The sequence below is a fragment of the Neomonachus schauinslandi genome, chromosome 11 (genome assembly GCF_002201575.2).
Source record: "Neomonachus schauinslandi chromosome 11, ASM220157v2, whole genome shotgun sequence".
NCBI classification, from domain to species: Eukaryota; Metazoa; Chordata; class Mammalia; order Carnivora; family Phocidae; genus Neomonachus; species Neomonachus schauinslandi.
This window is the reverse complement of record NC_058413.1, coordinates 49,061,336-49,122,283: the sequence shown is the minus strand read 5'-3', so window position 1 is coordinate 49,122,283 and position 60,948 is coordinate 49,061,336. Positions and strand designations below refer to the sequence as shown.

At 41.3% G+C, this 60,948-nt stretch overlaps 3 protein-coding genes across 3 annotated transcripts; 2 read left to right on the top strand and 1 right to left on the bottom strand.

Moving 5' to 3' along the window:
• The first annotated feature begins 486 nt into the window (after positions 1–486).
• NLRP14 (NLR family pyrin domain containing 14) lies at positions 487–33,536 on the top strand. The gene is given in 16 exon segments (XM_021685648.2): positions 487–537; positions 2,866–2,997; positions 2,999–3,161; positions 3,937–4,008; positions 7,183–7,893; positions 7,896–8,775; positions 12,588–12,703; positions 12,706–12,751; positions 15,169–15,336; positions 19,562–19,732; positions 20,125–20,295; positions 21,911–21,978; positions 22,509–22,668; positions 25,181–25,345; positions 31,942–32,112; positions 33,404–33,536. Coding segments are annotated over 16 exon segments (3,378 nt in total).
• LOC110576541 (60S ribosomal protein L39-like) lies at positions 20,886–21,041 on the bottom strand. The gene has a single exon (XM_044919573.1). It carries the CDS (start codon positions 21,039–21,041, stop codon positions 20,886–20,888), a length of 156 nt encoding a protein of 51 aa, XP_044775508.1.
• A 17,272-nt stretch (positions 33,537–50,808) lies between the features above and the next one.
• RBMXL2 (RBMX like 2) lies at positions 50,809–51,993 on the top strand. Its single transcript, XM_021685729.1, has one exon. It carries the CDS (start codon positions 50,809–50,811, stop codon positions 51,991–51,993), a length of 1,185 nt encoding a protein of 394 aa, XP_021541404.1.
• Positions 51,994–60,948: the final 8,955 nt, after the last annotated feature.

Sequence of the window (60,948 nt, the reverse complement as noted above, 5' to 3'; positions counted from 1 at the left end):
TCAACTCTGTAACCTAGGCAAGTTTCAGGACTGTTTTTAAGACTAAAGAAAATTTTCATAAAGAACCTATACACTGTAGATCTTCAACAAATGTGGTCATTATTGTGCACTGAATGAGTAGTTTGAACAAATGTGCTTTAATTATAAGGGGCAAACATTTACACCAATAAATTTGCAAATTGAAATAAATCCTCTTAGACCATTGATTCCCATTTTAGTTCAGAATATGTTGGAATTTATGATATGCCTTGACATAAGAAGAGCAACCCCAGAGAAGTTTTCCTCTTCCCAAAAATATAAACAACAGGAGACCACAGAACAAAAATAACAGTTCCTTTAAGAACAGCATAAAACCTTTGGGAAGGAGGCCAGAGTATATGGTACTTTCTCTCAGAATAGTAGACCTCATGTAGTAGTAGAAACCCAATAGGATTCAGAACCATACAGATCTTGGCTCACAGAGACACCTGAAAAGACCAGAGGAAAATGAAGAAAGTGTGGTATTACGAAAGCAAAGGGGAAAGAGAACATCAAGCAGTAAGGCATTGTTAAAACAGTAATTATTATATGTATGGCACCCTGTAAGTTAGGTGCATGCATTAACTTCTAATCTTTGCAGAGGTAGGGACTGTTCTTTTTCTTGCTTATAGATATGACTGTTGAATCCAAAAATAAATACCTATTGGGTTTTGCAACAGGGTGGTAATTGGTATAAGTTATCTCAGTGGAATTCTGGTTGCAAAAGTGAGATTGCAGTGGATTGTGGAGGAATAATAGATTACATATAGAAGACTCTGAAGAAGTTTGAGCATGAAGATGAAGCAGAAGTGGAGTAAAGGGAACATTTATGTAAGAGTAGAGTTGGACATGTTTATATGTCGTTGAGACTACTGAGTGGTCAGGGAGAAGCCTTTTGGTCCTGGAGAAATTTCAGTGTTCCTTTGAAGTTTCCTCAAATTTATTCCTTTTTGCTTCTTCTTAAAAAATTACTATGGAACCTGTTTTGGTCACATCCTAATCTAGAATCTAGAATATTTCTTCAGTGCAGTTAAAAAAAAAAAAAAAAAGACAAGTTCCTAAAATAGTTGATTGCTCCCTAATTACTGTAGGATAAAGTCCTGATTTACTATGTAATTTTGAGGTAATTCACTTTCTGCTTAAGAAGTAAAATCCCCCTCCTGTACATTTTTATTTCCCTCATCCTTCTTTTACAGGCCCATTAGCAAGATTAGGGTTAAGTATTTTGGAGGACGGAAGGATCTCAGTTCTGTCTGTATTACTTACTAGCTCTGCCTCTCTAACCAGTTACTCAAAAGGAGATGAGGCACTTGACACAGTTAAGTGATTAACTGGAGGTACCTGTGCTGAATAAGAAACTGTATAAGGCTCTTAAGTGGCTGATAGATAAAAGGAAAACCGCCTCAAAAGAAGAGGATTTGATTGTATTGGAAGAACTGTCACAGTGGGAGGGAGGGCAAGAAATTGCTCTGTTACCTGGAAGGTATTAGGAGAGAATGGGTTATAGGAGCCTGTGGGTTAAGTGTAGAGTAGTCCTTGCTGATAAAGTCTGGAGTGAGCATCAGAATGAAATGTTGGAGTGGAACATGGTCAGGGGAGCTGAGGTCAGTGATGTGAGAGAATGTGGTTTTGGGTGAGGTTTAATGTGGAACACTTCCAGAATATGTGCAGTGTTGGGGAGTGGGTGTGGAAGGAGCTCATGAGCTGGAAACGCAGACCCTCACTGGCTGTGTATGGATTTGTGACCAGAGATGACAGGACAAAAAGAGCTAGATGGTGGCATATTCCAGTTGTTTGTTCTTCAAGAGTAATGATGTGTTGGTGGGGGTGCAATAACAATGTTTTATGGGCTGAGATACATGTTGGGTGTTGGTCAGGGAGTGAAGGCATGAGGAGAGTTGCTGGTACTTAGGAGCCTGGTCTGTGCCAGGTGATAGATGAACTCTACCTCATTTAATCCGTACTGCAGTTCTCTGAGGGTGATTCTGATCTCCTCACTTCAGGAGAGTAAACTGAGGCTCAGAGAGATGAATTGCCTTTATTTCTTACAGCTCATAAGTTGTGGGACTGGGAGTAACTTTGGGAAGGTGGAAGAAACCTACAGTGGTCTGTATTAAAGGAATGTTTTTGTGACAGCAAATGTAGTACAGGGGACACTAAATACTGAACCTAACACTGGGGCTTCAACACGTGTTTGTGGAATTAATCTATATTTTTATAGGCATTTTGTTTTCTAATCCTTTCCATCAGTCCTGTTTGTTCATATTCTTTTTTTTTTTAGATGAACCTGTTATTTTTTTTTTTAGTTTAACTTTAGCTCTTTCTTTTTCTTTTCTTTTTTTTTTAAGATTTTATTGACAGAGAGAGAGAACACAAGCAGGGAGAGCAGGAGAGGGAGAAGCAGGCTCCCTGCTGAGCAGGGAGCCTGATGTGGGGCTCGATCCTAGGACTCTGGGATCATGACCTGAGCCGAAGGCAGATGCTTAACCGACTGAGCCACCCAGGCGCCCTAGCTCTTCTTTTCCCCCCACTACCCCCTCAGCACCCCCTGCTCCTCCCTTCCCTCCTGCTCCCCCTGCCCCACTCCCCCTCTCCCCCCCCCCCCGCCCCGCCCCGAGAGAGGGTGTTCAGGGGGGAGGGGCAGAGGCAGAGGCAGAGAGAGTCTTAAGCAGACGCTGCACTGAACTTGGAGCCCTACCCGGGGCTCCATCTCACGACCCTGAGATCACCACCTGAGCAGAAACCAAGAGTCGGACACTCAACAGACTGTACCACCCAGGTGCCCCTATTCATGTTCTTCTGATTGTTTTTCTCCCACTGAAGCCTGAATACTGATCCGTGAGCAAGATAACAGATGGGTCGTTGTCTTCCTTCTTTCCTGACTTTGGGCTGCTATTGTATTTAGAAGAGCTGAACAAAGAGGAATTGAATAAATTCAAGTTACTTTTAAAGAACGAGACTGTGGAGCCCAGGGACTGCCAGATACTCTGTCTGGGCTGATGTGAAGAAGGCCAGTTGAGAAGACCTGGCTAATTTGATGAAAAAATATTATCCCGGGGAGCAAGCCTGGGATGTGGCTCTCAAAATCTTTGGCAAGATGAACCTGAAGGATCTGTGTGAGAGAGCAACAGCAGAGATCAACTGTGAGTGATGCTGGGGACCTATCTGGGGCTGGGGGAAGGGTTTGCTTCCTGAGGCCCAACGGCATGATTCTCTGAAAGGGACTTGGGGATTAAACCATTGTTGGATCATTTGAAAAACCCTGAAGAGGCAGGAGGGTTTTGAGTGTTATTACTCAGCCTGGCTCCTTAATTGGGAGTAATTCAGCCATCTTGTACCAGTTAGGATGATTAAAGGAATTGAATGATAAGAATTGTCCCATCTAGTGTTCCTTTGCCTGAACTGCAAATAGTCATAGGTTGCATTAAATTTTAAATAAGTTAAAATAGGATTTAAAATCTTTGCTAAAATATGAGGAATGGGCAAAATATTAAGGGGCATAAGCCAAGATGATATTTTTGGTCATTCCTAAGTATGAAATATTAGACATCAAAATTTTCTTTCTTGTGTTCTTTACAAGGCTTTACAGCTACAAAGTTGTATTCATTATTTCCCAGGAGCCTCACCATATTCCTGTGAGGTCAGAGTAGACAAGGAAACAGGTTTAGACTAAGGCACCTGCCCTCAAGTTACAGGATGGAGGGTCTGGCAAGAGGTCCCTGCTCCAGTGTTGTTGATACCACATCACTTCTCCCTTAGCTAAGCTGGTGGAGTCTGAGGCTACGTTGGCTCCAGTTTTCTTAAGCCCAGATGTCATAGAAATGGACTGCTGAGGACAATTCTGGCCCCTGTTCTAGCTATCACTAAAGCTCCCCTTGTCTTTGGTGAATCTCCCAATCCTGTTGGAACCTGTCACAGGGACAGCCCAGACCATGGGACCAGAGGATGCCAGGACACAGGAGGAGCAAGATGATCAGGAGGCAGTGGAGGGTGAGTAGATGTGTTTTGTTTTCAGATTTGGGAGGAGTTTGAGGGTTTGAAGTGTAATAGGGGTTTATGCCCCAGGGGACAGTTGATGATGATTATTCAAAAAGAGTCAACAAAACTGGCTGTCTGGCCAAGGTCAGAATCAGGGCCATGTTAATTCAGGGCCTCAGTAAGAGGAGTATTTGGAAATGCCCAGTCAGAAGCTCACAGTCTGATGAAGAAGGGTATATTCATGTCTCATTTTACAGATTAAAGAGTCCCTGAGTTTGGAAAGGACTGTTGGGTTTATCACAACCACTTTCTTCCTTTAGAAATGATCCTGTAATTAAGTTCCAGGAGTGGTGACCAACTAGTCCATATAGAATGTAATTTCTAGAACCAGGTCTTCTTAGTCTTACTTCAATACCATTTCCATTCCCCCTAATTTGTTTCAAATTCTATGTAGTTGAATTCTAGTTTGTATAAATAGAATTACAGTAGAAAGAAAACGACCAGGTGAGAAATTATTCTTAACCCAGCTATGCTGTCTTCTGATGGGCCACATTATTTCATTCAAGAAGTAATTGAGACCTAGTTTATTCCAAGCACTAATAAATAAAAATTGCTTATTATGTTAAATGATCTTGAAGATAACTTTCTGCTTTGACCTTAATTTCTGATTTGGTATAAGGAAGTTTATTCTTATGGTATTTATTACTGGCCATAAATTTAGGAAATCAGGATTCCACCTCATAGAAGTTAACTGTTAGAAAATGGAAGATAGATAAAAGTATAACGAAGAAAGTAAAAATCATCCTTATAATCCCAATTTTCTTTTGAGTACTGCACTGTACAAGATATCATACCATAAAGAGTATCTGCCTTGTAATACATACCTTCTGGAGGAGATCTAAGCATAAACTAGTGGGACATGAATTATGTTAGATGTTTGTACTGAATGCCCTGGTAGAACAAAGAAAAGAATTACTTACTTTAAAAAATATACTTTGTGAGATATGCTGTGAAAAATATACCATGTTTTGAGAAATATGAAAGAGAACTATTCTAGCATTGGGGTTCACAGAGGGTTTCTCTGAGATAGTGACATTTAAGATCTAAAGAAGGAATCAGACTTAACTAGGGTGAAACTGTTTTCATTCTGCTTGGACACTTGGGAATATTTTTTGAATTTTAATTCCAATACAGTTAACACAGTATTCTCTTAGTTTCAGATGTACAATATAGTGATTCCACAATTCTGTACATTACTCAGTGTTCATCACGATAAGTGTCCTCTTGATCCCCTTCACTTATTCCACCTATCCTCCTACCCCCCCTCTCTTCTGGTAACCATCTGTTTGTTCTCTGTAGTTAACAGTCTGTTTCTTGGTTTATCTCTTTTTTTTTTCTTGGTCCATTTATTTTGTTTCTTAAATTCCACATATGAGTGAAATCATGTATTTGTCTTTGACTTATTTCACTTAGCATTATATTCTCTAGATCCATCCATGTTGTTGCAAATGTCAAAATTTCATTCTTTTTATGGCTGAGTAATATTCCATTGTATACATACACCACTTATTTATCCATTCATCTATCAATAAACATTTGGGCTGCTTCCATGTCTGGCAATTGTAAGTAATGTTGCAATAAACATAGGGGTGCATATATCTTTTTGAATTAGTGTTTTCATATTCTTTGGGTAAATACCCAGTAGTGGAATTACTGGATCATACAGTAATTGTTTTTAATTTTGGAGGAACCTGCATACTGTTTTCCACAGTGTCTGCACCAGTTTGCATTCCTACCAACAGTGCACAAGGGTTTCTTTTTCTCCACATCCTCACCAACACCTGTTGTTTCTTGTGTGTTAATTTTAGCCATTCTGACTGAGGTGATAACTCAGTATGGTTTTGATTTGCATTTCCCTGATGATGAGTGATGTTGAGTATCTTTTCTTGTGTCTGTTAGCCATCTGTATGTCTTCTTTGGAGAAATGTCTGTTCCAGTCTTCTGCCCATTTTTAACTGGATTATTTGTTTTTTTGATGTTGAGTTGTAGAAGTTCTTTTTAATGTGAAGTAATCCCTACACCCAACATGGGGCTTGAACTTACAACCAAGAGTCAGTCACATGCTCCACCGACTGAGCCAGCCAGGTGCCCTGAGTTGTAGAAGTTCTTTATATAATTTGGGTACTAACCCTTTATCATATATATGCTTTGCAAATATCTTTTCCCATTCAGTAGGTTGTATTTTAGTTTTGTTGATTTGCTTCCTTTGCTGTGCAGAAGATTTTTATTTTCCTGTGGTCCTGGTAGTTTATTTTTGCCTTTTGTTTCCCTTGCTTGAGAAGACATATCTAGAAAAGGGAATACTTTTTTTTTTTTTTAATATTCTTCAGGCTATGCTTCAATGTTCATTTCTATTAATGTTTTACTATAAAGTGGATTATTTTGATCTGTGGATTCAGATATATCTTCAGGTCCTCCCTGGCTGTCGCTGTTAATTGTGTTCTTTTTTCATCTGGGTGATGACTCTGTTCTCCATATAGTCCTCTTTTTTTTCCTCTGTAGAGGAAAAGTACAAAGAAAACCTATTTCTTTTTTTGTTTTATTTAAATTCAAGTTAGTTAACATACAATGTATTATTAGTTTCAGGAAGAGAAATTAGTGATTTATCAGTTGCATATAACACCCAGTACTCATTACATCAAGTGCCCTCCTTAATGTCCTTCACCCAGTTACCCCACCCCTCGCACCCCCCTCCCCTCCAGCAACCTCAGTTTGTTTCCTAGAGTCCAGCATCTCTTATAGTTTATCTCCCTCTCGATTTTCGTCTTTTTATTTTACCTTCCCTTCCCCATGTTCATCTGTTTTGTTTTTAAATTTCACATATGAGTGAAATCATATGGTATTTGTCTTAAGAGAACATATTTCTAGTGTGAATCTAATTTTTACTTTCCACCCCAAATTCATCCTTCTGCATGACCAGTTTTGTTTTTTCAGTTTCTTATGCGGGTTTTAAATCTACAGGAACCTTTGTTTGTTTTACTTACATTCTTTTCTAAACCAGCTGCACTTTGATTTGAGCCGAGCTGAGTGTTCTTAACACTGCATTTCATAGAATTTGCTTTGATCATGTGTATCTTTGTTTTCTTTTTCTTTTTTTTTTTTTTTCCATGCTGTATTCTGACTTAGGTGATGGAACAGAATACAGAACCCAAATAAAGGAAAAATTTTGTATCATGTGGGATAAGAAGTGTTTGTTGGGAGAACCTAAAGATTTCCATCCTGGAGTTGCTCAGGAAGATCGAGAACTGTTGGAACATCTGTTCAACGTGGATGTGAAAACCGGTGAGCAGCCACAGACAGTCGTGCTCCAGGGGGCTGCTAGAGTTGGGAAAACAACCTTGGTGAGAAAAGCAATAGTAGATTGGGCCCAGGGCAGTCTCTATCAGCAGAGGTTTAGCTATGTTTTTTATTTCAATGCAAGAGAAATCAACCAGTTGAGAGAACGAAGCTTTGTTCAAATGATAACCAAGGACTGGCCCAGCACGGAAGGCTCCATTGAAAGGATAATGTCCCAGCTGAGTAGTCTCCTTTTTATTATTGATAGTTTTGATGAACTGAACTTCGCCTTTGAGGAACCTGAGTTTGTGCTATGCAAAGACTGGACCCAGGTACACCCAGTGTCCTTCCTTACGAGTAGTCTGCTGAGGAAAGTGATCCTCCCTGAGTCGTTTTTATTGGTGACAACGTGACCTACAGCTTGTAAGAAACTAAAGCCTTTGTTGAAGAACCAGCATTCTGTAGAGCTGCTGGGTATGTCCAAGGTTGCAAGAAAGGAATATATTTACCAGTTTTTTGAGGACAAGAAGAGGGCCTTGCAGGTATCCAATTCACTAAGAAGCATGAGATGCTTTTCAGCATGTGCAAAGTCCCCCAGGTGTGCTGGGCCATCTGCACCTGTCTGGAACAGCAGATGGAGATGGGTAGTGATGTCTCATTAACCTGCAAAACAGCCACAGCTCTGTTCACCTGCTATATCTTTAGCCTCTTCCCACCAGTAGATGGAAACTGTCCTAGTCCACCCAACCAAACCCAACTGAGGAGACTGTGGCACTTGGCTGCCAAAGGAGTGTGGACTATGACATCTGTGTTGTACAGGGAAGATCTCAGAAAGCATGGGTTAACTAAATGGGATGTGCTGATTTTCCTGGACATGAGTATTCTTCAAAAGCACACGGAGTATGAAAATTGCTATGTGTTCACCCACCTGCATGTTCAGGAGTTTCTTGCAGCTATGTTCTATATGTTGAAAGACAATTGGGGGACCAGGAACAATTCCCTTCAGTCTTTTGAAGATTTGAAGCTATTGCTTGAAAGCAACAGTGATCAAGATCCCCATTTGATGCAGATGAAATGCTTTTTGTTTGGCCTTTTGAATGATGATCTAGTAAAACAACTGGAGACAACTTTGAACTGTAAAATGTCACTGGAGATAAAAAGGAAGATCCTTCAGTGGCTCGAGATACTGGGGAACAGCGAACATTTTCCAGCACAGCTAGAATTTCTGGAGTTGTTTTTCTATCTGTATGAGACTCAAGATGAAGCCTTTATAAGCCAGGCAATGAGATCTTCCCAAAAGTTTGTCATTGATGTTTGTGGAAAAGTCCATTTACTTGTGTCTTCATTCTGCCTTAAGCACTGCCAATGTTTACGGACCATTAAATTGTCTGTAACTGTGTTATTTGAGAAGATGTTAAACTCAAGCCCCCCAGCTGAACTTTGGTAAGTGGGGAAGTGCCCTGTCAGGGGAGTGAGGGAAGGAAATTTCATCAGTGGGAGGGGAGGGGAATTGTTCAGCAGAGGTCCCAGAGCTAGGATTACCCTTTAGAGTTGTCCCACCTTGAGGCAAGGAGGCCAAACACTAAAATCCCTCACTGACCAGTCATGGCTACTGGTGAGGAAAGGACAAAAACTTTTCTGAAGTGACTGTCTTGGCCTGAGAGCAATCCCAAGACAGGGGCATGGCTGAGAGCAATCACCTGGCAACACTCTCAACAGCTAGAAATAATCTTTAGTCCTCAGGGAGGGATGTGACCTAGCACAAAGTTGGATCCACTATGGTACGTATATTTAACTTGTAAAAAGAATGCATTCTGGAAGGACTAGGGACCAGGAATTTCTTGCTAAAGCTATTTGACACAGGGCGTCTCTCTGGGCTATGTCCCTCACGTTCCCCACTTCCTAGACATAGGTCAGCCTTTGCTTTGTAGTTCATCAAAGGTCTCAGCCCTTTAACACCTAACAGGAGAGTCTGATTTGGGTAAGAAATAGTAGGAGCTGAATGAATATTTTGAAAGAATAAATGAATCTAAATAATCTAAAATAAATGAAGTGTTTGATGCCTATTTTACCCTCTTCCCTTCCATGAGTTGTCTTTTCTGACTCTATCCATCTACGTCTAAGGGAAGAATTGAACTATGGGATTACCTCTGGATCTAACTGAAATTGAGGGCTTACTATGCGGTATATAGTTATATAGTACATGGGATATTTAACCAATTATACAATTTGATGCTGGTCAAAAGCATATCTCAGTTTATTTTTGAGAATACCACACTGCAATTCAGAGAAGTTCACCTGGAAAGTAAGTGTACCATTATTGATTCAGGCACACATCAGATAATAGCTAGCATCTGCTTGACACATGCCCAACAGTCTTCTGAGGCCCACCTCAATTCATCTCTCAACAATCCCAGGAAGATGTTGTTATTTCCATTTTGCTAGTAAAACCCCTGAGGTACCAAGAAGATATCAACTTGACTGAGGTCACACATCTGATTGTCAAGTCCTTGGTTTTCCAGCTTGACCCACGCTGCCTCCTTGCCTTTATGTACAGTTGCAGAACCACATCTCTTATAAGGACCTACATTTTTATTTTTCTTCCGCTGTGGGAGTGGAATTGTAGGCTGGGATGCTGTGACCTTTACTGTCCTTGGGGTGTTGTAAATAATCTCCTTTAGTCTGTTTTCTCAATTCTGACTTAGTGGTTCTGTTAAGAGCTGTGATTGAACCCAGGGCATTAGAGCGTATTTTATGCCTAATAATATTAGGAAGGCATTCTGGCCATTATACTGCTAGTCCTCATGCTACCTTCCCCTCACCTGTGTTCTGGTGTTACCTAATATTAGAGATGGCATTGTTGCTAAGGTGAGTCTGAGAACCCAGTGTTTTAAGAGGCACATTATAGGTCAGTCAGTGTCTTCTATAACATAACAACATTGTAAATTTAACAGTATTTCTGTCTTATTCACCATTAAACCCTATGGCATTTTTACATAGTAAGCACTTAAATGTTTGAATGATTTATTGCCTAGTTTTGTCAAATTTAAGACCTCAGGTGATGTAGAGACCAGCACTCTGCAATGTTATTCAATCCAAGGTACGTAAGGTATGGGGGAATCAATATTTTTTTTTAAAGATTTTATTTATTTATTTGACAGAGAAAGAGAGAGAGAGACAGTGAGAGAGCGAATACAAGAGGGAGAAGCAGGCTCCCCGCAGAGCAGGGAGCCCGACGCGGGGCTCGATCCCAGGACCCTGGGACCATGACCTGAGCCGAAGGCAGCCACTTAACGACTGAGCCACCCAGGGGCCCCTGGGGGAATCAATATTTATTGAGTAGTGACTGAGATCAGGATATGCCACCTCAAAATATGTCACTTTTCCAAAAGAAGTATTTTGAGCCGAAGGCATAGGAGTTCCTGAAACCCCTTACCTGCCTAGAAGCAGAACCTCCAAAAAGAACTCAACTGTCTTCAATCCCCTCCCTGGAAGCAATTTCTCTACTTTCTTCTTGGAGACAGAAGTCTGGTGAGGAGAGCAATCACCTGGCAACTCTCTCAACAGCTAGAAATAATCTTTAGTCCTCAGGGAGGGATGTGATCTAGCACAAAGTTGGATCCACTATGGTACGTATATTTAACTTGTAAAAAGAATGCACTCTGGAAGGACTAGGGACCAGAAAATTCTTGCTAAAGCAAGGTATGGCCCCATACCCAGGCAGACACTGTCACAAACTATCATGTCTCATCTGTTCTCTTTAGGGTCAATTTATCTTTCCAACAGGTCATTGGTTTTTCCACAAGTGCCTTTTATCCCCCTGCCTTTTTCCTGCTGAATTAGTTATATAAACCCCAAATTCTATCTACCCCTTTAAATTACTCCTCACTAATTTCACCCATGCGTATCCACAGTGCACATGCTAATACAACTTGTATGCTTTTCTCTTGTTAATCTGTCTCTTGTCAGTCTAATTTACAGGGCCCCAGCTAGAAGCTAGGAGGGCACAAGGAAAAAGATACTTTTTCCCTCTCCTACAGCAGCTGTTTGTATAAGGCAACATGCTAGACTTTTATATATTTTAATATGAAAGAGGGCAGCTACCAATTGTAAGCACTTACAGTGGAAAACATTTGCCAACCGTTTTCTGCAGATTGTCCTCATCTTCACAGTAATCCTAAGAAAGAGATACTATTATCTTCGTTGTTTCAGAAGCAGCGCATAAGTTAGTTGCACTGCCGGAATCACCCATGTTAGCGAGTGGCAGAGTTCTTAAAGCTCAGCAATATATGAAAGCTCAGCAATATATGAAAGCTCTCTAGAGTGGTTGTACCATTTTTCAGGCTTACCAGCAATATATGAAAGACTCAAGACTCTTTTGTTATAGAGCTTATGCTTGTAATCATAAGGCTATCCTCTGTTTCGTTCCTTATTAACCTGTGTTTATAATGAGCTTATTGAAAATGTGCCTAATAGTTAAATTATACAACATTTACAGATTTACAGAGTGCTTTTGCGTATGCACTAAACTCGACTGTTAGATCCTCACAATCCTGTGAAGGGAGATGGAATTCCCATTTCATAGATGAAGAAAGCTCAGAGTTCATAGAACTGATGTGACTTACCTAAAGTCAGGTAGCCAGTAAACTGGAGAACTGCAGCTCGTAACCCATGGTTCTTAATCTCCACCCCCGTGCCTGGATCTCTACCCACTACGCCTACGCTTACTCTTTGTGGTCTTAGATTATTTTTCTTCTTGATACTGGCTCTTTGGCTATTTGAAGACCTCTGTCATCCTTCCTAAGTCTCGTCCTCCAAAACGAAGTCTCTAGGCTAACTTTGTGTGTTGTGTTGAAGGGGTGAGGGAGTTATTGGGCGAACAAAGCCTCCTGGAGTGCCAAGAGGAAGACTGTTGGGTGGACTGCGCCCACGCAAGACTGCACTGATGCACTCACCATTTCTAGAATAACTTTCTTCCACCCAGGGGCTCCTGGGTGGCTCAGTCAGTTAAGTGGCTGCCTTCGGCTCAGGTCATGATCCAGGGTCCTGGGATCGAGTCCCGCGTTGGGTTCTTTGCTCAGCGGGGAGCCTGCTTCTCCCTCTGCCTGCCGCTTCCCCTGCTTGTGCTCTCTATGGCAAATAAATAAAATCTTAAAAACAAAAAAAACCACTTCCACCCAATACCATCTTCTGAGACTTGCCTGGGCTGAAATAGATACATCGATCTTATGTTTTTCTTGATTACTTAGGCGAAGGGATGGTGGTCACTTTACTCATTACTGGCAAGATCTCTGTTCTGTGCTTCATACAAATGAGCACTTGAGAGAACTGGACCTGTGTCCTAGCAACCTCAATGAATTAGCCAGAAGACTTTTTATCAAGAACTGAGGCACCCAAACTGTAAACTACAAAAACTCTTGTAAGTTTGGCATGAGAAAATTTCGTGGAGTTCTTTCAGCTTCTTTCTTTGTCCCACCTCCCGCTACTACTTATTAGGGAGATCCAAGGATAAGCAAACACTTAAAATCCACTGTGTAAAATATTCTAAGAACACCCACAGTAGAAACCTCAGGGGATGTGGGGGCATAACTAGCTTGTTCTGGGAAAGATTGCTTGGAGTGTAGAAGCTGTTGACATGTGGTTTTTGAGCCTTGATAGGAATTTTCTAGATGAACAACACAGAGCTAAGGCATTCTAGGCAACTCAACAGAGCACTTTCAAAGCTAAGTTCTAGAGCATACTATTTAATTTTTCTATTGAGTAATTTACATTTAATAAAATGCACAGTTATGTCTAGTTAAGTTTTGATGATTACATATACCTATGTAAACAATACTCAAAATAAGATAGAAAACACATCACCTCTGGAAGTTTCCTTCTACCCTCTTCGATTCAGTTTTCTTACCCTATGCAGTCTCAGCAGCAACCACGTTCTAACCTTTTATCACTATAGGTTAGCTTGTGCTGTTCCTGTAAATAATTGAGATTGTTTCATACAGTCAGTATGTACTTGCTGTGTCAGTATTTTTTTGCTCAACAAAATATTTTTAAAAATTTACCCATGTAGTAGTTGCGTGTTTCAATAGTATATTGCTAATGAGCATGCCATTGTATGATAGATTGCAACTCCTTCATTCTCTTTTGAATAGACCACCGGGCTGTTTCCAGTTTTTGGCCATTATGAACAAGGCTGCTAGGACTATTCTTGGACACATTTTTTGTGTGTGATACAGGTTTTCATCTCTTGGGCTAATATTTCAGAATGGAATCGCTAGTTCACAGATGGGTGTTAACTTGTTATACGAAATTGCCGACTAGCTCTCTAGAGTGGTTGTACCATTTTTCAGGCTTACCAGCAATATATGAAAGTCCCTGCTGCTCCTCGTCCTTGCCAACATTTGGTATTTCGGTCTTTATTATATCTTAATTTGATTCTACAGGCCCTATCACTTATTTACATTAGCTGGTTTACACATCTTTCTCCTTGTCTACTGGCTGTACTAGGAGCTGGAACTGATCTTATTTAGTCCTATATTCAGTCCCCATCAATGTGCTCAAGGCCTAATCAGTGCTCAGTAATATGTACTGAATGCTAAACAAATGATTAGCACTGGAGATTGATGTTCTTTTTTTGGGGGGGGGCAGGCTTCCCCCTAAGTATTTCCATTGGAATCTCCATGTTTTTAGTGAGATTGACCTTATGTTCCAAGTAACCAGATTTGGCCTGGTTTTGCACATCGATGTGAAAGGCGACTGCACAGAAGTCTTGATTAAGGGGGGTTCCTGGAAATCCTCTTCCTTCACCCCCAGACATCTCCCCTACATTTCCCTTTCACTGAATGTCACCAGTCTAAAGCCCTAACAAGAGCTACTGCCTTCTTTTGGGCTAAATGGCTTCCTCTTCTAGAATGCGAGGGCTCCTCGAGGGAGGACACCATGAAGGCGGCACTTAGTCTTTCCCACCATAGAGTGGCCTTCCTTTCTCAAGTCCCTTTTCCTTAACACATGAAATTGTACTTTCAATTTATATTTAGTGAGTGCTTCAGGCACTTTTACCAGATGATGATGGCTAGTGATGTAACAGGTAAAAGCTTTGTTTTCTTGTGCCTGGCCAGAAGGAGGGTGAGAGTAAAGGGTAGGTGGTGGGCAAAAGGGAGAAGAGGTGATATTACAAAGGGATGTTTTGAACAGTTAGCACTATGAACATGCTGGGCATTGGGGGCTAGCAGAGGCACTTAGGGAAGAATCAGATATAGCTAACAGTGCCTAAGTAGCAGATAACAACTAGGAAGAAAGATGGGCGTATTTAATTTCCTCCCATATTTAGCTTTGGGCTATCTTTGTACATCTAACAAAGTCCATGAGATGACAGCGTATTTTGCAGTAATATGTTTTGCTAATGATGCATCTCAAACAGTTGATAGTAACTATGAACTCACCTTGGGTTATTTTAAGGATTAAATATTGTGAATTAATGCTGTAATTGAAATATTTGGAATATCCCCCATTATTTGAGGTAGTTCTTATTGGAATTGAGTTCAAAAACTCCCCTTCTGCTTTTCCTGATGTTATTACCTTCTTTTCCCTCAAGATCAAAAGAAGTTGAGAGTATCAGTTGTCAGGATGTAATGGACATCTAAGTTGTAACCCAACTGTTTTACTAAGCAACATCCTGAAACTGATTTATAGCCACCTGTGAAATAGGAGAAACTCAAAGTAAGATAAGAAATGACAGGAATATTTAGATATCAAAGAGTTGGATTTGAAAAGCAAGGGAATGCTGTAACCAGGACAGAGATAATTTTGTAATTCCTCCTGCATATTTTTCCTCTGAAGGATGAGATTTCTTTCTTTCCCTGGCGGTTGTCAGGATATTGCTAGTTCTTTGACTCACAACCAGAATCTGATGCATCTTGATCTGAAAGGGAGTGATAGAGGCGACGATGGAGTAAAGTCATTATGTGAAGCCTTGAAACACCCAGACTGTAAACTACAGAATCTGAGGTAAGTCGTGAGTTATTTTTGTTATAATTGAGACCTTTGTCTGTCCAAATAGAATCTTACAGCCTTGATTTGCTGTTCGTTGGGCCAGCTTCAATCTATTTTCACGATATGGAATAGCAGGAATCAGTAGATTCAGGGTGATTTCCTCCTGATAGGACTTTTAACTGCTCCCATCCCTTCACTGAGGACACCTCATTGTACAGTTGCATCTCTCCATTTCCTAAATTTAACAAAAAGACCCAGGATTTATAAAGATTTAAAAATTTTCATATTTCAGCGCAGCCATATGTTTAGTCATTGTATCTTTGAATGCTTACAGGAAAGAATGCACTAGTGGTAACTGGGGGCAATGCTAAGCAGGCTCAGTTTTACTTTTCTTTTTTAAGACTTTTTTTTTTTTAATTCATGAGAGACAGACAGAGAGGGAGGCAGAGGGAGAAGCAGGCTCCCCGTGGAGCAGGGAGCCCCATGAGGGACTCGATCCCAGGGACCCTGGAATCACGACCCGAGCCAAAGGCAGACATTAACCAACTGAGCCATCCAGGCGCCAGCCCCGCCTTTTTTTTTTTTTTTTTTTTTTTTTAATGAAGATGAGCTTTCCTTGTTTTGATAGTGAATCACCATCACCTTATAATTGCAACTTGGTGACCCATACAGAAGGCCGAGGAGGAAGAGCATGGCACCTGGCAGCCGGCACAGTACTCCTGTGCCCTCACACACTGCGGAGCCTAGTGGTGGGTCTGCTTTTTTTCTGAAAGTGAGAGGGTTGGCAATCCTACTTGGTCCCCACACTGTGTGACCGAATTCAAGGGAGATCTTATTTTCCAATGAAAGGTTTTTAATTCAGTTTCTTACAAAATAAAACCAAAAGCAAAACAAAACAAAAATCCTTGCAGTAAATTTTACCTTAGAAGTTTTTATAATCCCTGGATTCACTTGGGGGTGGGGGGAGGGTGGAGGGTGGAGCAAGACAGAACCTCGATGTATGAAAGGCCAAGATAGGTCTGTATTTGTCAGAAGCAAATTATAAACTATACATACAAAGCACAAGGAACAAGACTTCCTTTTTGACAATAGGCAGGTGAACTATATTACCACTGGAGATTCTTTAAGTCTCACCAGGTTTTGTAGGATGAAATTCACTTTAGAGCATGTCTGGAAAGTTGCTGGATGCTTCTTGAACATGGGTTGAGTTCAGTTGTCAGCAGACCAGGTTGGTACTGGTTTTACTGTCTGTGAAGTAGTTTTAAGACATTGTGAAGAATTTTCAGTAACCTGCCACCTCTAGTCTGGAACCCAGGTGAGAAGTAGGTCATTGGTTCTTGCTACTAAGTTAGTGGCAAAAAGCTGTTAAATGGAGGGGAAGATGTTTTCTCACGGTGGGAGCTGTGGGTCCAAGACAAAATGCCTTGGCACTTGACAGAGCACCAGGACTTGGTAAGATCTTTTTCATCAGTTGACATTTGAATGTTTTCCACTGATGAGCCTTGATGAGACCCAGTTAGTAGGCTTTCAAATAGGAAGCCATCCATCTGGGTCAATTAGTTAGGGCTCCTTATACCAGTAAACAATGTTTTGGCAGCAGAAGTCATCAGAGCTTTGTAATTCTTGAACATGGCATTATGTAGGATTGGACGTTCTCCCATTGTGGCTGACCCCTGGAAGTAATCGAAAGTCTTACAGACCTCCTATTAACACTCTGGGGAAAGTTTCAGTTTTATGCTTGCTTTAGACCCCATAACAGCTATGGACAGTCGACTGGCCACAGTAGTCTGGTTTGTGCATAGATCATGCTGAGCTCAACATTGCAGAGTTGCATTTTGATATTTTAGTTTCCCACTGATTCTAGATGATGTGAGCAGTGAGAGTATTGACAAATTAGGAGGTCTTTGCCAGGCTGCCTCACAAAAATATCCCCAGTTACCACAGGGACTTTGCAAATTTAAAGCATTTAAGAAAACTTTAAATTGCTGAGAGACTCCTATTATCCCTTGTACATGAGCATACTGGAAAGGTACATATAATCACGAATTTTCATGTGACTATTTCACTGTAATATTTACTAAATGTTCCCCTCTGGTAGGGGAGAAAGATCTATTCTCCTTGTCCTGATAACTGTTCCACATGTGGGCCTGATAATAGGGTAGCTTTTAAAATATGTTGAGCAAATAAGGGAAAAAACAAAAATCTTGGGCATACTAGTAACACCTCGTTGTGCCCAGAAGAACTTCTTTTTTTAAGATTTTTTATTTATTCATTAGAGAGCACAGAAGGGGGCAGGGTCAGGATAGGGAGAAGCAGGCTCCCCACTGAGCAGGGACTCCGGGCTCAGTCCCAGGACCCCAGGATCATGATCTGAGCCTAAGGCAGATGCTTAACCAACTGAGCCACCCAGGCACCCTACTTTGTCATTTTAATCTTTTTTTCCCCTTCCTTTTTGGGGTGTTTCTCAAATTGTCATTGATTTTTGTTCTTTATTGCTTGAAATACAGATTTCAGTTTTCTCTTGTTTTTTTTAAATCTGTTGCACTGTTTTTATCTTAAACCTGCTCCCTTTCTCAGTCGGATCTCCACTTAGGATGTGCTCTTCTTTCAGAGAATTTGCATCTTTTTATGTATGTTTAAAATGTAAAGCAAGCCGTTCTAAACATTTTCCTCTGTTTCCCCATTTTCTCTTTTTCATAAATGTACTTATTTTCTGTCCCTTAGTTAAGCTTTAATATTTTATCCACAGGCCCCATAATATTGGAATCTTTTTCCTTCTAGAAGAGCTCTGTCCAAATCCAATGTTTCCTTTGTTTCTCTAACTGCCTTCTTGGCTGCTGATATAATATCCCTTTGTATCACTCTATTCGGGCTGCTATAACCAAATACCACCGACTGGGTGGCTTAAACAGAAATCTATTTCTCACAGTTTTGGAGCCTGGAAGTTCAAGATCAGGGTGCCGGTGGGGTGCATTTCTGGTGAGGCTTCTCTCTTAAGCTTGTAGGTAGCCCCTTCTCACGGTGTCTTCACGTGCCTTTTTTGTGTGTGCACATTCCTGGTGCCTCTCTCCTTATATGGACACCAGTCCTGCTGGATCAGGAGTCCCCTCTTATGACCTCATTTAACCTTAATTATCTCCTTAAAGGCCTTGTCTCCAAATACAGTCACATTGGGAGTTCAGGCTTCAACATACGAATTTTGGGGAACACAATTCAGTCTGCAACACCTTTTCGGGGCAAGTTGCGGTTTTCAGCCTTAGGCTGTGTCCTAAGTCATCCATTGAGGTCTAATTCTGGACTGAGGAGGGAGCTTCTCTTTCCTACCTATATACACCCTTATTTTGATGAAGAGAACCAATTCCTGAGAGACTGAGTTGATAAGTGCTTGATTCAAAGAAGTAACTAGAGCAATTCCAAGTTCCTGGAACTCCTCTTATTAGGAGCTGGTATCAAGCCCAGCCTTCTCCCAGCCCAAGCTATCTCTAAATAGGAGTCTCTAAGAGTGTGGGCCCTACATGCACTTCTTCCTTCTTCTGCTTCCCTTCTTTATTTTTAGAAAGTATATTATTTCTGATCCTCTTCTTGTTTTTACTCTTAAGGACTGGGTTCCTCAGAAAACATGAATTGACTCCTGACTCCCATGAATAGGTGAGCTCTTACTGTGGGAATCACAGCTTTTGCTCCTGACTTCTGCCCATTTGTTTCAGAAGTCAGAGTGTAAGGACACAGCATCCTTCAGTACATCTTCCATGTTGTAGTTGGAGGAAAGTCCTCCTAGCTTAAAATAAGAGTATCATTTAAAAATATTTTTTAGGGGGGCCCCTGGGTGGCTCTGTCAGTTAAGCGTCTGACTCTTGATTTCAGCTCACGTCATGATCTCAGGGTCATGGGATCAAGCCCCTCAGTGGGGAGTCTGCTTAAGGATTTTCTCTCTCCCCCTGTCCCATGTGCACACTCTTGCTCTCTCTCAAATAATAAATCTTTAAAAAATACTTTTGGTGTGTTCATATGTATTTTCATAGGGAATTGGGGAGGTGGGGATGGAAGAGACAGGCCTCCTACCCCTCCCTTCCTGATGCTCTATCAGAGCCTTGTGCTAATTAAAGAACTTACTCCAAGTACGGAAGCTGGTCTTCAGAATGGGTCACAATGCCTGGGAGGCAACACCATTTGGCTGGGCGAATGGTGCTCATAGCTCTTCTCTGAGGAGGGTCATCTCTTCTTCTGTGCTGTTTTCCAGCTTGGAATCCTGCGACCTAACTACAGTTTGCTGTCTAAATATCTCTAAGGCTCTCGTCAGAAGCCAGAGCCTGAGATTTCTGAATTTGTCGACCAATCACCTATTGGATTATGGGATCAAGCTGTTGTGTGAGGCCTTAGGACATCCCAAGTGTCACCTAGAGAGACTATCGTTAGTCTTGCTGATTTGTTTTCCCTGGGGTCCTTCTGTGCAGTCTTGTGTGGCTTAGTGAAGAGCTGAAAGGGCAAAACTGCTTGGGCCTTGACACCACTTGGCTCATTTGTGAAGCCTGGATGAACTCTACATGAAGGCCGCCTTTGCTTCCTCTTTTTTTGACTTTTAAATGCTGCTTTTCTTCATGACTGCTTATTTTTACTATTTTCCTCCTTCTCCCCTCCCCTGTACATAGTTGCAGTGGCATTTGTAATTTCAGTAGGTTTGAAAAGGTTGATTCTATGGTAGAGGTGTAGGGGCTCTAAGTACCAGCTAGTGTCCCTGCAAAGGAGAAGAGAAACAGGAACTTTGGGATTTGACTGATCCCTTCCCGTCTGTTTCTCCTTCAGCCTAGAAAGCTGTGGCCTCACAGTAGCTGGTTGTGAGGCTCTTTCTTTGGCCCTCATCAGCAACAAAAGGTTGACACATTTGTGCTTGGCAGACAACATCCTGGGAGATGATGGAGTAAAGCTTGTGAGTGATACTTTGAAAAATCCACAGTGCAATCTCCAGAGCCTCATGTAAGAGTCTACTAGTTTTCATCCTTCTGATGTATATTACATTTTTAAATATATCTTATTTTTTTTAAAGATTTTATTTATTTGAGAGACAGCGAGCACGAGCAGGGGGAGGGGCAGAAGGAGAGGGACAAGCAGACTCCCCACTGATCCGGGGAGCCTGATTCAGGGCTCCATCCCAGGACCGGGAGATCATGACCTGAGTGAAAGGCAGGCACTTAACTCACTGAGCCACCCAGGCACCCCCTAGCCACACTTTAAATACTTGGTTGTGGAGGGACATTTCTATCACTGCAGAAAGTTCTATGGGACAGTGCTATGTGAGATCTGACAGGAGGGGGATTTCAGTACTTTACAAATCAGAACACAACAGCAGTTCAACTGAAAGGTCTCACATTTATTACTGAACCAACTTACTGGGGTAGAGGCATAGTAACAGAGAAAAATCATTTCCCTGATAAAACATGTGTATTGGCCAGGTAGGAGGGATGTTTATAGAGTGATAGAATAGGAACACGTGGGGAAAAAAAAGATAGGAACGTGTGATCTTCATGAAGCTTAAACATGTGTGCCATCTCATGAAGTGCAATGCCTTATAGGCCCAGCTTGGTTCTTCTCCAGTGACGCCTCTTGGAGTTGTACCTAATTTTATTACCGGTTTTCATCTGAATCCACTGGGGAATGGGACGATTCTGCTTTTGTTTCTTGGCCAGGAATCTCTTGATTCTGAAAGTCTTGTGAGAAGACATGGCGAGGAACGGTCAACCACACACCAGGATGACAGCGAAAAGGAGAAAAAAGCTGAAATATATTTTAAAAGAGAGAATGTTACACACATATTCTGTCCCTTGCTTTTTCCCTTCTGTTATCCATAATGATAATGAAAATGACAAGGATGATGGTATTAATAACTGCCATTTATTCTGTCCTTACTCTGTGCTGGGCCCTATGCTAAATTGGTTTAATCTGTACAAAAGTACCTGTTGGTGTCAAATTGGCCACCTGAGTTCTAAGTGCCTCATTGGACAGGTAGGAAATGTGAGGCTTAGAAAGATTATGTTGCTTGCCTAATGCTCATAAGAAGATAATGGATTCAGGACTAAAGTCTGCCTGTCCAGCTCCATATTCTGGGCTTAGAACAGGTAAATACATATGAACACCATTAAACAGAACTGTAGCATCCCATGGTATGGCTGGATCAGTGTGATTATTTTCTTCATTGCTCTTAGACAATTTTAGACATGGAATTGATACCAAAATTTTTATCAGATGTGGTTAAATTTTCTCCAGATTGTTCATATTTCCTCGGCAGTCTAGTGGCCTGTATTTTAACATCTTCACTGGGTATCTACTATTTTTTTTAATCAGTATTATTTAGATAATTGAAAATAACTAAAAATAATTTGATTTTGAGCATCTTTTCAAATGTTTTTGGCCTTTAGTATTCTAGGAATTGCCTCTTCATAGGCTCAATTTTCCTCTGGATGTTTTCTGTTATGTATGTTATATACTATGGTTATTAATAGTAAATATACATTATAACCATTATTTTTTATATATTGCAAAAAATTTACCTAGCATATTGCTGTATTCCTAACTTTCTTATGATCATTTTTAGAGTACAGAAGTTTAAAATTTTTGTGAAGTCAAATTATCTTCCTCCTCATAACTTCTCAAAGTTTTGTCGTAACTGAAAATATCTTTCTTTAAAAAAAAAACTGTCATACACTTTATGGTTTAATTTTTGAAATGTTAAATTATCCCTAATTTGTTATAAGGCTTAAACTTCCCCCATATGTCAGGTCTGCCTTCCCAAATTATTTATGGTATAATAGATCTTTTCCCTACTGATTGTATGTACAAAAAGTACTTTATTGTGATTACTCTCATTCTGTTCCATATGCCTGCTCTTCTGGTCTATGTAGCTACTTCTGCAATAGGGCACTGTATTTATGCACAGTGTAAAGAGGTTAACATTTCATTTATAGTAAGAATCATTCTGAAGAACATGGATCCAGTATGTGCAATTTGGTGCAAACCTAAGTATCCCAAGTGAGACTGGCAAAGAGGTAATAAGGGAAGAGGGTATTTGATGAGATGAGTGTTGGCAAACAGATGTAAGGGACAAGAGCATGAAATCTTCTCAAAGATAAAAACCTCTGGGCAGTAAAGCAGTGATTCCATCTTTGCTCACACTGTCCTTCCTATAGGCTGAGGCATTGCCACTTCGCTTAGCAGTGAACATCTCTCATCTGCTCTCCTGCGCAACAAGAGCCTGACACATCTGGATCTGGGGTCAAATTGGCTGCAAGATGATGGAGTAAAGCTTCTGTGTGATGCCTTTCCGCATCCAAGCTGTCACCTTCAGGACCTGGAGTAGGTTTTCTGTGACTTTCCTTTGGGTGCTTTCACTACTGTGAGGGCAGGGGAGATGAGCAAAGAAGGGATGAGCTAAGTGTCAGAAAAAAGAATAAACAGCTGATTCCCTCTCTCTCCCCTTGCCTGAGACAAGCTGGGGAAGTACGTTCATCAGATTTTTCTTAAACAGTTACTACAGTAATTCAACCTCCCTCAGGGAAGGAGAACCAGAGACAACAGACTGAACAGCAGCCATTTTATGTATTTTTTTGGTTGTACCCCCAATGAGTCTAGTATGTGTCCTCTGCTGCCTTACATCCATGAGGCAGAAATTGTGCTCTATTAGTTGTTCTTTCTTCAGTTCAGGTTTATAACTAGGTCAGCTTCTAAAGAAACTAGGAAGGGAATTTTTTTTCTTCTGGAGTATGCATGCACGAGTGGGGTGGCCGGGACAGAGGCTGAGAATCTCAAGCAGACTCCATGCCCTGCAAGAAGCCATACGTGGGGCTCTATCTCATGACCCTGAGATTGTGACCTGAGCAGAAATCAAGAGTTGAATGTTTAATGGACTAAGCCACCCAGGCACCCACTAAGAAGAGAATTTTTTAAAAATACCAACAAGTCAGTCATCATTAAACAACTGCTTTTATTCTTATCATGTTCTCTCTTATTCTGTGGGTGGGTATACACACATGTATGGTACGTGTATATGTAATTGTGATTACTGTATAGATAGGACTTTGGGGTTCCTTTACATAGGATAGTATTTTAGAATCATTTAAATACTTACATACAGTTCTCTTATTGGATATCGAATATATTCAGTATATATTCAATATCTTATTGAATATATATTCAATATCCTATTGAAAAATGGATGCACTATATTGAGTATTTAATATTTCATTATGTGAATACTGTGGCTAGAGTGAAGCAACATAGAGGTGTCACTTAGTGATCTCAGCTCACTTTCCCACCAGGGCCTCCCATGGGACTAGTCACCTGGGTGAGTCACTAAGGGTCTAACCTCCAGCACTGTTTTTTTTTTTTTTAGAACTATAAACTCTAGATGGTTAGTATATCCAGAGGTGTTTGCCTTGACTGGACTGACTCAGGATAACCAAATTTCCACAAGAGTTTAATAGTTGTTTTTTTTTTTTCAAGTTTGTTTATTTATTTGACAGAGACAGACACACTGAGAGGGGGAACACAAGCAGGCGGAGTGGGAGAGGGAGAAGCAGGCCTCCCACTGAGCAGGGAGCCCGATGCGGGGCTCAATCCCAGGACCCCGGGATCATGACTGAGCCACCCAGGCGCCCCTAATAGTTGATTGTTACATTGGTAAACACCAAGGTGATTGAACCCTTGGGTCCAATAAGTACCTGTACTTTCTTTAGGAAAACATATACAATGTGATTCTCTGAAGTTTCCTTGATTATTATTCAACTGGAAGACAAAATTTTACTTCATGGAAATTATCGTTAAATCCAATACCTTTATTTTAACCACAATTTCAAAGTGACCTATACACACAAGATGTTTGCTTAGTTCACTTTCTCTCCTTACCATTGCTGTAAACACATAAACAAATCTGTGCTCTTAGCTACTTTCATAGCCTGTATGCAGGCCATGCCAATTCTCTCAACTAAAATTTACAACAAATATAAGCTACATTCTGAGGGCATTAAAGATTATTACTCAGGTGATGCACTTGCCCTTCAGTAACTCATCAAATGCTGATGGCAGGGAAATAAATGCAAAGCCAATTAAAACATAGTGCATGTATTATTATAAGATAAAAGTCCCAAGGAGCAAGGAGTGGGACAGAGGGGACTGAGTTACCTTAGCCTTGAAAGATGAAGAGGATTTTGTTGGGTGCAGAGATCACTGGCAGAAGGTAGGAAGAGAGAAGGGACATGAAGATAGATGTGGTAGATTTGGGAAAAACAAATAGATGGGTATGCTTGATGAATAGGATGGGGATGAAATATGGAAAGTGAACACTTGAGGGCAGATTGTGAATGCTCTTGAATGCCCTACAGAGGATTGAAGGAAATATCTTCATATATGTAGTCTGCTGCTTCTTGGAAAACAGCACTTTAGGATAGGTTCCTGGAAAGTTTTTTTTATTTCAAAAATATATTAGAAACGGAAAGCACAGAGATCTGTGGGTTCCTTGGGTAAACTTCTATCCATTTTTTTTTTTAGTTTTGAGGGAGAATTTTTTTTAGTTTTCTGGGAGTTTTTTTCTCCCAGAAAAAAGTGTTTATACCCTTGATTTGGGAAGCTTGGTGGACAATAACCTATTTGTGGGAGAAAGCAGCTTTACCCACTGTTGTTGTTGTTTTTTTTCCTGCTCATTAAGAAATCCCATTTGTTTCTGCTGGTAATATTAGACATTCCTCTGTGCGTCCTGGACTGTGGAGAGAAAAGGGTCAGGAAAAAGGCTCAGATACCTCAGCTTCTCTCCTAGGAATAAATTAATGAAGCTTCACAACTGAAGGTCTCACCTCGTTTGTATTTCTTGCAGACTGATGGGCTGCGTTCTTACTAGTACGTGTTGTCTGGATCTGGCTTCTGCTATTCTGAACAACTCACACCTGCAGAGCCTGGACCTTGGATACCTGCAGGATGATGGAGTAAAAATTCTGTATGAGGCTTTGAGACATCCAAACTGCAATATTCAGAGGCTTGGGTGAGTTCAGTTTTCCATCAGGAAAATGATATCTATTTGGTGGCTAGTGTGGCTAGAAGAAATTTAGTACATGAGAGAGGATGATAAATGGGATAGAAAGTAAGTTAGTCTCAGAAATCAGAATCTGAATTTCAAATATATGGATCAATGTGTATTATGTGATGTTAGTATTAAAGCCATATTTCACATTTCTTTGTGTCCTCCTTAGTGCCTTGGACAGAGTAGGTATTAAGTAAATGGTACTTGCTTTAAGGTCTTCCATGTTCTATCATTCTTCAGATATTCTATCTGTCTTTGAATTTTTCTAATTAAAGTGAAGATCTTGGGGCACCTAGGTGGCTCAGTTGGTTAAGTGCCAGACTCTTGATTTCAGCTCAGGTCATGATATCAGGGTCATGAGACTGAGCTCCAAGTAAGGCTCCACACTAGGTGTGGAGCCTGCTTAAGATTCTCTCTCTCACTCTCTCCCTCTGCCCCTCCTCCCCCACCCCAGCTTGTGCTAGATCTCTCGCACATGCGCTCTTTCGCAAAAACAAAACAAAACGACTGGCAAAATCTTATCTGGAAAAATGCTATCTATCCTTTTTTTATTTTTTAAGATTTTATTTATCTTAGGGGGAGAGAATGAGCAGGGGGTGGGGAAGAGGCAGAGCGAGAGAGAGTGAGAGCGTGAGCGAGCGAGAGAGAGAGAGAGAAGAGGGAGAGAATCCCAAGCCGACTCCATGCGTTGAGCCTGATGCAGGGCTTGAGCTCATGACCCTGAGATCATGACCTGAGCTGAAACCAAGAGTTGGATAGTTAACCCACTGAGTCATATAGGCGCCCTGCTATTTATGCTCTTAAGGAGCCTGTGGTCTAATAAAACCTTATCCTATGTTTTGAGTACTTTTTATGTTCAATCATATATTGTTTAGGGTTTTTTTTTTAAATCTTGAACGGATATTGGCTAGTACATTTTTACTTATATAGCATGAATTACTGACTTCTGGGTCAAGAATTTTGCTCCATATGTGGGAAACCCAAATATTAGATGTCTCCCTGACTCTTACAAGAAAGTGCTACTTTACCTATGTATCCATTGACTGTTTATATATTTTTATCACAATGATGATACTGTAACTATTGGGTCTGGAATTTAATTTTACCCTGCATTATAACCTAGTAAGTTAGCCTATCAATATTTCCTGGATACTGGCAGGAAACAGAGAATCCCATCAGAGACCGAGGACTTTATTACTCCTAGCATTGCAGCATAAGCAGTACTGTTTCTGTGTCCATTTCCTTTGTCCCCCAAGTCCCACAGGGTTGATGTGGACAGCTCGGATGGACACCTGCACATGGTAGTGGGTTACATCCTAGGAGAGAAACATGGAGCTTGAGAGACCCACCATTTTATAGCAGGCACTAAGCAAGCCTGCTCTTTGTCCTGGAGGGAGACCTTACCTCATCCCTCGAGGCTGCTTACTGCACACACACCCTAGGAAATGGCCCAAGTGAAGAGTTGTCAGGGTCTTGCATTTTTGTCAATGAAATATGTAGGAGAGCAAAATACTCCTCGTAATATTCATCCCTTTTCTCTGCACAGTACAGTCTTGGTTAATTTTCACATGGATATGCCATTCCACTGGCCACTCTCATTAATCTGCCCAACAGAAGCCGGGGCCAAATCTGTTCAATTTGTCTCCTACACAGTTTAATTAGGGCCACCATCATTAGGACTCCAAGCACAGGATGAGGTCAAATTGCAGTGTTGATTTCAGGTGTGCCCTCAGCATCCTAGATTCAGCCAACTGAGTGAGACCCAGAGAGGACAAATAGGTTTTGTTATCGATTACAACTCATGAAAGGGGGTTTGGGTTGACCTGCTGATCTTGGTATCGTAATAATGGTATGGTAATAAAGGGAGCAAAAGGGGCGCCTGGGTGGCTCAGTCGTTAAGCATCTGCCTTCGGCTCAGGTCATGATCCCAGGGTCCTGGGATCAAGCCCCACTTTGGGCTCCCTGCTCTGCGGGAAGCCGGCTTCTCCCTCTCCCTCTCCCCTTGCTTGTGTTCCTGCTCTCGCTGTGTCTCTCTCTGTCAAATAAATAAATAACATCTTTAGGGGAAAAAAAGGGGGGGGGGAGCAAAAAATTGGGCCAAACCAGTCCCATCCCCAATAAAGAGAATTCAGGGGTCCATACCTCCACATATAACAGACAGCTCACTCCAATGTGGGATGTGTTGTTCTACTGACTTGGGTCACAATTACAGTGGTTTGGTCATGTCGGGTGGGTAGGCAGTGTCGCTAAATAGTTACAGCTGCCTTGTTAGCCATACGTGGCATAACTCAGAGCTGTACTGGCGTCAGGAGAAGCTTATGAGTTGGTATCAGTCAGACTGAGACGAGGTTGTACCAGCTGTGTTTGTACACAGGTGACAGGGGTCCAGGTTTGGGGGCTGCCACTGATGACATCAGGCACAGCAGAATAGTTAGGACCTGCCACGCCCACTTGAGATTTTGCATTTTCACGGCATGTGGACAAACTCGGCAGCGGGTCAGATTGCCAGCTGCAGCTGTACTGAAGCAGACCACTAATTTTGCCAGGCAGCAGTGTTGGGTCTAGGGAAGGAAGAGGAGTCATTAATTGTCCTTCCTACTCCCTGCACCTTCCAGGTTCTGAGCTGTTCCTTCCCCAGGTATTGGTGTCACTGCCCCTCCCACAGTCGTGAAATGAGCGTGTCCCATCCCATTGCCTTTAACTTGGCTTTTCTCCAATCACCCCTAAAGATCTCCCTATGTTCATCTGTTTGTTTCTGAAATTCCACGAGTGAAATCCTACAGTATTCATCTGTCTTTGATTTATTTCCCTTAGCATAATACTCTCTAGCTCCATTCATTGTTGCAAATGGCAAGACTTCATTTTGATGGCTGAACAATATTCTGGTGTGTGTGTGTGAGACGCACACATATACACACCACATCTTCATTATCCATTCATCAGTCGATGGACACTTGGGCTCTTTCCATAATTTCACTATTGTTGATAATGCTGCCATAAACCCCGGGGTGCATGTATCCCTTTGAATCAGTGTTTTGCTGTCCTTTGAGTAAATACCTAGTAGTGCAATTGCTGGATTGTGAGATTAAAAAAGAGAGAGGGGGGCAAACGTAAAACAACTCTTAATGATAGAGAACAAACCGAGGGTTGATGGAGGGAAGTGGGTGGGGGATGGGCCAGATGGGTGACGGATATTAGGAGGGCACTTGTTGTGATGAGCACTAGGTGTTGTATGTAGGTAATGAATCACTAAATTCTACACCTGAAACAAATATTATGCTGTATGTTAACTGAAATTTAAATAAGAACTTAAAGAATGTTTATATACAGAAAAAAAATAAAGATCTGCCAAGTTCATATTTTAAACATTTTCACTATGAAATATAAAATACATACAAACAAGCAAATAAAACTTTTTAAAAAATGTGCATAACCTCATCCAGGTCAGTAAATTGAATTTGCCCAGGAAACTGAATTCCCTTACTCCTCCCTTATAAATTGCTTCTTCCCTCCTCCCTGAGAAGTAACCATTATCCTGATTTTTGTGGCCATTATTTATCTGTACAGTGACTGTGAGTGTATATAGTCCTAAGCAGTATATTGTTGAATTTTGCCAGGTTTTGCATTTTATATACAGGGAATCCTACTCTATATTCTTTTGTGTTATGTTTTTTTTTTTGCTCAATGTTATGAGTTTGTCATCCAGTTGTTTCATGTAGTTGTAGTTAATTTTTATCGCAGTTAAGTATTCCAGTGAATGACCATACCACAAACTATGTAACCATTCTATTATAGGTGGACTTTAGTGTTGTTTTCATTTATTTTATGACCAGTGCTGCTGATGAATATTTCAGTAATGAATTCTGAGGCACATACGTATATATTTATCTAGGGTAAATAGGGGTGGATTTGTTACATCATGGGGAAAAGGTCTTTAAATTGATCAGATATTGTCAAAAAGATGGTACGAATTTATTCTGCCCCTGGTAATATAGTTCCTGTTCTCTATTCTTGCCATTTTGTCTGACTTTATTTTTAAAGTTTTAGTGAATCAGGTGTGTTTTGGCATCTCATTGTGGTTTTAATTTATATGTGTCTGGTTAAAGAGGTTCAACACTTTTTCAGATGCTTAATAGCCATTTGGATTTCCTCTTTTGTCAAGTTCCTTTTTTACTTATTCATTTTTCCATTCAGTGAGCCATTTTTGCCCTTACTAATTTGTAGGGTTTTTTTTTCCTCCAATATATTCTGGTTATAAACCCTTGTCACTTATATATGTGACAATAACTTGGGCTTTTCTTTCCACTCTTTATGGTGCCTTTTATGGAACTGAAGAACTTAATTGTAACGTCAGATTATTCTTTTATTGTTAGCGCTTTTTGTAATTGTTCAGGACATTTTTCCTGACACTGGGATTACAAAGACATTCTACTATTTTCTAAATGTAAAAGGCAACTTATGAAGCATTTGAGACTTTAAAATATGGTTGGAGGTCAGTCCAATTTAATATTTTTCCTATGTGGATACTCATCTTTTCTGGCAAAATTTATTGACTCTTTTTCTTTCCTCACTGTTTGGCAGGGCCACCTTTGTTATAAATCAAGTCTTCATTGGTGCATGGGTCTGTTGCTGGGTTCTCCCTTTGCATTTCCAAACAAAATTTTAAATATCGGCTTACTAAGTTACACAGACTGCACATGAACCTCCCCATGTACTCGTACCTACCCATATGCTGGCACTTTGATTGGAATTGCACTGAATCTATCAATTATGATAGATCCTTGTTTACTTAGCTCTATCAATAAAGCTTAGTAATTTTTCCTGTAGTGGCCATCTATTTTGCTGTTTAACTTTATTTCTAAGTACTTGCTATATTGCAATACTATTTGGAAATGGTTATTTTTTTTTTTTAAAGATTTAATTTATTTGACAGAAAGAGAACACAAGCAGGGGGAGCTGCAGGCAGAGGGAGAAGCAGACTCCCCGCTGAGCGAGGGGCCTGATGCGAGACTTGATCCCAGGACCCCGGGGTCATGACCCGAGCCAAAGGCAGAGGATTAACTGACCGAGCCATCCAGGCGTCTTTGTTTTACTGTTCTTAAGTTCTTGAGCTGGATGCTTAGCTCATAAATATTTCCTCCTTTTCCAACACTTAAGGGTGTGACTTTTCCTTCAAATTATTGCATTAACTCCATGCTATAATTGATACTATATGTAGCATTTATTTTTGAGGCTAAAATATTTAACTCCCCTCATGATTTTTTTTCTTCAATCCATTGGTTATTTTAAAGTGTATTCCTCAATTTGCAGACATAAGAGGGGTTTCTTGTCATTTTTTTATATTTAATCTCTAGCACTGTGGTCTGAGAACATACTGTACATGATTACAGTTCTTTGAAATCTGTTATTTGCTTCATGACCCAGTATGTAGTCCGTTTTTATACATGTACCATAATGCACTTAAAATGAAGAGTTATTGGTTGCCATATTGTATATGAGTTAATTAAGACTGTTAATTCTGTTATTCAAATCATCTATATTTTTAGTGATTTTTTCCCCAGATGATTCAATCAATTGCTGTGAAAACTATGTTAAAATCTCCATTATAATTGTAGAGTTGTGTCTTTCACTATGTCGTTCTGTTAGTTTTAGTTTTCTTATTTTGAGACCATTTTTAGTGACTGCAAACTTAGAATGATTGTTTCCTGATGAATCCTTGAAACCTTTTATGTCTCATAGTGCTTTTTACCCTATGGTTTATTTTGTGTGATATTTATCTTGTGTCATAAATAGTGGGAGTTGCTCTACCACATTAATGCCAGTTCCATGTAGGCAGTAACTTAATTTTTTTTTTTTATACTCAGCACCTATATAGGCACTCAATTGTTGAATGGCTTGGTACCCATAAGGTGCAAATTAAATTAAAATTAGTGGGTTGGGGACATCATCAGGCGTAGAAGGTTGAGTTTAACATAATTCCTCAGTTCATGGTATTATTATATTATCATTGGTTTATGCAAGGGTCCTCTAATGATTATTGGTTGGTTAGTTGGTTAATTTATCTCCTTTTAACTGTTCTCCTTCCCTTGTATAGGCATCTGGCCTAGTGTGTTTGAAATACTGTATCCTTGTAAAAGATATGTTTTTTGGCATATGCGTTTTTATTTGCATAAATGGCGTCGTGCTAAGAGACCTCACTATATACCTTGCTTTTGAAATACTCAATATCATATTTCAAAAGTCTACTTATGTACTATATTTTTAATGATCAAAGATTCAACTGCTTCAGCTTTTCTTAGTGTGCTTTCCTATTCCTTGGACTATAATTATGAACTTGCAATTCATGATTTAGGAAGGAATATATTCAGTCTATGAATATCTAGTAATAATGAATATTGTAAGTACTTACATTCTTTGAATTTACCCTAATTGTGCTCCCCCCATTTTTTTTTTTTTTTAAGCTTCTGGACTCATCCTACACTCCCAGCTCACAGATCTCTTACGTGCTTGCTCTTTGGGGTAAAATTAATTTTATCTTTAGTCTCTCTTCCCTTCAGGTTGGAATATTGTGGTTTGATCTCCCTGTGTTGTCAGGATCTCTCCTCTACTCTTAGAAACAACCAGAACCTGATAAAACTAAACCTGAGACAGAATACTTTAGGGAATGAAGGAATGATGAAGTTATGTGAAGTCCTGAGGTCTCCTGAATGTAAACTGAAAGTTCTAGGGTAAGTCTTCATTGGCTTCTCAGGGCGAAAGTTTCTTGTAACAAGGGATTTGGGAAGCCACTTGTTTACTGCAGGCCTAGGGATCAACCTGATTGTGGATCCCTGCATGTTTTTGAGGCCCTTATTTGTTTTTCTCCCATAGCACACTGAATTTTGAGAGACCTACTGTAGCAAAGTGGTAACAGCTGAGAACTCTAAAGCCAGACTACCTGAGTTTGAAATCTAGCTGGAACTTACTAGATATTTGACCTTATACTAGTCTCCAATCTCTGTGTTTTGGTTTCCTTATCTATAAATGGGTGAAATGATAATATCTCCAATGGTTTATTGTGAGGATTGATCAGCTGAGTCAGTAAGGCAGTACAGGTGTCCTCCTCCTGTCTGAAGGTAGAGTGTTCCTGTGAAACCTTTCGTAAGCCCAAATGGGGTAAATCAGAGAAGCAATTAACCATTAATCTAAATGGAAAACTTTTTGAGCATTCCTGGACGCAAAAAATAACCTCTTGTAGGCTTTCCTGATACCTTAGGACCTATGCACAAAATAAATTGATAGCACAGATAGCCACAGACACAGTTCAAAGCTGTGGCGGCCTGGTGCTGAGGTGCACTGTAGGTCCTGGGGAAGGAGCTTGGGCCGCTCTTGCTGCTTGGGTTCCTGCTGCCTCCATAACGGCTTGCTGCAACCCAAATGCCAAATGCTATTTTTGCTTTTTACCTGTGTATGTGTTAAAACGCAAAAATCTTTGGACTTGCTTCAGTTATCAAAAACAGGTGCTGGGCGCCTGGGTGGCTCAGTCGGTTAAGTGACTGCCTTCGGCTCAGGTCATGATCCTGGAGTCCCGGGATCGAGTCCCACATCAGGCTCCCTGCTCGGCGGGGAGTCTGCTTCTCCCTCTCCCCCTCCCCCTGCTTGTGTTCCCTCTCTCGCTATGTCCCTCTCTGTCAAATAAATAAAGAAAATCTTTAAAAAAAAAAAAAAAACAGGTGCTAATGTAGTTCTAACAGTGTTAGTGTTAACTGCTGTCATCATGAGTAGTACTATTTTGCTTGAGTAGAAAAAGGCTCTTGGAGGATCCTCTTAAATTTTAATCTATTTCTATTTCTACTCTATAGTCCATTTTCCTTCCCCTGCTGCGTTCCCTCAGTGTATCCCTCACACTTTCCTTGCCCCATTTCCCGTGTTCATTTGTCTCTACTTCAACAGTCTTTCTCTGAGAAACAAATTCTTCAGAGAAATTACAGGACTGTGGGAAAGCTGAGTACAAGAAGAGGTGTTCCCTTGTTTTCTCAGGGTGTGCAAAGAGGCGTTTGATGACGAAGTCCAGAAGCTGCTGGAAGCTGTGCGAGTTAGCAATCCACACCTTATCATTAAGCATGATTATAATCACAAAGATGAAGATGGTTCCTGGTGGTGGTGTCCCTGATTTGAAGAACCTGGTGTTCTTTTAAAAAGTGAAATAAAGGGGGGCGCCTGGGTGGCTCAGTTGGTTAAGCGACTGCCTTCGGCTCAGGTCATGATCCTGGAGTCCCTGGATCGAGTCCCGCATCGGGCTTCCTGCTCGGCAGGGAGTCTGCTTCTCCCTCTGACCCTCCCCTCTCTCATGTGCTCTCTCTCATTCTCTCTCTCTCAAATAAATAAATAAAATCTTTAAAAAAAAAAAAAAAAAAAAAAAAAGTGAAATAAAGGCCTCAGAGTGACAAGGCTTGTGGGTCTTAGCTTTAGAAGCTTTGTGCCCAGACAGTGTTTGATGTCTGTTAGATGTAGGGGAGTCACTTCTCTGTAAAACGTCTGTTCTACTTCACATGGTGGTTGAGAGACTAAAATAAAATGAAAAACATAAAGCTCTGTGAAAGGTATAACATGTGTTTAACTGGATGCAGAGCTTAAGAATTCAGATTTGAGAAGCCTGGAAATGAGACTGGAGGACCAGGCCAGGGCAGATTATGTTAGAGCATCTGGTTTCCTTTCTCTCCCTTGCATGGATGGCTAACTTCACAGCCTCACCAGCTCCGGCATGTTTGACTGAATACTTCTGTTTGTGTTCCTGGGACCACTGGGTCTAAATCACTTGGATGTTTCTTAGAATGCAGATTCTTGAGCCCCATATCAGACTTACTGAATCAGAATATCTGGATGAAGGTCCTAGGAACTGGTATTTTAAATTATTTCCCAGGCAACTTTTAGATATGTTACTATTTGAGAATTGCTGGTCTCAATTGAAATGGGAGTCCACTTCCTCAGTGAACATTTTCTGTAGCATGTTGTGAAAATATAAGTAGATATAGGATTATTGGGATTAGAGCTAAAGACATGTTCCTCCATTTGACAGAAAGCTGACACAGTAACATTTTCTGTGAAAGACTATTAAATCATTTCAGAGCATCACTGAGGAAGGTAACTTGACCATTTTCTTTTATAAAGCTATAAAACTTTGATAGTAGAACCTCAAAAAGATAGCACTATAAGGAAATTCAGTTGGGTGTTATTTATGAATATATATATGCAAAGACTAAATATAAATATTTGAAAATTCCAAAATTCAATTTAAATATACCATGAATTAGGGGTGTCTGGCTGGCTCAGTTGATAGAGCATGTGACTCTTGATCTCAGGGTGGTGGGTTTGAGTCCCACGTTGGGTGTAGAGATAACTTAAATATAAAATCTTAAAAAATAAATACCATGAATATATTATAACTTAGAACAGAAGGATGAGAAGACAAATATTAGGAGGAATGTTATAATTTATGATATCAATCGACTGATGGAGAAAGACCAAATAATCACTTCAGTATATGTTGATGAGGCATTAAATAAAATTCAGTCTTGTTTTTTGGTCAGGTACTTACTTCAAAACATGATAAGGAATTTTTACCTTGCACTATAACAGGATACTAGAAGCACAGGCATTGAAATTTTGGAAACACACCTGGTGTCACTGCTATCCTATAATCCATGGGCCAGGATTAGGATGAGGGGAGTGAAGTACTTACAGGAGGCGGGTGGGGGCTGGGGCCGACCTTGTGCAAGTTCAGGGTCAGACACTGTCTTTAAATTTTTTGTATTCGGTTATCATGGATATTTTGCATTAATTTTGACTTACAAAATATTCCACTAAAATGTTTATCTTGATTAGAGTCTTTCCATATGTCCTTAAAGTTGTGCATGACCCAAGTTACTCCCCTCATCCTAAATCCGGCCCTGGAGAAGGAAGGGTATGCAATTTCAAGTAGTGTAGTTAAGGAGTCAAAAAGGATAGTCAAAGAACCAAATAGGGTGATCAAAATAAACCTTAGCTTTGTTGGATCTTTTTTTTCTTTTGATTCTTGACATTTTCTTTTAAATAAATTTATTTTGTAAATTCTTATTTCTGTTACATCTGAATTTGTTGTCAGTATGCTAACTTTTTAAGTTAGATTCTTACTGATTTCTAGCCTTTTTATTACACGCATTAAGGTATAAATTTCCCTTAATTTGTATCTTAGCTGATTTCCCATGCTTGAATATGGAGTATTTTCAGTAGCATTCATGTCCAAATGTTTTCTTACACTGGGATTTTTTTTTTTCTGTGACCCATATGTCAAATAGAAGTATGTGTAATTTCCAGACTTAAGGGCTTTTAAAGTTATCTTTGTTATTTTTAACCTGAGTTATAACATGTTCTGTTGGAAAATATTTTTTTGAAATTAGTTAAAACAGACTTTGTGGCCTACTGTCTAATCAGTTTTCTGTGTGTGCTTGAAAAGAATGTATACTCTCCCATAACTGAGTGCCTGCACACATATACACATGCACACCCATTAAATCAAGCTTTTTAATTATGCAGTTCAAATCTTCCTACACTAATTTTTGCTATTTATCAATTATTGAGAATATTTGCTTTAAATCTTCTAACATGATAGAATTTTCTGTTTTTTTCCTGCACTTTAAAGTTTTGCTTTAGATATTTTGAGGCCATGGTATCCAGTAAATGTGACAGAATTATGTCACAGGCAGATTTGAACTTGCCTTTTGTCAGCTTAGCAACCAAGGGGAAAAGATATCTTTTATTATATTGCTTTGGTTTAAAATGTCTTTCAAAGATTCTAATCGATCCACTATGGATCCAGTGGTGGAGTAAAATACACTTTTCAGGGATTTAAAATCATGGCTCTTAATATAAATGCACCACGAGCACTTGTCAAAGACTTATCAACACATTAGTAAGGGAACCAGTGAGGTGTTGCTCTAAAAAACATTTTAAGGAACAAAGGTTTATATATCTGTCAGAAATGGCATTTTAAAAAAATAGTCAGGATAACATTTCAAGGTAAGTATAAAGCTGGTTAATGTCCGGGGTGCCTGGGTGGCTTAGTTGGTTGGGCCTCTGACTTTGACTCTAGGCTCCGTCATATCCCCAGGTACTGGAGTAGAGCTCAGGGGGGGAGGGGGCTTGACCCTCTGCCCCTCCCCCAAATCGTATTCTCTTTCAAAATCTTTAACCACTTATTTTTCTTTAAGTGTCCTACAAGGTAATAAGTAACCTTTGGGATTATCTTTCAATCCTACGGAAATCATTTGCACTGCTGGCTCACAAGAATTATTTACGTTGCTATCAGGTTTCTACAAAATAATCTCTACACCTTTAGTTGTGAATCTCCTGATCCAATAGCAAATTGAGAGTCAAAGAACTGTTAAATTTTTTAATATGCCTCAGTTTATCTTTTTAAGGCTTATTTGAGGGAAAATCAATTTGAACTATGCAGCATCAAACGAAGTGGCAAGAAGGGCTCCACCTAAAAACAGCGAGGAGAAAGTCTCTTAATAGAGATGTGAAAGCAAAACAAATTATTTGAATGGTGAGAGCTTAAGCATTATAAGCTTTCTTTGGAAAAGGCTAGTTGGCTCTTTGTGATTGGTTGTCCTTAGGTTTCTATTTAACCTTGAGGCATTTACTGGTTTATGTTTTGATCCGCTTGCATAGTGTCATTAGCACACTCTGAAGGCACACACAGGAGTATGCTTTATTCAGTGATAAGGCAAAGTTAACATAATTATAAAGCAGGTTCAGGATTCCAAACCCAATGACATTTCACCATGTGATTAACGGGGCTTCTTATAAGACACACAAAGCAATGCACAGGACAAGTCCTACAACAAACAAGATAGAACAGGGGGCAGGAGGTTAACAAACCAAACGTGAAGTCAGCGCATTAAGTCCTTGGCCCCGTGTAAGTTGGCTCTCAGCACTTACTGCTTACTATGTTCAAGTGGTGAAGGATCACTGTTCTTTGCAGAGATCAATCAGGCAGAGCCTTCTGCAGCAGCTACCTTTTTTTAAGTGGTCAGACATAAAGGGGTCAGTGCTTGCAGAGTCTAACAGTTTGCTGCAAAAATCCTACTTCGTTAAAGGCATTTAGTCAGTCTTGGGCCCCTGCAGACCTCCTGTTTCTGCGGGTTATGGGTTTTCAGTGTGTCATCAGCTCGCGCTGGTCCTGGCGATATCTGGTCTCAGCTGAAATGCCCTAGGTGCTTGTGTCACTGCTTGACACAGGCCCCTGCTCGACAGGAGTGATGCCATCTTGCTCTCTACAGTGGGCTACGATAGGCTGCTGCGATATTAGAAGCATTATGATTTTCATACCTCAACTGAGTTATCTTTAAAATGGAGGCTAAAAGATATTCATGTCTCACTAACACCTCTGAATCTTAGTCTAGGAGGAAACGAACTTTAGGGTGAGGGAGGTGTACAAGAAGGCAGGACACCCGTCTTCACCCAACTGTGCTACTGTGATTTATGATAAATATATTTCAGTCTTCAAGCTTCCTGGCTCACAGCTCTAGAAATTTCCTAAGAAAACCCTTGTAATAAGAGCAACGGGCGCATCTTTTGTTATAATATTTGGTCTTTCGTCCTCAGTTCCTGAAATTGCCTCAGAGCCATAAAGGTGAAATAGGTGTCTTGTTATTCATAAGAAGCCCCTTCCAATGACGAGTTAATGAGGTGACCTTTGGAAATACCCTGAGGATGATGGGCTGGCTGCCTGCCGGGGGAACCAACCTTGATTGGAAGGTTAGAATTTTCAGTCACAGCCCCTGATGGTGGCAGGGGTGGGGGGGCAAGTGTTGGAGGTTGAATCCCCAATAGCCAGTGATTTAATCAATCATGCCTATGTAATGGAGTCTCCATAAAAACCCGAGTGTTTGGAGAACTTACGGGATGGTGAACCTGAATGATGAACCTGCTAGTCCCCAAACTCCATGGGAACAGAAGCTCCTGCTCTTAGGGACCCCGCCCTACATATCTCTTCATCTGGCTGTTCGTATACTACTTCTGTGGTATTGTAATAATCCAGTAATAGTAAGTGATGTGGAGAACAAAGGTAAAAGAAAAACTTCCTTACAACTTACAGCCCATTGACAAGTACTTGAGACAAGCAGAGTGACCTTCCTCATTGCTTAGCTGCCTCAATGTCAATACTTAGAGGCAAGAGGCAGCCATAGCTCGATGTTAGCCCAACCTCCAGGATCCCATAAAAGTCCCTTTGGGAACTTCCTTATCTCTACCCTGCCTCCGCCCACCCCCAAGATATATGTTAGCAGTCATCCTCCAAGCATATGGCCCACTGATAAACTTCTGAGGGGTCTCATGAGAAGTTTTACTAGACAGTAGTAAATGACCTTTTCCTAACAATAGTTAGCACTTCAAGGTCCTGGAAACCTTGCTTCCAAATTCCTTAGAGACTTACGCTATCCCCAAACCCCTCCCAGCTTGAAAGTATATAATCGGCCACTCTTCACGACCCCAATGCAGCTTTTCCTGCCCACGGGTCCTGTCTTCATGCTTTAATAAAAACACCCTTTTTACATCAAAGATGTCTCAGTTCTTTTTTGACTCTTCAATCCCGAGCCCGAGCATTTCATATCAGTAAGTATACTGGTTTCATGAGTCTGTGAGCCACTCTAGCAAGTTAATGGAACCCAAGGAGGGGGCCATGGTGTTACCAAACTATCACAGGTGCTAACTCAGAACAAGAACAGGTGAGCCTCGGCTCACTGCCACGGCCAATTGCTCCCTTCCAGGGAATCTCAAGGGGGCTGCCCACATCGAAAGCATAGCTCCTGGCTGGGCTTGCCAACACTGTTGCCAAACAAACTCTGATAAACTTGTCACGAGGGAAGTCAGTAACTCAAGAGACAAGGGTTAGGAAGGAAAAGGGAGAAATTTTGGGTGCCAGGAGCTGAGGGAGGTGACAGGCTCAAGCCTTAACAACTGACCTCTCCAACAGCAAGATGGACACCTACAGTTTTGCAGACAGGTTTGGGGGTGGAAGGGGGTGGTACTTGCAAGAGAGCAGGCAGAGAGCATGTGATCAGGGGTGGGGGTCGGTATGTGTTCAGCCCATGATCTTGGGCAGGGAAGGGGACTTGTGGGGTGTGGTCTTCCAGGCATTCCGTTACTGTCAGGGCTTTTCTGGCTGGCCATTGGAATGCTCCAGTTATCGTCAATGCCTCAGGAAAGTGCAATAAGAAATAACTGTTGGGGGTCTGTAGCTGAGGAAGAGGGGTCGCTGACAGACTCTGATTTACGTATAGCCAGTTCAAAGCACAGATTAACAACCTGGACTTCCAATTGGCATCTGATGTGGGGACAGTCTTCTTACTAACCTGTGGAATGTGATGCTATTTCTAGGTAGGTAGGTGAGTAAATTTGGAGGATAGTCAGTCAGTGTCTCAGGAGAATTAATTGGTGGTGTGGGAAAAACACATGGTACCTTAACATGGTCAATATACTTCTTTAAGGGGCACCTGGGTGGCTCAACTGTTAAGCGTCTGCCTTCGGCTCAGGTCATGATCCCGGGGTCCTGGGATCGAGCCCTGCATCGGGCTCCCTGCTCGGCGGGAAGCCTGCTTTTCCCTCTCCCACTCCCCCTGCTTGTGTTCCCTCTCTCACTGTGTCTCTGTCAAATAAATAAAATCTTTAAAAAAAATTTAAAAAAATATACTTCTTTAAGACAGAAAGAGAAGGGAAAACTAGATTGAAAAGATATGTTCTTTCCAGTCTAATTAGTACAGCTTATTTTAAGTCATCATGTCCTGTCTGGTCTCCCGGCTTCTCCCTTATTGCATTCTACTCTGTCCTCCACACCACTCAAAGTAGTTTTCTTTAAAAACAAAACTATATTCAAGTCTCTTTTCTCTCTCCTTCCACCTCTAATGCTTTACATTCAGCTTCATCTCTTGACCCCCAAACAGTGTAAACCATTGACAATGTTATTTCAAACAGAATACTGTGTTCAGCTTATCATTTTGTACCCATTTCCTTTTGCACATATGGTTCCCTCTAATATTTTTGTCTTCATTTATTTTTTAATCCTAGGTCCCTTACCAGAAGATAAGTTAGATCTAAGAGCAGATTAAAGGTGGAAACTAGCAGGTTCCTTTATAGCAATAGGAGGAAGAAAGACTATGAACTCACATATTGTTAGTATTTTTGTCTTTCAGATGTAATTGTTTAAATAGCCCCCTTTCCTATTTGTCTTCACCTCAGAATCTCCAATACCTAGTACAGTGCCTGCCCTATCATAGGTACCCAAAAAATATTTGTTGAATGAATGAAAGAGTACATGAATGATATGAGAGAGCTGGATCACTCTCCATATTTAAAAGGCAGCATAATTTGGGCACCTAGGTGGCTCAGTCAGTTAAATGTCCAATTCTTGGTTTTGGCTAAGGTCATGATTTCAGGGGTCCTGGGATTGTGCCCCACATAGGGTTCTCTGCTTGAAGATTCTTTCTCTCTGCCCCCTCCCCACTCGTATGCTCGCATGAGCTCTCAAATAAATTTTTTTTTAAGATTTTATTTATTTGAGAGAGAGAATGAGAGAGAGAGCATGAGAGGGGGGAGGGTCAGAGGGAGAAGCAGACTCCCTGCTGAGCAGGGAGCCCGATGCAGGACTCGATCCTGGGACTCCAGGATCATGACCTGAGCCGAAGGCAGTCGCCTAACCAACTGAGCCACCCAGGCGCCCTCAAATAAATTTTTAACAAAAACAAAAAGCAGCCTAATTTGGTTCCACTTTCCACTATGTCACTCTCCCCTCTCACCAAGCAACATAGTGATTTCTTCTCAATTCCTTGAATGTTAAAAGTTTTTCACCACTGGTCCTTTGCACTGGTGATCCTCTCTGTCCACTCTGCTCTTCCACAGAGCTGACTCTTGACCATCCTTTACACTGCAGTTTGAATATCCCTTGTCAAAAATTTGGTTGAGCACTGTTATCTGAAATACCATTGCCCACCCCCCTTTCCTAACAGAGCATAGGTGTTTCTTTCCTATGATTTCTCAAAGATTTTCTTCTTATCTGTTTTCATCAACACAGTGTAAGTTCAGTGAGTACAGGAACCATGGCTTTTTCCTTACTGCTCTATTTCCAGCCCACAGTACAGTGTCTTGTGCAATGTGGTCTCTCAATGAATAAATGAATGAATGAAAGCAAAAATATCCTACTCCTCCTGAAGGCATCTGTATTACTTTCCAACTTACTAGCAACTCAGTGAAGTTGTGACTCCCACAGCTTGGGAACGCCCAGCTTTTAGGAAACTCCTGGACTTGCATCCTCTTGCATCCCGCTATAGTCCCTGGATGCCAACTCAAGGTGGGGAGGGGGGCGCTTATTTCCAGTTGGCTTTTGTGAATTATTAAGAGCGGTGCATCTGCCCTCGGGTCCTGGGAACGAAGCCTGGAAGTGAGGCGGGCCAGGAGATTTGTGCGGAGTGTCCGCCGCCCTTGTGGTGGAGAGGGGAGAGGGAGGCGAGCTCAGCAGGATGGGGAGGGCAGAGCAGGGTGCACAGATGCGTCGGGGGCACAGCGCTGCCGGCAGGCCTAGCTTTTGGCGAGTCGGGGCGCAGGCTGCCCTGACCAGGCTTGTGGGGAGCAGGAGTCACAGGTCGTGTAGTCTGCTCCTGGAGCTTGTGTCCCTGAGGCAGGCACCCTCAGAACTTAGCTTGGGGCTCCACTGGCAGCATGGAAGTGCTTGAAAAGGAAGCAACCTAAACCCTGGTCTTCAAAGCCAGAGAAAGCAGGACCCTGGGCAGCGCTTAGAGGCCGCTGGGGCAATATCGCCACTTGTAATAAAGCTGAGATCCCAGTCTGTGGGGCCACTTTCCTAAAGTTGGGCAGAAATGGATTTCCCAAAAATGGACACCTATTATCATTCACCAAAATAATATAACTATCTTTGAATCAAGAGGAACATAAAAAAGAATAGTCTTTTGGTTCATATTATTTGAATAAATGAGGGGGTACTAATAGATTGGTACAGAAGTACAAAGGTGGTAGCCAGGGGCTGGAGGGAATGTGGAGTTGTTTAATGGGTATAGTCTCAGTTTTGCTAGATGAAAAGAATTCTGAGATCTGTTTCACAAAGTGAATGTACTTAATGCTACTGTAAAGAGAAACTCTTATTTTCATTTACATTAAACACAATACTCTGAATGCTACACTACTTCTGACACTTCCGGTCTCCACATGTGTACACATCCAGCAGTTCTCCACCACCAGCTGGGTGTCCTGCAATTCAGCTCAGTTCTGACACTATCCACCTGGAGAGAGCCTAAGATCCCACAGGTTGAAAGCTCAGTCCTACAACACTGCCCCTCCTCCCCGCTCTTTATATGCCAATCACAAGTCCAGACTGTACCTGTGCTTCTGACCCACCAGCAATGAAGCAGAAGTTCCCAGACCCCCTCTTCCTTAGTTTGTTAGAGTGGCTCACAAAACTGAGGAAAAAATTTACATATTAGAGTACCAGTTTGTTACAAAAAGGTATAACTCAGAAACAACCAGATGGAAGATATGCTTAGGGCAAGGTATGGGGAAAGGGAGCAGAGCTTCCATGCTCTTCCTGAGCAAGACTGCCACTCTCCCAACACCTCCTCATTCACCAGCCTGGACGCTCTCCAAACCCAGTGCTTTTGGATTTTTATGGAGGCTTCATTACATATATGTGATTGATTAAATCACTGGCCATGGTGATTGAACTCAATCTCCATAACCTCTCCTCCCCAGAGAGGTGGGGGGGGGGGGGGCTGGAAGTTCCAACCCTCTAATCATGAGGTTGGTTTCCTTGGCAACCAGCCACCATCCTCAGGCGCTTTCCAAAAGTTGCCACATTAACATAAACTTGGTTGTGGTTGTAAGGGGCTTGTTATGAACAAGACACTCCTTTCACCTTTATGGTCCTGGAGCTATTTCAGGAATCTATGACAAAAGACTAAATATGCAAAAAGATGCTCCCATTGTTCTTATTCCCCAGGAAATGCCAAGGATTTTACGAGCTATGAAACAGAAATCATGGACCAACACCAAAATACAGAATAAACCACAACATCACAACTACTCAACTATATACCTAAAAAATGGTTAAGGTGGCAAATTTTATGTTAGGTGTATTTTACCACAACTTTAAAAATTAAAAAAAGGCAGTGCCCAACCTGCAGAGTGACTGGGAAGCTCCCTCCTCTCTGTGAAGGAGCCTGTGACATAGTATAGAGCCACGGGATCGCTCCATGGGTCTGGATGGCTGGACCAGAACTCAGTCCCTGTGAAGACACTGGAACCAGATTCAGGGTCCCAGTCCACCAGCATTGGTGCTGCTTCCAGAGATATTGCCCTGACCTTCCTACTAGGAAGGATGGGGATCTCATTCAGTTGACTCTCCTTTCTACCCTGAGGAAATGGGGACCTCATGGCAGTTCCTCTGTACTCTCCAACTCTTCCTTCTCAGGGCATAGCCCTTTGTAGAGATTATTATCGTTACTAGAGAAGGGTGATTCTTCTTTTTCTTGAAATGTCATCTTTATTCTCTGATAGTGGATATAGATTTCTTTTTTTCATCTTGGAGCTTTTCAACCCGCTAAGTCCCCGTTCTGTAGCTAGTGTGATACTCCTTAGGGAATGCCTCTGCATCCCCCCCTTGCCTGGCTCTCCTTTCTTTGATGTACCCTGCCCTGTCCACCAGTATTCACATCTTCATTAATTATTAAGATCTACTATAGTTTGCTGCCAGTAGTTGTAAAAGGAGTGAAAAATAGTATTAGCATTCTTTTTCATGGACACCTGGGGGACAGCTGTAAACATATAAAATACTCATCCATTATCATTTTGCAATTTCAAGTATTGTAATTATTACTTAAAAATATTTCAAAATGAGGGGTACCTGGGTAGCTCAGTCAATTAAGTATCCAACTCTTGATCTCAGCTTAGGTCTTGAGTTCAAGCCCTGTGGCTGGGCTCCACACTGGGCGTGGAACCTACTTAAAAAAAATTCAAAGTAAGTGGCTGGTCCAGACCACGAGTGTTGGAACTTAAAACAACCATTATGTTAGAACCTCTTCATTGTAATTTAGTAGGGCAGAAATTCAGGTGGCCCGGGGATCCCATGTGCAACTGGCAGTTTTGTTGGGACCTGAGCCCTTAAGCTGTGGGGTCTGTGCTAACTCCGGGGAATTAGTGTCAGAAGTGAGTTGAGTTGTAGGACACCCCACTGGTGTCAAAGAATTGAGAACTGTTGTTAGAAAATGACACACCATCTCTCCTTGATTACTACAATAGCCTCCTGGCCAATTACAAATGTAGGAATTCCCACAACACCCTCAGTTTCCATAATTCACTAGAAAGACCCATAGAACTCAGTAAAGTACTGTACTTATGATTATAGTTTATTATAAAGGATGCAAATAACCAAATGAAGAGGTACGTAAGGCAAGTTCAGGGAGTGGGTCTGCAGCTTCCTCCGGGCAAGTGACCCTTCCGGCACATCCATGTGTTTACCAAACAGGAAGTTCCCTGAACTCTGTTGTTTAGGGTTTTCATATGGGCTTTCACTGCAGAGGCATGATTAATTAAATCATTGGCCATCGTGATGAAACCCAATCTTCAGGCCCTTTCCAGAGTCAGGTTCTAACCCTCTAATCACATGGCGGGTTCCTCTAGTGACCAGCTACCATCCTGAATGAAGCTAGTTAGGGGCCCCTCTAGGAGTTACCCCTTTAGCATAAACTCAGGTATGGTGGAAAGAGTTTATGGGTAACAAAAGACACTTCTATTGCTTAGGAAATTCCAAGGGTTTTAGACAAAGATTAAGTATGTTTTTTATTGTGCTCCAGGCCACCCCCTATTCTTAAACCATGGATCCCTTATATACACGCAAAAAAAATCATATCTGTCTGAACATAACAGATAAGAGCAACATTTGGAAGGGTCAATGTGGGGTAGAAATAGGAGGCTTTTAACTCAATTTCCCAATACATCTGGCCATCAATATCAGTATTATAATTTTACCAACAATGTAGGTATAAGACCATATTTCATTATGGCAAACATAATCTGAAAAATAAAAGTCAAAAGATACTGGCCCATGGGACGCCTGGGTGGCTCAGTTGGTTAAGCGTCTGCCTTCGGCTCAGGTCATGATCCCAGGGTCCTGGGATCAAGCCCCACATCAGGCTCCTTGCTCAGTGGGGAGTCTGCTTCTCCCTCTGCCTGCTGCTCTCCCTGCTTGTGCTCCCTCTCTCTCTCTCTGACAAATAAATAAATAAAATCTTTAAAAGAAAAAAAAAGATACTGGCCTATTATTAGAGTCCCATTCAGTCCAGGCCATCATCATATTGTATGAAAATATCTCCCAGGATGAGGCCACTCACGTTCGCAGGCTTCCATTTGATCTTGGCAGATTCCAAAAGCAGGAGTGGCCTCAGTACTACATAGTTTCACTCTTTCAGGCATCTGGTATAATTGAGCTAAGACACAGTATCATCTCCTGCTTTGAGCCTCTTTCTAAGTGTTAATGAATTTGAGTTTCCTTCATTATATAACATATATACATACATTTATTTATTTATTTATATTTCTCTCCATTTATACCCACACTTTTCCACCTTTCGAAGGGACATGAAGTTCACTCATTGTGCAGCTCTAGATTGCAGACAGCAATATCAGTCTAGCAGGTACCTCCCCCTCAGTCCACTACCATTCATTTAGAGTAGGGTTACACAGATACAGAATTAGTGGGCTATTTTTACTATTAGACATAGCTTCATTCACTGTTAATCATGGTTTTCCCAAATAGGGTAAAGGTACATTCCATCAGGTCCTTAGGAATTCTGACATAAGGATTTAAAATATAGTTTCTTACTTAGGAATCATCCCTGCTTCTGGAACTTATAGCTGTCGCCTTGGTCCTGCGACCATTAGGTAAGAAAAAGAAAGTTGAGGTTGATAAGGGGAAGAAAGAAAAATTAGAGTTTGGCCCAGTGATGGGTATTAAGGAGGGCACATATTGCAATGAGCACTGGGTGTTATATGCAAACAATGAATCATGGAACACTACATCAAAAACTAATGAAGTGGGGCGCCTGGGTGGCTCAGCCGTTAAGCGTCTGCCTTCGGCTCAGGTCATGATCCCGGGGTCCTGGGATCGAGCCCCGCATCGGGCTCCCAGCTCAGCGCGAAGCCTGCTTCTCCCCCTCCCACTCCCCCTGCTTGTGTTCCCTCTCTCGCTGTGTCTCTCTTTGTCAAATAAATAAGTATTTAAAAAAAAAAAAAGACTAGGAGTCCAGGAAGGCTTCCTGGAGGAGATGATTGTGGTCATAGTTTGTAAAGACTGCTAAGAGTTAGCAATATGGCAAAAACAAGAAAGAAGACTCTACATCTAGAGAAAAGCTGGAATCATTATTCAGTATTTATCTTTTTGTGACTGGTATGTTTCACGTAGCATAATGTCCCCAAGGTTCATCCATGTTGTAGCGGTGTCAAGATTTCCTTCCTTTTTCAGGCCAATATTATATGTACATATATACTACATTTTGTTTATCCATTCATCTGTGCATGGACAGTTGAGTTGCTTCCACCTTTAGGATATTTTTGTGAATAATGTTGCTATGAACATGGGTGTACAAATATCTGAGACCCTGCTTTTAATTCTTTCGGATACCCAGTAGTAGATTGCTAGATCATATGGTAATCCTACTTTTATTTTTTCTGAAGAACCACCATACTGTTTCCCATAGTGGCTGCACCATTTTACATTCCTACCAGCAGTGTACAAGTATTCCAATTTCCCCCTGTCCTTGCCAACATTTTCCCATGTCCTTTGTTATTTTCTGGGGGTTTGTTTGTTTTGGTTCTTTGATAGTAACCATCCTAATGGGTGTGAGGTTATACAATTATTTATATCCTTCAGATCTTAGGGGCAGTGTCAACTAATGTCTAATAGCAAGCTAGTAACTGCCCCTCAAATGGAAACCCTCTAGTCCAAAGTCTCAGTAGTCATTACTGTGGGGCATTCACAGGCTTTGCCATAAGCTCCAGTTTATATTCCACATGGGTGTCTGGTACACAGAATTCGCCCATAACAGCACTCCAGATTTTATTTTATACTGTGTGGGCTTGGACAATCTTATTTGTTCCCATTTAGCATGTCTAACTAATACTGCATGAAGTGTGGATTTACATGCCTGGAGTTTTACAATACTGGGTAGGGGAAACATTACCAGACACAATATCCATCCACGTAATACACCCAGAGGAATAGAGATCCAATCACTTCATGTAAACATTCTAGTTTTCACCCAAATCTCTACTAATCCTATCAACGCTTAACATGTCTATATTCTCTTGATCTGATTACAGCTCCTGTTAGGGATGCACCAATGGGTTTTGATACTGCAGTGCACAAGGTTCCAGAAGCCCCAGAAACTACTCTTCTCCACTCCTGCACCATATGTAAAAATTAATCAGGCAGAAAATATAAGATTCTATAAATAAACTTATAAACTTAGTGTTTATAAGTTAGCCCTGAATAAAAACATTCAAGGTAAACATTCAAAGAATAGAAGTTGAAGGCAAAACTTCCATGTTAGTAGAGGAAAAAGAAAGGAATAAAGACAAATAATTTGATACAAGAGAATGCAAGAAAGTTGGAAAAAAAGAGGCAAGGAAGGTGTGGTTAACAGCACACAATAAGCTGACAGAAGGAAATCTGAAAAACATTGAGCTATATAAATATTAAACAAAACAGATTAAGATAAAAATGTTATGGATAAGGGCGCCTGGGTGGCTCAGTTGTTAAGCGTCTGCCTTCGGCTCAGGTCATGATCTCAGGGTCCTGGGATCAAGCCCAGCATCAGGCTCCCTGCTCAGCGGGGAGCCTGCTTCTCCCTCTCCCACTCCCCCCTGCTTGTGTTCCTTCTCTCACTGTGTCTCTCTCTGTCAAATAAATAAATAAAATCTTTAAAAAAAAAAAGTTATGGATAATGAGAATCATTACATAATAAAGACATTTACCAGAAATACATAGCAGTTTTCAACTTATATATACAACAATATAATCTTAAATTACATGAAATAAAAATGTGCATAAAAATAAAGAGAAATTGCCAAATCCACAATTATGGGAAATTTAAAAACCATTCTCAGTGATTGGTAATTCTATCAGATAAAAATATAAAAATAGGATAAGCTAGATTTAAACATCTAAGGAAAGAATTCTACCCCAGTATTTAGAGAATACACTCTCCACTCAAGCATATATGGAACATTACACAGACAAACAGATACACACACACACACACACGCACACAGATGCACAGCAGGTCAAAAAGCAAGTCTCAGTAAAAACCAAAGAATGGAGATCATACAAAGCATTTTAAGAAATAACCTCCAAAATCTGTATGTTTGAAAATTTGAAAACATACTTCTTTATAATTCATGAGTCAAGAAAGCATGGAAATGAGAAAATGTTAGGAACTGAACAACAGTGAAAACACCATGTAGCACAGCTCAGGACACTAGTACACAGAGAATAAGTTTTAAACTTATCTACAGCAATTAGAAGAAACATTTTTTAAAACTCTTAATGCACTGTCTTACCTAAAAATTTAGAACAACAATAATACAAACTGTAAATCCAAAGAATGTGGAAAGAAGAAAAGACAGACAATAGTAGCAAATAAAATCAAAACAGAGTATTAACGAAGAAAAAGGCTGCTTCTTTGAAAAGAAAAAATTTCTGGTGAGACTGGTTACAAAACAGAAAGCAAAACAGAACACAGCTATCCATAAAATACAATTTCAAATTAAAGAAAAATGAATAACTTAGAAAAGTGTATCCTACAAAAACCAAGTCAAGAAGAAATTTTAAAAAATCTGAACAGACTCAAAATTAAAAGAAATTTAGGCAAAAATCTTCCCAGCTCAGTAAGGGAATGAAAATTATAGGCCAATGCCCTTTATGCTCAGAAATGTAAAATTTCTAAGTGTGAGCAAACAAAAATAAATTTATTTAAAAATAAATACATCCTGACCAGGTAGGCTTACCTTAGCAATAAAATGATTTAGTAATAAAATCTGTTACTGCAACTCATCCCATGAACTGATGTGATGCATTTAACTGCCATTCATGCACATTAAAAAAAATCTTAAAACCTTAAAAATGTATGCATTAAAGTCAGAAACATCATAAAAATGCCTGCTTTCACCACCTCTTTCAACATTATGTAGCTATTGTAGTAAACCAATGTAACACATGTGCACATGTATATGTACACATATTACATGCACAAATACTGACTTCTCATGACTATTCAGTTAACTTTTCACATAGCAGCCTTTGAAAAATCTAAACTATTATTTTAAAAAGCCCCCAAACACACTATAGTTTTTTTGGTTTTTTTTTTTAGAAAGTAGTTTTAGATGTCAGAATGTCAAGCAAAATTATGTTCACCAAGTTACTCTTCACACTTAGTTCCATTCAGAGAATACTGTAAGGAGCAAATCTGAATTGTGTCATTTGTTTGAACCTAAAATGTTTTGTTTCCCTGAGATTTACCTCTTCTTCGGAGAGGAAGAGGCAAAGGCTTTTGTTTTGCTTGCTCAGGTGCTACTGTGAGGAATGTCCAAGAGCTCTCTCCCTTTATTTTCCCTAAAGGTGACTTTCTGTGCAATACCTTTATATTAAAGGGCAATACTACATAAAACTATGAGCCCTCTGAAGGTTGGCAAACTGTAGAAAATGGCGCAGAACAGAAAAACGGTGCATCCAAAGAATGACTCCCTCTTTTTCCTATTCCAGAAACCAACACCCCCACTATCAGGTCCTCTCTTCCCCATTGACAAGTGCAAAAATTCTTAATACATTTTATGTACAAACTGCATTTTTAAACTTTAAAGCTGTTATTTCATTTTTCAGTGGATTTTTTTTTCCTGTTTGAAAATGGTCTGGGTAACTTGGATTAGAATGCATTATAATTTTTCTCATTAAGACTCATGGAAATTTTTTTTTTAACCTAACGGCTTTTCATTTCGCAACTGAGCTTTCAGGAGTGAGTTGAAGACAGTAAACCAGGGACAGGTTACGAAGCCGAAGTTGAAAGACTTTCCCCGAAGGTGCCCCCCCCCCCCCCCCCCCGCCACGGGACCACCAGCCAATCACGACTAGAAAGAGCTCGGCCAGGCTGCGCACCCAGACCCAAAGGCGCACACCCCAGCGTTCCGCCTGCGCAGCGGGGGCGCCGACCGCGGTTCCGGGGCTCCGCGACGACGCGCTGCCTGACCGGTAGGAGCCGCCGTCGGCGAGCGGGCTCCCAGGCCACGACGGGTGCCGTCACCTCGCCGCCCCCCTTCCCCCCCCGCCACCGATCCCTCGACCGGCCGACATGGTTGAGGCGGATCGCCCCGGGAAGCTTTTCATTGGCGGGCTCAACCCCGAAACCGATGAGAAAGGCCTAGAGGCCGCGTTTGGCAAGTATGGCCGCATCAGCGAGGTTCTCTTGATGAAAGATCGAGAAACCAACAAGTCCAGGGGCTTTGCGTTCGTCACCTTCGAAAGCCCGGCAGACGCCAAGGCCGCCGCCAGAGACATGAACGGCAAGTCCCTGGATGGTAAGGCCATCAAGGTGGCCCAGGCCACCAAGCCGGCGTTTGAGAGCGGGCGGCGGGGCGCACCGCCGCCGTCCCGCAGCCGCGGTCGCCCGAGGGGCCTGCGCGGCACCCGCGGGGGCGGCGGCGGCCCGCGGCGACCCCCGTCCCGGGGCGGGCCGGCGGACGACGGCAGCTACGCGGGGGATTTCGACCCGCGGCCCTCCAGGGCCCCTATGCCCATGAAGCGCGGACCGCCGCCGCCGCGCAGGGCCGGGCCGCCCCCCAAGAGGGCCGCGCCGTCGGGCCCCGCTCGCAGCGGCGGGGGAATGCGCGGGCGGGCCCCGGCCGCGCGGGGGCGAGACGGCTATGCGGGCCCGCCGCGCCGGGAACCGCCACCCTCGCGCCGCGACCCCTACCTGGGCCCCCGGGAGGAGGGCTACTCGCCCAGAGACGGCTACTCGAGCCGAGACTACCCGAGCGCCCGCGACCCCCGCGAGTTTGTGCCCTCGCCCCGAGAGTACACCTACCGCGATTACGGCCACTCCAGTGCCCGCGACGACTGCCCGTCGAGAGGCTACGGCGACCGAGACGGCTACGGGGGGCGCGACCGCGACTACGCGGACCATCCGAGTGGAGGCTCCTATCGAGACCCCTTCGAGAGCTACGGGGACCCGCGCAGCGCCGCCGCAGCGCGGGGGCCCCCGCCTTCTTACGGCGGAGGAGGCCGCTACGACGACTACCGCGGCTGCTCGCCTGACGTGTACGGCGGCGGCCGCGACAGTTACGGCGGCGGCCGCAGCGACCGCTACTCGAGGGGCCGCGACCGGGTAGGCAGAGCCGACCGCGGGCTCTCCCCGTCCTTGGAGAGGGGGTGCCCTCCCCCACGCGATTCTTACAGCCGCTCTGGCCGCAGGGTCCCCAGGGGCGGAGGCCGCCTGGGAAGCCGTTCGGAGAGAGGGGGAGGCCGCAGCAGATACTAAGTACCGACAGACTTGGGACCAAAAATTCCGTTTTCAAAGAAACTAACGAAAAGAAGAGTCTGTGCTCTGGTAAACTACCCAAGGACTAGTACAAGGAAGAGTTGTTTTCACCTTTTTAAGAATTTTCTGTTAACTTCCTCTCCATAATTTTTGTGCTTTGGGGAGGAAAAAGTTTTAACTTTTTAACTCGTTTAATTGCGTTTTGGAATTGTTAACGTTTCTTTGAACAAGCTCATGTTAAAAGTATAAGACTTGAACCTGCGTACTAGTCTTCTTATATTTTCAAGTAAAAATTCTTCTAAAGGCTTCCTCGCTTCTAAATTTTCATGATAAATGAGACAAACAGTTCTAAGATCTTTTACAAACATCTGCCCACCAAAAATGGAAAAACGGATCATTCTGTTAATTCAAACCAACTAGATTTTTGGGGGAAGAGTGGGAGGGAATTGGTGTATACTACTCTTAAGATTTCAGGGCATCTTTCAAACCCAGGCTCAGTGTTCCCAGTATTTTTTAAAAAATGACCAGCAGCAACAACAAAAATCACTTAGATGCTTATTTAAAGGAAGTTCTTTTCACTCTGTAAGTAAAAAAAAAAGCAAGTGGACAATGCTGGCCGTATTTTGTTTTTTTTTGCCTTTTCTTTGGGAATCTGCAGGACCTCCTGTCCCCTTTCTCTCAAAAATACTGTTAATGTGTGTTGAACAAGAATGGAATACCAAATTAAAGATTTGGCCAACCAACCACACAGCTGCAAAAATTCCAGACAAACCAATTAATAGCATTTATTTTCACTACCAACAAACTACTAAGAAATAAGTAGAAAATACACCAATAGTGGATTTGGGGATCATATGGCTTCCATTTCTAACTCCGAGCTACTTGCCCTTGGCTCTAGAGCCAGCTGCTGGCTCTGGTGGAGAGAATTAGGTTTCTGCCCCCAGGGGTGGAGGAATCAAAAGTGAGCAGCATCAGAGCTCAGAAGCTCAGAGAATTCCTGAGAGAGCTTGACATTTCAACATCTGAGGATTTTCATCCTGGTATGAGGGACCTGGGTCTACCTGTTCACAAAAGGCAAGGGGATGGGTTGAGTGTTCTGTACTGTTAACGTGGGGAAGAAGGGCTTGAGCAGACAAAGATCAGAGAGGCTTCCTCCAGAGTGCCTCAGGAGGGATGTAACAGTCTCCTCTTTCCACTCCAAGCTCAGGGCAAGAAGCACATTTTCCAGTCAGCACCTGTGGAATTTCCCGGTTTATTTGAGAGGAAGGTAATTGCACAGTCCAGGAGCTCTAGTAGCCGCCAGAGAAAAAGGATCAGGTTAAAATAGTAGGATTCCTGTTCTGCGTAATAATTGCTGGAGGAAACAGACGAGCACCTGAACAACAACAAGTACTTAAAGAGAACTGAATGTACCACACTCACATACACAACTCTAAAAATACGGTTTTTTGATAATAAAGTAGGTGAATTACAGGAGAGGCTGCATTAGTGGCCCAGAAGATCAAATGCAGGAAATAGCTTTAAAAAAAAAAAAAAAGGTCCAGGAATCAATCTCGCAAAAATGTGTAATAGCTTTATGGAAAAATTGTTAATACTTATTAAAGGACCTAAAAGAAGACTAAAATGGGAGGTTTGTATCATGTCATGGTTGGGAACACTTTTTATTTTAACTATTCTCAATCTCACCAAATTAATTTGGAAAATCAATACAACTTTCAAATGAAGTTACAACATGACTTTTTCCACACAGCTCTCTTCTCTTTCTCAATAATACCCGTTTATTTGTGTGATCAACGATGGGATACTGAATATGGATACTGAATAAAAGATTTGGCCAACCGGCCACAAAACGAAAAAAAAAAGTAGCTTCAATTCACTACAAACAAATGATTAAGAAACAGGTAAGAAAAAGAGACTAATGGGGGATTTAGCTAATAATCCTAAAGCTTCTATGGTGGAATAAAGAACAAGAAGAGCCAAAGCAATTCTGAAAAAATAATTAGAAAAGACTCACCCTACCAGATATCAAAACTTGTTACAAAGTTAGAGTAATTTAAGCTGTGTGATATCAACAGACAAGGATAGACAGACCAACAGAACCAAAATAGTGAGCCTAGAAACAGGCCCACTTGCATATGAAAACATGATATACGACAGATGTAGCTTTGAAAGTCACTGATGAAAGGATGGACTTTTTTTGTTTTTGATGGCGATCTCTTTGCAAAAAGATAAAATGAGATTCACTAACCCAGCATACACAAAAATACATTCTAGATGGTTTGAAGATATAAATCTGAAGAGGAAATTTTTAAATACTTAGAAGAAAATGAAGAAATATATCACACTGGGGTAGAGAACTTTTTAAGACATAAAACAATCCTAGAAGGAAAATGTTGATAGAATTTTCCACATTATTATTTTTTTATGATAGGATACTTAACTGTGAAATATCAAACCATAGATTGGAAGAATTTATTTGCATTGAAATAACTTCCAAAAGAATGCTTAGGAACCAGTAAGAAAGAAAAACACCAAGGAAAAAAAAAGGGGGCAAAAGGACTGATACCTTTCTGATAGAGGTATAAATTGACATAATCACTGGAAATAATTTTGGCAATGCCTAGTAAAGTTGGTGGGTGCATACCTTATGACTCAGAAATTCCACTTCAAGGAGAGGACCTAGAGAAACTTGCACATGTACACAGGAGATTTGCTCGAGATTGGGCCTTACCGCACTCCTTGAATGTTAAAAAAAATAGAACCAGTCTGCCTGGAGTGGATCAACGTGAGGTTTATTCTTATAATGAAGTTCAATGTAGAAGCCAATGTGAATCAACAAGATCCACATGTAACAACATAGGTAAATATCACAATATTTGTTGGGTGAAAAGGGCAAATTGCATAAATACAGGTGTATTAAAAATACGTGATTGGAGTGATACACAAGAAATAGGGAAGTTTAGTGTGAGGAAAGGAAGGTGGGATGAGGAATGGGCTTTAGCTAAACCTGCAGTGTTTTTTTTCTTTAACAGATGGGTTTTAAGCAAAAATGACAATGTTAACATCTTAAATTTCTATGTACATTAGCATCTCTTTGGTATTCTATAATTTTGATACCGTTCATACTATAAACTTTAACATGAAAAATAGAGCTTAGCATAGCACCAGCATATAATGGCTACTCAAAAATGTTAACTATTATACCGAAACTGTCTTTCAGATACAACACTCTTGACAATGACTGTCCCTCTTGGCTTTGTTTATGGGTGATGCCTTATTCTATTTGACTCAGTTTATAGAGCCTGCTCTCCTAGACTGTGCTCACAGCCAGCTCACCATAACCTCAAGGGTGGCGCTTGCATATCTGAGAACCAAATCTTAGAGGAAAGTAGTTTTTCCCTTTGACATTCTTTTTTTTTTTTTTTTTAAGATTTTATTTATTTATTTGACAGAGACACAGCGAGAAAGGGAACACAAGCAGGGGGAGTGGAAGAGGGAGAAACAGGCCTCCCGCAGAGCGGGGAGCCCAATGCGGGGCTCAATCCCAGGACCCTGGGACCATGACCTGAGCCGAAGGCAGACGCTTAACGACTGAGCCACCCAGGCGCCCCTCCCTTTGACATTCTTTCTGAAGTATAACAGCGATGAAAACCTTTTTCCAATTAACAAAATGCCAATTTCTGAAGAGTAATCTCCTGAATATTAAACTATTAAAAAAAAAAAGTGAGGTGTAAACATTTGGAAATAAAGTCTCCTGCAGAGCTTCAATGAGTTCAAGAGGTCATAGCGTACAAAGGCTGTGGATTTCTGAAGTACATATACAGTAGAGAAGCCTCAATGCTTCTTAACTGGAAATTAATGTAGAAAGCTATTTTTGTAGGAAAATATGTAAGAGATAGAGCAATTGAGAACTCTTGTTTATAATTGCTTTCCTAATGATGAGAGAAAAAGCATACCAGGTATTTCGCAGGACTTACCCACTGGGTATAATTTAAAGAATGTGCATCTCAATAACCAAAACCTTTGTGTTCTCTGTCTTGAGCTTGGCTCAGTCTACTCCTGAGACCCTATTTCCACGTTCCTTCTGTCCAAAACAGGGTTCCAGGAGCATTGAAAGTATCCATGTGGTCCCTGACAGCATTACTGAGTGTTCCCCCACCAGGTGAGGCCTGAACATCTTCCATCTTTGATTGCAACCTGAATCCTTTTGTGGGTCCTGGGGCTCTCCTAGAGTGCTGGAGGTAGACCTCTTTCCTAGAGGGGAGTAGTTCCCCTTTTTCCCTTGCCTCAGGCCAGGTAAGATGGGGAAGATTTTCTGCTTATATTCCTTCTACCTGGGACCTCTAATATTTCTCAGCCTTTAGATTATTGGGGTTCGTGCTGTCACCCTTTTAGCCTTTACCTTAAGAAAGGTGATGTGATTTCCCTTCTCTTCTTGCACAGAAATTTCCTTTTTGGGGACAGTTACTCTGTTCTTGACTCTTGAGCATATTTAAGAACTCACCAAGCAGAGTCAGGTTGTGTTGCTTTTGCTGTGCACATATGGAATCCAGTGGTAGTGGGAATTCTTTTCAGAATTCAAATATTCTGTTTGTGGTGACGTTGTTTCTGAAGCTAATTTCTCTTACAGTATGGCACATCTAAAAACTCTTTAAAAATTATTCTCAGTATAAATATTTTGAGAGTGACATTTAATATGGGTATCAAGTGCAAAAAATAAACTATAGCAACTACAAAGCAGCAATGACTCTGTGGAATGCATTCCACTATCATATTTACTAAAATGCTCAAGGAGAATGAAAAAAATCTGAGGATGTATTATGAAATTCTTAGGGAGAGCATTAGGAAAAAATAGTGAAGCTTCTTTGTTATGTTTGGAGGCTGCTTATCATAGTAAAAGGGTAGTCTTGGTCATATGTATGAGTCTTCATTCTGTTACTTAGGTGACTTGGGCATTTTTTTTTTAAGATTTTATTTATTTGAGAAAGAGACCGAGAGCACAAGTGGGGGGAGGGGCAGCCAAAGAGGGGAAGGAACAAGCAGATTCCCTGCTGAGCCAGGAGCCCCACATGGGACTCGATCCCAGGACCCGAGATCATGACCTGAGCCAAAGTCAGACAGACGCTTAACCGACTGAGCCACCCAGGCGCCCCTGGGTAATTTTCTTAAAAATTTTGACCTTCTGTTTTTTTCACTTGCAAATGGCAATGATAGAACTATTTTGAAAAGTCTGAAATAAGAGAATGCATGTCAAGCAAGCAGCACAGTGAGTGGACTTGCAGGCGGGCTCATTAAACAGTAGTACCACAGTGCTCGGCACAGAGCTGTAGCACAGACTCCCCCTTGCAACTTAGCATTACGTTGACCAGTCAAACTGCTTATGTACTAGAAGTCTTCAGAAAGTTCAACTTGAGAGTTTTATTGTATTTATATTCCAGGTGTACTCACCCAGCTTGAAATCTTGGGAACATCTTTGACTCTTTGCAGTCCCCACTCTGCCTCTACCTTCTGTACTTCTTGACAACTAGGGTGACCAAAAACTTCTACAGGCAGGCTCAGTGTCCCATTCCTAACTAGTCTGAAGGGATAGACGTTATCAAGATCTTTTTTTCCTTCAAATCTAGTAGGGTTTAGAATTCTTGCTCTCTGGTATAATTGGCTTAGACTTCACTTTACCTCATAAATAAAACAGCTAATACAGTGCCTGGGTTTTAAAGGGCATGGCTATCGTTACTTACAATTGACCCAGGGCCCAGCGCACCTCAGAAAGTCCCTGAGTTGCAGTAAAGTGTAGTGATCTCAAATAAGCAGCACAGAATCTGGTAGACCTGAATTCAAATCCTGCATCCACCACTTACTAACTGTGTGATCTTGGTCGGGCTACTTTCTAGCTCTCTGCTTTGCTTCCCTTACCTATGAAACAGAGACAAGAGTGCTCACCTCATGAGGTTGTTTGTCCATCTATCTGTTTACTCATTAAATACAGTGATGAGCAGATCCTTATGTAGTACCCACTGTATGTCAAGCACTATGTTAATATTGGAACAAGGCAGACAACACCATGGCGCATATACTTGGCTGCTGAATTCATGTTCATTAAGGAAGAATCATAGAGCATTAGCAGTTGGTGGTTGCCCAGATGCATACTGGGGGGAATGCACAGGGATCTAACAGGATTAGACATTAGGTCCCTCCTATCCCCTGCCCCTCCACCTGGGACTCTAGTTTTCTTTTACTTTTTTGCCTTTTTTTTGAGTATAGTTGACACACGATGTTACATTAGCTTTAGGTGTACAACTTAGTGATTTGGCAAGTTCACGCATTATGCTGTGCTCACCACAAGGATAGCTACCATCTGTCACCGTACGATGCTGTTATACTCTCATGGACTATATTCCTTATGCTGTGCCTTTTATTCCTGTGACTTACTCATTCCATAACTGGAAGCCTTTATCTCCCCCTCCCCTTTACTTATTTTGCCCAGCAGCCCCCTCCCCTCTAGAAACCATCTGTTCTCTGTATTTGTAGGTCTGATTCTGCTTTTTGTTTGTTTATTCATTTGGTTTTTTTGTTTGTTTTTTGGTTTTTTAAGATTCCACTTATGAGTGGGATCATATGGTATTTGTCTTTCTCAGTCTGGGTTGTTTCAGTTTACATAATATCTTCTGTATCCATCCATGTTGTTTCAAATGGCACAGTCTTATCTTTTTTTATGGCTGTATAGTGTTCCTGTGTGCTCATGTGTGTGTATTCCTCATCCATTTGTCTGTTGATGAACACTTAGATTGTTTCCATATCTTGGCTGTAAGCAGAGGGGTGTGTATAGCTTTTCAAATTATTGTTTTCATTTTCTTTGGGTAAATACCCAATAGTGAAATTTTTGGATCATATGGTATTTCTTAATATTTTCAGAAATCTTTTTTTAAGATTTTATTTATTTATCTGACAGAGAGTACACAAGCAGGGGGAGGGGCAGAGGGAAAGGGTGAGGGAGAAGCAGACTCCCCACTGAGCAGGGAGCCCGATGCAGGACTCCATCCCAGGAACCTGGGAACATGACCTGAGCCAAAGGCAGACGCTTAACCGACTGAGCCATCCAGGCGCCCTATTTTCAGAAATCTTAATACTGCTTTCCACAGTGGCTATACTAATTAACATTCCCACCAACAATGCATAAGGGTTCCTTTTTCTTCACATCCTCACCAACACTTGTTGTTTCTTGTCATTTTGTGTTAGCCATTCTAACTGGCATAAGGTGATATCTCATTGTGATTTTGATGTGCATTTCCCTGATGATTAGTGATATTGAGCATCTTTCCATATGTGTCTGTTGGCCATCTGGATGTCTTCTTTGGAAAAATGTCTACTCAAGTCCTTTGCTTATACTTTAATCAAATTGTATTTTTGATGTCAAGTCATAGAAGTTCTTTATATATTTTGGATTTTAAGCCCTTATTGGATATATCATTTGCAAATATCTTCTTCCATCAGCACGTTGTCTTTTAGTTTTTTTAATGGTTTCCTTTGCTGCACAAAAGTTTCTCATTTTAATGTAGTTCTGATAGTTTATTTTTTGTTTCCTTTGCCTTAGGAGACATATCTAGAAAAATGTGGCTATGGCTGATAGAGAAATTACCACCTGGGTTCTCTTCTTGGATTTTTATGGTTTCAGGTCTCACATTTAGGTCTTTAATTGTTTTGAATTTATTTTTGTATTTGGTGTTAGAAAATGGTCCAGTTTCATTCTTTGACGTGTAGCTGTCCAGTTTTCCCAGCACCATTTATTAAGAGACTGTCTTTTCCCCATTGTATAGAAATTAATTGGCCATAAATTGTGGATTTATTTTTGAGGTCTCTATTCTGTTCCATTGGATATATATGTCTGTTCTTGTGCCAGTACCATACTGTTTAGATTTCTACAGCTTTGCAGTGTATCTAGAAATCTGGGATTGTGGTACCTACCATTTTGTTCTTTCTTGGGATCGCTTTGGTTATTCAGGGTCTTCTCTGGTTCCATACAAATTTTAGTATTATTTGTTCTAGTTTTGTGAAAAATGCAGTTGATATTTTGATAGGGACTGCACTGGATCTGTAGATTGCTTTGGGTAGTATGGACATTTTAACAATATCAATTCCTCCAATTTAGACATCAGCTTTGGGAGAGGAACTTCTACGTTTGGGCTCTGGGGCTTTTGAGTTGCATAATAGAGAAAGTGCTAGCTAGAATAATCCAGGATTAAGGTACAGTAGCAATATGTCATGACAGAACTTTAGCTCTAACCCTGCCCTCACTCATTGCTCATGGATGGGATGTGAAGGAGTCGAGGTCTTGATAATAAAACCTATCTGCCTACTTCAGACTGATTAAAAAATGGGACACTGAGACTCCTGATGAGGGTTTTTTACTAGCCCAGATGTCAAGAACTGGAGAAGGCAGGGACAGGGGAATATAAATGGTGCTGTAATATAATGGCTGTGAAGGCATTACTCTGCATAACACCTCTTCTGAGATGTTGGGGGGATGGCCCCAAAGTCTTGCAATTGAAACCATATGACATAGCCAACTAGCAGTAGGGTTTGCTACATCAACATTCATGATTGTGAAAGGATTAGCCCTTTCCTAACATCATAACTGTAGGGGCGACTGTGGTCCAAGCCGTACAGCTGACCATGATTAAAACTAGGTCTTCCCAGTTTCCACTGATACTCTGCATAAGGCCAGTCTCTTTCTGGGAGGCCAATCTGCTGGGGATTAGTTTTGGACAAGTTAATCCTTATCTCTTAGCTAAGCAATGGAGACACTGTGTGAACAAAAGTAGACATTAATCCTCAAAGGGATTAATGTTCAAAAGAGATAGACTTCGGTTAAAAAAATGCAAACTTTCGACTGTGATAATCATTATGAGAGAGCTGCCTAGTGCTATGAGATACTATAGTAATAAAGGTTTAGTGTAG

Coding starts and splice junctions, on each gene's coding strand:
- LOC110576541 (XM_044919573.1), bottom strand. CDS start 21,041: ATGTCTTCTCACAAGACTTTCAGAATCAAGAGATTCCTGGCCAAGAAA.
- RBMXL2 (XM_021685729.1), top strand. CDS start 50,809: ATGGTTGAGGCGGATCGCCCCGGGAAGCTTTTCATTGGCGGGCTCAAC.